Source organism: Protomyctophum bolini (assembly GCF_963924005.1).
Source record: "Protomyctophum bolini genome assembly, chromosome: 13".
Taxonomy (NCBI): domain Eukaryota; kingdom Metazoa; phylum Chordata; class Actinopteri; order Myctophiformes; family Myctophidae; genus Protomyctophum; species Protomyctophum bolini.
In genome coordinates this window covers 19,633,543-19,685,148 of record NC_137874.1, presented here as the reverse complement: position 1 = coordinate 19,685,148, position 51,606 = coordinate 19,633,543, and the positions used below count along the sequence as shown (strand labels likewise).

General features: G+C 40.7%; 5 protein-coding genes across 7 annotated transcripts; all 5 read left to right on the top strand.

Annotated features, from left to right (window-relative positions):
* The first annotated feature begins 933 nt into the window (after positions 1-933).
* Positions 934-10,591, top strand: LOC308327259 (UDP-glucuronosyltransferase 2C1-like). Of its 2 annotated transcripts, none has more exons than XM_080780537.1 (2): positions 934-1,003; positions 7,374-10,591. In XM_080780537.1, exon 2 carries the CDS (start codon positions 7,385-7,387, stop codon positions 8,975-8,977), a length of 1,593 nt encoding a protein of 530 aa, XP_080636663.1. In that variant the 5' UTR covers positions 934-1,003; positions 7,374-7,384; the 3' UTR covers positions 8,978-10,591. The 2 variants fall into 2 exon arrangements, with proteins under 2 accessions (XP_080636663.1, XP_080636662.1); XM_080780536.1 differs by lacking the exon at positions 934-1,003 and adding an exon at positions 3,001-3,084.
* Positions 946-7,366, top strand: LOC308327258 (UDP-glucuronosyltransferase 2C1-like). Of its 2 annotated transcripts, XM_080780535.1 has the most exons (3): positions 2,984-3,084; positions 3,711-3,855; positions 4,480-7,365. In XM_080780535.1, the coding sequence occupies exon 3, from the start codon at positions 4,493-4,495 to the stop codon at positions 6,062-6,064; it is 1,572 nt and encodes a 523-aa protein (XP_080636661.1). In that variant the 5' UTR covers positions 2,984-3,084; positions 3,711-3,855; positions 4,480-4,492; the 3' UTR covers positions 6,065-7,365. The 2 variants fall into 2 exon arrangements, with proteins under 2 accessions (XP_080636660.1, XP_080636661.1); XM_080780534.1 differs by lacking the exons at positions 2,984-3,084; positions 3,711-3,855 and adding an exon at positions 946-1,003 and having other exon boundaries at positions 4,480-7,366.
* A 909-nt stretch (positions 10,592-11,500) lies between the features above and the next one.
* LOC308327257 (centromere/kinetochore protein zw10 homolog) lies at positions 11,501-25,183 on the top strand. Its single transcript, XM_080780533.1, has 16 exons — positions 11,501-11,756; positions 12,662-12,796; positions 14,483-14,584; positions 15,332-15,409; positions 15,620-15,779; positions 16,888-17,043; positions 17,619-17,816; positions 18,215-18,351; positions 20,165-20,347; positions 20,855-21,087; positions 21,640-21,711; positions 21,807-21,973; positions 22,511-22,641; positions 22,910-23,041; positions 23,283-23,485; positions 24,601-25,183. Exons 1-16 carry the CDS (start codon positions 11,652-11,654, stop codon positions 24,719-24,721), a joined length of 2,313 nt encoding a protein of 770 aa, XP_080636659.1. The 5' UTR covers positions 11,501-11,651; the 3' UTR covers positions 24,722-25,183.
* A 1,239-nt stretch (positions 25,184-26,422) lies between these two features.
* LOC308326708 (G protein-activated inward rectifier potassium channel 3-like) lies at positions 26,423-31,534 on the top strand. The gene is made up of 4 exons (XM_080779704.1): positions 26,423-27,135; positions 28,553-28,805; positions 29,006-30,209; positions 31,129-31,534. Exons 2-4 carry the CDS (start codon positions 28,623-28,625, stop codon positions 31,329-31,331), a joined length of 1,590 nt encoding a protein of 529 aa, XP_080635830.1. The 5' UTR covers positions 26,423-27,135; positions 28,553-28,622; the 3' UTR covers positions 31,332-31,534.
* Positions 31,535-38,871: 7,337 nt separating this feature from the next.
* On the top strand, positions 38,872-41,021 carry LOC308326812 (uncharacterized protein). The gene is made up of 4 exons (XM_080779845.1): positions 38,872-39,000; positions 39,129-39,261; positions 40,252-40,494; positions 40,811-41,021. The coding sequence occupies exons 1-4, from the start codon at positions 38,888-38,890 to the stop codon at positions 40,913-40,915; spliced, it is 594 nt and encodes a 197-aa protein (XP_080635971.1). The 5' UTR covers positions 38,872-38,887; the 3' UTR covers positions 40,916-41,021.
* Positions 41,022-51,606: the final 10,585 nt, after the last annotated feature.

Here is a 51,606-nt window from a genome sequence, read left to right as displayed (position 1 = left end):
TTTAATGGACCTTAAAGGATACTAAGCCTAGTAGTGAGTGCTCAGTGCGAGTCGAGAGGTGAACATCCCTGTTTCAGTGATGTACAGTACAGTAGGATATTTTCAGGCCATGTCGTAGACACTTTAAACAGGAGGCAGAAATGGCTTTCATAAGGAACCATGTCTAAGATGTTTCAAAATGTTATATACTGACATAGACACCAGTCAGTTACAATCGATTGGATAAGTAAATGTCTAAATGATAACATTTGTGACTTTACAACACACACTTTTGGGAAATCAGAGTCATTATCTGTACAGGCTACATAATGTGGCAAGCATCAAATAAATGGACATTTATTACACAATCTCAGACTCATTTTGTAATCTATACCTCAGACATTGTGAAATATAAAGCTTTGCATTGCACTAATGCTCAAGCTGCTATCAGTCTCCAGATCTGTTCTCAGCATTCACTATTAGTTTGGGAAGTACTAGAGGTCACTACGCGGCCCTCACACCTACGTTGCACCGCCTATCCGACTGCATATAATGATATATGTACTATGGAGATCTCTGTCTCCGTCAATCCCTGTCCCTTTTATGACATCTGTCAGCCCATGTCCCTTTCATGTTTGTGGAGATCTGTGATGTCATCAGTATATGTCCATATATGGGCAGGCCCCTTTTTGTGCTATTAGTTTTTGTGAATTAGTTGTACTTTACACTACCAGGGTTTAACTGCACGTATAGGCCAGGGGGCCATGCAGGGGTTGAACCGTGACATTCTGAATACCGGATGACCCCTCTTTCCACGAGAGCTACGCCCCTGGAAGGACCAATGGAGGGAGCGTGTTGTGTATTGTGCACAGTAAGTGCAGTACGTCAGTACGTAGGATGCTAGATATTCTGTAACTGGAGAGGGTTGTTGTTGTCATGTCTGCAGCTGTGTCCCAGAACTGCAGCAGCAAGTATAGCTGCTGCTGCTGCTGATGAACGTGTCGAACATCTGGAGGGAAATCAGGTGAGACAGACGCACGCACGCACGCACGCACGCACGCACGCACGCACGCACGCACACACACACACACACACACACACACACACACACACACACACACACACACACACACACACACACACACACACACACGTTTTGTTTATTCTAACTAATCCTTTCCAAAGGACAGCTCTTTTAAGCATTTGCCAACATGTCATACCAAAGACTCTAAATAATGGGACTCTAAATGATGTTTCCATGACTGTGTGTGTAAATGGATGATCCATTGTTCTTTGGTTGAGGCTCCTGGCCATTTTATTTTGTTGCTGTCAGGAAGAAACTTAACTTCATACAGTATGTCCATATTTCACGTTATGCGTTGTGAGCTTGTGTATCTGCAATTTCTTGCAATTATATTGCAAAGGATGGGTGTTTCTGTGGGAGCCTATTTGTAAGCACATTCCCAGTAAACTATGGTAATATAAGCTATGCCTACTCCCGCTCTGGTCTTTATCTTGGAGAGATATGGGTCAGTGACTTCCTGTAGACTTCCTGTAGCAGGCAGTGCTTCAAGATAGTCTTGTTTTACCAGAGCAGACGGTGTTGTTTTGACTGTAACTATACCGCTATTATAATAACAATGCATGAGAAATTTACAATTTACAATTTTAGTTTTAGAAATGGCTTCTAGTGCAGCCCTCCCCTCTCTAGAGTTTGTAGGTATACAGTGTCTACAGTCTACACAGTTTTTATTGTGATCCAGTGAAGTTTCTATAATCTGTGAGAAGAAATAGTTTTATGTGGGATGTTATATTTAATTACTCAAGATACTCAAATTGCAAATAATGTATCATCCTTTAAGTAGCCTACTGCACTGGTTCTCAAAATGGCCCGGGGGGTCCTTGAGAAGGTTATAGAAACTTCCAGGGGGTCCCCAGCAAAACGACTTAATCAAAAGCCGTTATCGGCTATTTGAAAATAAGTCTAGTAGTTCAACTATTTTAAAAAAATCACACCTGTGTGAAGTGAGGGGCGCTCTTATCAATAAGTCTAGTAGTTCAACTATTTAAAAAGAATAACACATGTGTGAAGTGAGGGGCGCTCTTCATCATACATCTTCTTTCATTGTCAATGGGAATTTGTGTTAGGACAAAATAGCCAATTTGCTTGTCTACATAATCGTAAATTCTCCATTCATTGTCAATGGCATTTAATGTTTGATCAAAAATCAACACTATAGCTTAATATAGGAGGGGTTAGCGCCCCTCATAAATCTCGAAAGGCAAAAGTGATGTCATGGGTGGTTTGCATTGCTTCAGTGGTTGTAGAGTTGAACAGAATGTTCCAGTTCAGATCTGGTAAACATTACAGCATGCAATCATCAATCAAAAGTCAATACAAGTAATGCAGTAATTGCCATAATTTCCACCTGATTTACAATTTGGGATTTAACTCTTATCTCTAGTGACTTACAGGTTGGAGTAAGGGCCATGGACACTGGTCAATAAACAACAGGGTAAGAGGTCAAGTGTATGACTTGAAAGAGAGATAGAGGTTTATTACATACTGTAAATAACCTCTCTAGTTGTCAGCAATGCATTGTTCTTATTCATTATCTCATTACATTCTTCATAGACGATTTGGTGGTGACTGAATACATACAGCCCAAGATGGGACATCCAATGTCAACTTTGCCCTGTATACTATAGCCTTTTTGTATAGGTAGACTATCTGTAGACTATCCGTCCTGAAATCTCGACACATTTTGTGGTACAGATCTAAATTATGTCATACAAAAAGGCTCTAATAATAATAATAATAATAATAATGTGTGTGTGTGTGTGTGTGTGTGTGTGTGTGTGCGTGCACGTGCATGCACATGCACATGCGGAGAGAGAGAGAGAGAGAGAGAGAAAGAGAGAGAGAGAGAGAGAGAGAGCCCTTACAATAGTGTTGTGTTTCATTGCCATCCCATTGAGCTTTGGACCCAGCACACAGATATTATGTTACATGAACTTGAAAGTGCTTGTTTTTCCGTCATTTAGGCTTAGCGCGAGGTGCTTGTTTAAACCTTTCTTTTGGCAACAGTCTTTCCATGGATTTCGGTGAGTGTTAACAGGAACATTTTCTTTATATTGAGGGTACTGTACAGATCTAGAAATGTCATACTTTATTATTACTAAATGTAAAGAGCATGTGGTACAGTACACTAAAGTCCAGGGGACTTTATTGTTCCATTGTGTCCAACAGTATGTGTCAGATGCCCTGCAGGTGAAAATGCTTCTTATGAGCTCCTGTAATGAATTGCATTTTTATAGCGCTTTTCCAAGTGCTCAAAGCGCTTTACAATGGTTCATTCATTCATACATTGGGAGGTGAAGCGGCGAACAGTCGACGCCAGCGTCCTCACTTCCCACCCCCAGTCCAACCCTTGATGCTGAGTGTCAAGCAGGGAGGCACTGGGTCCCATTATTTAGAGTCTTTGGTATGACCCGGCCGGGGATCGAACCCCGACCTCCCAGTCTCAGGGCGGACACTCTAACCACAAGGCCACTGAGCTGGTGAACATAGTTTGGATTATAAACCAGCACACCCAGCTATGCAGGGTTTAGACGACAATAGTTAGCAAAAGACCAGGCAAGGTTTCAATCCATAGTGGATCTTTGTCAGTTAAATTAAAACCACCTGTTCAGTTGTTCCATGAATATAGACTCTTCGCCTGGCCTGGCAGCCTGATATATGTCACTCCCTTAGTGCAGGGTACCACTGTGGACTGGTGCCGGTCAGCGGGACATGTACCACCGGCTTAGTGGATGCAGACACAGCAGATGCAACTCATCACTATTCCTATGGGCTGTTATTGACTAGGTGAAAAGGTAATACAAACAAAAAAGTATATGAGATTACTCTCATATACCAACTAATCTAACAATAATCTATCTATCTATATGGACTATTCTACATAGTTCAGTATTAGTTCAGTATAATCAACAGATCACATCGCAAAACAATATGCACAAACCAGGAATTTCTTAAGGAAAACAGATATACCGGTATTCTTAACTTTCTCAACAACTGTCTCATTTCAGTTTTACAAACCACGTGTTAACCTTAACCTGGTTAAATTAAAGCTAAATTACTAAATGTTTTTGGATTAGGTTTGTCTTTACTGTACATGGATTGCTAATGGGTGAAACTCATGACAACAAATGTATAGGCTAACAGGTTACCCTGTTGGAGACCTGCTGTGGTCAAAACATGCTGGTATTTGTCTTGTTTTAATGAAAACTGTTTTCCTCCTTTTACCACTGAGTGCCCGGGTTCTCAGTTTTTTCACGGTTTAACCCATTTTATCCAGGAGCACTTCTGACATTTAAACTATTTTGAACTATACCTGTATCTCCTTTGAGCACCCGGTTGTATTGTTTTGTCACATTTATAATGTTATTGTAATTAACTACATGTAAATCAATTGTTAATTATTGTTTGTATATTTTTAGGACTGTAGGAGGAATGAATTTGAAGATGCGTCATCCATCAAATGCCATCTTTGCACTGCTGTTGGTCCCACTGGCATGTGTATCTGGGGGCAAAATCCTGGTGGTCCCTTTGGATGGAAGTCATTGGGTGAACATGAAAGTACTCATTGAAGAGTTGCACTTAAAAGGCCATGATATCACTGTGGTTCGAGCATCCAATAGTTGGTACACCAAAGAAATGTCCCCTTTCTACACCTCTGTCACTGTTACTCACACTGGAGGATTTGATGAAGAGTTCTTTGGAAACCTAATTATGCGACAGCTGCACGCACAAAGGCAAGGCATGAGCTTTTGGTCTCAAATGCGTATGGAACGGGAGAGTCACACACAATTCTCACTCTTACACAAGAGCATGGCTGAAATGGCTGCTCAAATACTTGAAGATGAGAAATTAATGCAGTCTTTCCATGATGCCGACTATGACTTAGTTTTGACTGACCCTGGTGTTGGTGTGGGGACAATACTTGCTCGCCGACTCGAAGTTCCCCTTGTTTACAATGTCAGGTGGACAGTTCAAGGTGAAGCTCATTTTGTCATTGCCCCGTCACCTCTGTCATATATTCCATTCACTGCCACAGAGTTGACCGACAAGATGAGTTTTGGACAAAGGGTCAAGAATTTTGTTGCGTATGTTGTTGGAATGTACATAATGTCACAAATCACAGAAGTTCATTACAAACGAGTAATTGAACATCATTTTGGCCCTGATGTAAATTATGATGCATTTTTCCAGGATGCTGACATCTATCTCATGAGAAACGATTTTATCTTTGAATTTCCCCGTCCTACTATGCCAAATGTGGTCTACATGGGTGGATTTCAATGCAAGCCTGCCAACCCTCTCCCAAAGGACCTGGAGGAATTTGTGCAGAGCTCCGGCGAGCATGGAGTTATCATGATGTCCTTAGGCACCTTAGTGGGAGAACTACCGGTGGACATAACCGAAGAGATTGCTGCAGCTTTTGCCCAGCTGCCTCAGAAGGTTATCTGGAGGCACACTGGACAAAGACCAGCCACCTTAGGCAACAACACCCTATTGGTCAACTGGTTGCCACAGAAAGACCTGTTAGCACATCCCAAAACCAGAGTCTTTGTTGCACATGGAGGAACCAACGGGGTTCAAGAGGCAATTTACCATGGAGTTCCAATAGTTGGACTTCCCTTGGCTTTTGATCAACGTGATAACCTCTCTAGAATGAGAGCAAAGGGAGCAGCTACGATGGTGGACATTGGCACGCTGGACAGAGACGTTTTTGCGGATGCATTGAAACCAGTTCTGCATGACCCCACATACAGGGAAACCATGCAGAAGCTCTCAAGGCTGCACAGAGACCAGCCCATGAAAGCACTGGACCGGGCCGTATTCTGGATAGAGTATGTTATAAGACATAAAGGAGCCCCTCATCTGCAGACGCATTCCAACAAACTGTCCTGGTTTGCTTACCACTCTATTGATGTGTTCGCTACTTTGCTGACAGTTGTGTTGGTTGTGACATTTACTTGTATTTCAATTCTGAGATGCTTGTGGGGAAAATTGTTTGCGTAGAAACATGTTAAACATCAGTAGTATGAGTATGTATACAATATATCACATATGTGCATATGTGACCGAACAACTAGATTGCCATTGAAAATGTTTCCTTTTTTCCTTTTAATTTGAATTTGAAGTAGAAGTTTGGAGCTAACATTTGCTTAGATTGACCCATCGCTTTTGGAATTACTGTGTACAAATTAAACATCCTATATTTTAGAGCCTTTTGAATAAAGTTAAACATGATATAAAACAATGAAAATAACTCCATTTGTTTTTGGTTAGTTTTTCCTGGATGCCTCCTTCTGCTCTTCTATCTCACAGGCTGTTTTCAGTTGTGACTCATTCATTAGCTGACTACTGATTAGCATAATTGGCTGCTATCTGACCGATATGGGAATATGGGAATATGGGATCGACCGACTTCAATCTCGGCACGCACATCTGCAAGGATCTCCAAGGGGCTGTGGTGGCTGGGGTTGAGTTGTTCGGCTAGGCGGTTGTCTCCAACCAATATAGGCATATATGGACATCCAGTCGTCCAGAACCACCGATCCGATCGATTTCTCATGAGCATGTGGGAATATATTGATGATATCAGGGATCTCCATTATGTGCATAAAAGGGAGAGGCAAGCAGGCAGGCAGGCAGACAGACAGACATCTCCATATATGGTCATGGAAGGGTGTAATTAAGGGACACATGCAGACAGATGGGTACTCTGACAATGGGTATTGCATAACTGGGTGGGGCAACATGCAGTCCTACCGTGCATTGTTTTTGACTTGCATTGCTCCCAAATAGGTTGTTCTAGTTACAGCAGCTGTTAATATTCATTATCTGACTATACTGATTGGAATAATTTTGTTTGTTTTGAAACAAAACTGTATAGTGGACATGAAGCGCAAACCCCAATTAATACAATTCTAAGCCGGTTGGGCACCAGCCTACTCAGGAACTCTTCATTCAGTTATGGATTGATTGGCTTCCAAAGTTTGCAGGATTCGTACAATTTGAACAAAATGCCTCAAATCATGAACACATGCCCGAAATGCCCGCATGAATACAAATTAATCTTGATTTCATTCACCTGGTTGATTCACATAGCTGTGTGTTCCTCCAACACAGCTGGAGGAGCACTTTTTCCTAGTTTATATACTGTACATGGGTAATGGGTTAAACTTTCTGTTTCACTATATGACGACCAATGTATAGGCTTTGTAAATAAATAAATAAAACTTTTAATATTATTGTAATGAACTATACATAAATCAATAATGGTAACAATTTGTTAACTATTGTTTGTATATTTTAAGGGCTCTAGGAGGACCGAATATGAAGATGTGTCATCCATCGAACATCATCTTTGCACTGCTGTTGTTCCTGCTGGCATGTGTATCTGGGGGCAAAATCCTGGTGTTCCCTTTGCATGGGAGTCATTGGTTGAACATGAAAGTACTGATTGAAGAATTGCACTTAAAAGGCCATGATATCACTGTGATTCGGGAATCCAATAGTTGGCACATCAAAGAAATGTCCCCTTTCTACACCTCTGTCACTGTTACTCACACTGGAGGATATGAGGATATTGAGGAGTTCTTTGGAGGCCTAATTATCCGACAGCTGCACGCACAAAGGCAAGAAATGTCTTTTTGGTCTCATATTCAGAATCACCGGTATCTTCACAAACAGTTCTCACTCTTACACAAGAGCATGGCTGAAGTGATTGTTCAAATATTTGAAGACGATGAATTAATGCAGTCTTTCAATGATGCCAACTATGACTTAGTGCTGACTGATCCTGGTGTTGGTGTGGGGACAATGCTTGCTCGCCGACTCCAACTTCCCCTTGTTCACAATGTCAGGTGGACAGTTCAAGGTGAAGCTCATTTTACCATTGCCCCGTCACCTCTGTCATATATTCCATTCTCTAGCACAGAGTTGACCGATAAGATGAGTTTTCCACAGAGGGTCATGAATGTTATCGCTTATGTTTTTGGAACGTACATAATGACACAAATCTCAGAAGTTCATTACAAACCACTAGTCAAACATTATTTTGGCCCTGATGTAAATTATGATGCATTTTTCCAGGATGCTGACATCTATCTCATGAGAAACGATTTTATCTTTGAATTTCCCCGTCCTACTATGCCAAATGTGGTCTACATTGGTGGATTTCAATGTAAGCCTGCCAACCCTCTCCCAAAGGACCTGGAGGAATTTGTGCAGAGCTCCGGCGAGCATGGAGTTATCATGATGTCCTTAGGCACCTTAGTGGGAGAACTACCGGTGGACCTAACCGAAGAGATTGCTGCAGCTTTTGCCCAGCTGCCTCAGAAGGTTATCTGGAGGCACACTGGACAAAGACCAGCCACCTTAGGCAACAACACCCTATTGGTCAACTGGTTGCCACAGAACGACCTGTTAGCACATCCCAAAACCAGAGTCTTTGTTGCACATGGAGGAACCAACGGGGTTCAAGAGGCAATTTACCATGGAGTTCCAATAGTTGGTGTTCCCTTGGCTTTTGATCAACGTGATAACCTCTCTAGAATGAGAGCAAAGGGAGCAGCTACGATGGTGGACATTGGCACGCTGGACAGAAACGTTTTGGGGGATTCATTGAAAGCAGTTCTGCATGACCCCACATACAGGGAAACCATGCAGAAGCTCTCAAGGCTGCACAGAGACCAGCCCATGAAAGCACTGGACCGGGCAGTATTCTGGATAGAGTATGTTATAAGACATAAAGGAGCCCCTCATCTGCAGACGCATTCCAACAAACTGTCCTGGTTTGCTTACCACTCTATTGATGTGTTCGCTACTTTACTGACAGTTGTGTTGGTTGTGACATTTACTTGTATTTCAATTCTGAGATGCTTGTGGGGGAAATTGTTTATGAAGAAACGTGTTAAAAATGAGTAGTATAAACCACATGCAAGTAGAGCTATCACTTGCTTGATTGACCCACATTGTTTGAAACAATGTGACGTGAGTGATGTGATGTGCACGTCACATCACTCACGAGCCTTGCGAGCCTCGCAGGCCTTGTGCGACAGCATTTTTTTAATTCTTTGAATTGGGAACAGCTTTACGTGATCCTCTCTCTCCTTTTAATTGAGATATTTACTATTTAATCACACATTTCCATTTTGTAGCCATATTTTACTGCCATGTCTTAATACAGTGTTGATTTCTACAAAAATAAGCTAATTAAGAAATGCCACGGTTGATTTTGAGGTAATTAGTGGATAGCAGGTAATTAGCGTGGTAATTAGCGTGCCTCGCAGGCCGCACAGATAGAAACTAGGGGTGCTAGAGCACACAAATATGTGCCCTTTTGAAATCTTATTTATTTTTGTACACTGTACAGTATGTGGACCATGGTGACATTGATTGACCGCCTCACGCCTTGCAAGCCTCGCAGGCCTCACACTTTGCGAGGCTCGCACCTTGCGAGCCTCTCACGTTGCACCTTGTGAGCCTCACACCTTGCACCTTGCGAGGCCTCATTGGCCTCGCGCCTTTTGAGGGCTCGCACCTTGCGAGCCCTCGCAGGCCTCGCTCGACAGCAATGTCCGTCCGTCCCTTAGACTAGAGTATGTCCTCACCTATGTTACTATGAGTAGCAGTAGGGGCAAAAGTGGCGCTGTTGTGCCAGAAACAGAGAGAGCGACATAGTGTTGCACTGTTGCCTGCAACTCATTATATTCCGGACTCAATAAAAAAAATCTCCCGTCTTCAAATGGTCCAGAACTCAGCAGCCAGATTACTGACCAACTCCAGAAGGCGTGACCACATTACCCCTGTCCTCGCCTCCCTCCACTGGCTGCCTGTTCATTTTAGGATTGATTTTAAAATTTTAATTACCACTTTTAAGGCACTACATAGCTTGGCCCCCATCTATATAAAAGACATGCTGGAGCCCCATAGGCCAACACGTAGCCTTAGATCGGCAAGCAAGGCTCTCCTGGAGGTTTCCGGCTACCCAGCTTGTCACCATGGGTGACCGGGCTTTCTCGGCCCGTGCACCTACGCTGTGGAATGCCCTACTAGAGGCCCTAATACACATCACTCTACTGAGTTATTTTAAATCACAGCTAAAAACCCACTTGCTCGATGGCTTTTACTTGAATTATTGATCATTTTGTTTACTTGTGTTAAAATGTGTTTATTATTGTTGTTTTATTCTACTGCACTGCATTTTATCCTGTATTGGAAAGCACTTGTTTTGTTTTTTTGCACATTGTTTAAAATTTAAAAAGTGCTTTATAAATAAAGTTTATTATTATTAATTACACACAGAGAGAGAGAGAGAGAGAGAGAGAGAGAGAGAGAGGCAGGGGGAGAGGGGAGTTGCACCACTCAGTTCACACAGGTGTGATTTTTATTCTTTGAAACAGGAACAGCTACGTGCTCCTCTCTCTCCTTTTAATTGAGATATTAACTATTTAATTACACATTTCCATTTTGCACCCATATTTTACTGCCATGTCTTAATACAGTGTTGCTTTTTACAAATAAAATAAGCAAATGCCACGGTTGATTTTGATTTTAATACAAAGTTAGTGTGAGGCTACTTAATTGATGGGAAAGCGACGCGATGAAGAAATCACACATCCACTAAAACACCCGCTGCCTGGGTGTGAACTGTGAAGAACTCTATTAGGCCTACTTACGTCGTGCTGGTCGTTTGAATAATTAATCCAAGGTTTGTTTGTCTGGACTCTGGAGATCCAAATATTGTGCTGCATGCAGAGTGAGAAGCTGCTCAGCTCTGCTAATTGATATGACCTAGATATTTGCCTGGCATAAGGTAATTAGTAATTTCGCAGCACGTGCTGCGAGTGCGAAATAATTATATGAAAGCCTTTTCAAATGTTTAGGTTACTATTGGAATTTCCAATAGTAACCTATAAACATTTAAAAAGGCTTTCATATACTATTAATATTTTTATAATAAGGTAATTGGCCTTAAAGATAGAAATGTGGTCATTTTTGTATCGTTTTGGATATTAATTAATTGATTAATTAAAGTTATTTTGAGTGATCACCGGCTTTATCCTGTCATGAAAGACTTCCATCTTCCAAACAACAATACCCCCATTCACAGGTCACTGAATGATTTGAATATTTTGAAAATTATGTGAATCACAACAATCATAATATAATGCTACTGTGGGGCCTTCAGTCATCTCATCTCAACCCAATTGAAGGTATGTGGTCCCTGACCATGCATTTAAGAAAGGGAAGATTTGTTTTTTGTGATTTTTAGATTGTCTTTCCGTGGTGGCAAAAGTAAACATTTTACTTAAGTATTTTAATGAAGTACTCAATTAATTACCAAACTCGAGGTCTTTGTGTCCCTGTTCAAACCATAAACCACACCTACAGCTCCAACATCAACCAATCACTGCTCCTCGCGGCTCCTGTCCTGAAAACGAGTTGGAAGCGCAACTTCTGATCATGTCAGTGATGTGGCACCAGGCACTGCCAGCTACTCACTGAACGCACGCATCACACAGCACAGAAAACAACACTACAAGGCTGCCCATTGACTTGAACAAAGTGACATTTGAATGAACTGTTTGGACAGAACATGGCGTCCTTCGTTACAGAAGTCCTGGCCAGCTCCGGGAAGCTAGAGAAAGAAGACCTGTCCACCAAAATAAGCAAGTTGTCACGTAAAGTGGAGGATACCAAGGTAAGTTAGCATTAGCTATCTACAGTCTACTATAGCTAGCTAGTAGAATAAGTGTGATGATGGTCTTAAAATTAGAATACAAAGTAAATTTGTGTGGAACATGGACCCATCATAAATACCATGTTTACGCACGAGAAGAAGAACAACAACAACGGCTTTCTGGTTTGTCCTCACTAACATAAAAGTGTTGTTGCGTTAGCTTATTAGCGTCAGCTATGCTAGCATCCAACAGGCTTGGCAGCTGCTCAACAACATTAATACATTATCACTTTAAGGAAGATAATACTTATGGCGAACGTTTTGTTTTTGTTTTAAAATGGCAATTTTACAGGCTGTCGCGAACTTAATTATAGCAGGTCCATAGCTCTAATGCCTTCATTAGAAGGCAGGCAAAGATCAGCTATATTTTTGAAGAGGCGAAACATAAAATAGGGCTAAGTATAAGTTGTTAAAGCTTAAAAGCTCCATCGCATGAGAGTCACGGGTGTCGCTTTGCCAGCCCAGAAATAACTGTGTTAGCTTGTTAATGTGTTTTTGGAAAGCTGTGTTGTTTTTGTACTGTAGCCTGTCTGTCAGTTACTGTCAGACAACAACAGCATTATTGTTTGTTTTGGTGCCTGTCAAAGATGCCACGTTTGTGTACAGTGTACACTTATGGTGAGGGGGGTTCCAAAAGGACCCTTATAGGTCTTTAACTCTGAGATATATACTGTAACTCTCTGAGTATATACACATGGAACCACATTTTCATGATTTTTCAAAAATAGCAGATCTAGCTGCGTAGATCTGCTATTTTTCATGCTATAAGGTAACACAGATGTGTCCTCAGGTCTAAATGGGTTATGGTCTGAAAACACAAAAACAAAACCACCTGTTTGATTTGCTTTCCCCCGGCATTCCAATAGGAAGAAGTATGCGACATGATCAACAAGAGATATAACGAGTTCCTGCCGAGTCTACAAGGGTCTGAGGATCTCATGGGGCAGGTCGATGATGCTTCCAAAGAAATTGACGTTCTTAAAACTTGCATCGACACTGAGGTAAGCCTATAGTAGTGTTGTATTGGTACATCTGGTAGAAATTTGGTTTGCTAGATATACTTATGAAGAAAAACAAGACATTGTGTTGCTCATCTAGTCACACATCTTAAGTACAACACCATAAAATGTACTTTGTAATGTTGTGGCCAGTTCATATAGGTTATTATGTAAGGGATAATAACGGATCAGCGCCTGGCGGTCATTATTGAGAAATAAAATCCCGACAGGATAATTAAACACAGAGACGAAGTTGAGGTGTTTAATCATCCTGAAGGGATTTTTTTTCTCGATAATGACCACATCCTGAAGGGATGCGATAATGACCACAGAGTCCGACCCGTTTATTACACGGCTACTTAATAATTAAATGAATAAAACAAAATTAGGTATTTCCTTGCTTATGGTATGAAAGTATTCCGTCAGTCTTGCACTGCCTATCTGCTCAAGTTCCCAGTGCAACACGGGTCGCCTAAAAAAAGTGTTGATAAAATAGAATCCATTTTCGATTGACGATTACCACATCGTCTATTTCTCGCTTCAAATGTTTTCAAAAACATTCTTGATGGCAACGTTTATTTATAAATTACATTGATGGTTTGACATGGCTGTTGGACATGGCTGTTGGACATACAGCATAAAAATCAAGTAGCTCAGCCAGGTGCTTTGATTAGGCAGCGGTCTGTTACAGAGCGAAGCGGTCATTATCAATAAATAACACACCGCTGAATTCAGGGATTGACCAATCAGAATCATGCATTCAACCAAGCCGTGTAATAAAGTATAACAAGCTTTGACTAGAATACTGTGGTACCTGTTTTCCCTCACTTCAGCTTAACTTTGTAAATTGTGGTATCCTCCTGACTAACTAAAAAGGGGGCCTTATTCATGGTGCAAGTTCATGGATGGTATTATTATAAAATTAAAAAGAGTAAAAAACAGTATTTCTCCTAGACGAAACCTCTCATATTTTCACACTCACTCACGTGTCCAATTGCCAATTCTACTCTATGCACAGTTTGCACACTACTAGTTTGATTATATAATAGGGCTCAAACAAATCAATTTGACAGGGGAGCGGTGCACTCGATGGTAAACATGCATATTCGATTAGTGGGCATGGCTACAGCATAATGTTTTATGATGTCAATTCAACCAAAGCAGTGCACGCTGACGGCCAGCCATATCATTCGTATATTAACTATATTGAGCCAGCCAGAGTATCCATGCTCAAGCACACAGTGCTGTTGCATACCGTTCAGTAGTAGGCTACATGTGTCATTATTCAAATGGAATATTATTCAGGTGTCATCATTTAATTAGGATTATCTGTAAAAGTATTTAACTGAGCAATCATTTATAGCTTACAACCAGTCCCGACTCCCAACCAACTAAGTCCATTACACTCGGAAACGAGCGACATACAAATAAATATCAGTTAATGATGCCTAAACTTGTTTTTGACAATTGAGGTCGAGTCAATTCGATTGCCACATTGTGGATATAACGGTACTGACATTGAGTGTTCTAACATTACATGCATTACGTGCACAATTTTCTAAGCAAAATGTAACGATAATGAAATATAATAAAAAATAAATAATTGGTCATAATATCTGTGCTCATTTGACAGCCCTCTTGCTGTGTACTGATAATGTGTTTTTGTGTGTGTGACCTTGGGACACACAGGTGCTGAAGAACATCCATGTGAATGTGGCTGAGTATGAGAAGCTCAAGCAGCAGCTGCAGAGAAACACAGTCATTATCACAATGCTGGGACATCTAAAAGAGGTACAATCTGTGACTTTCCATTAGCCACTTTACACCTCCTGACATCCATATGTTGGGCCTGTCAAGGCTGTCATTATAGGCGAACATTTTCTAAAACTGTCTAACATTGAAAGCTTTTGCGCGACCCTGGCATATGATGAAGTGTGTTAATCAGAGAAGAGGTTCCCAGCCACCAGGCCGCAGACCATCATGCTAACCATCAGTAAACTAGATTAGCTTCAGCTTAACTGAGTAGAACCTTCTGCTAAACAAAATCACACATGCTTAAAATCATTGACTTTTCTTTGTGAAAAGGTGATGGTTTGATGATGTTAATGATATTTAAAGAGGGATTCTTGAAAACACAAGAAAGTGGCCGCACACGCCAATAGCCAGAGTGCCAATACTTTATTAGGACGCAGCAGGTTAAGACGTATGAATCCAACATTCATGGTAAATGGTGCATTTATATAGCGCCTTTATCCAAGGCACTTTACAGAGATTGTGCATTACATTCACCCATTCACACACACATTCATACACCGATAGCAGCGGAAACCATGCAAGGCACCAACTAGCACATCGGTAGCAATTAGGGGTTCAGTGTCTTGCTCAAGGACACTTTGACAGTAACTCTGGGGGCAACCTTACAGTTACCATCCAGGCACTCTACCCCTGAGCCACCGCCGCCGTTCATCAGGGAAGGATAATTACACATGTACATGCATACAATCTCACAACTGTTGTTTAACATTAATTTTGTCTCAGTTTCACAGTGCAATGGACGATTTTAGCAAATCCCTACAGGAGAAGAACTACGTGAAAGCAGCCAAACACTTAGAAAGGGTAAGAGTTATACTTAAACCTTGGAGTTGGAGCCAAACTTAATTTGGTTCTATCTGTTCTAACCCCTAAGTTTGTCAATACAAATCAATGTTTGAAACCAAAGATTGCTTTGGTTGGCAAAATGAATAGACATGAGACATGACATGAATAGATAACTTGAGCTTCTTCTCTCTTTTTCCCTCATTCATCCATATGTTGCACTGTTCCCAGGCAAGAGGCAGTGTGGATGCTCTGAAGACATGGAAGAGTACAGACCTGCCCCTGCTGTGTGCGCTCAGCTCTGAGCTCATTGTTCAGAGAGAGAACTTCATCTACCAGCTGGGGGAGGAGTGGAAAAAATTAGCCAAGTGGAAACTGCCTTCCTCTAAAGGTGAGACTGATAACTAAATGTATGATAAATATGTATATTCATAAGGACTATAACTCCGATAGCTCAATAAAAGGAAGGACCACTGGACAACGCCAGAATGTGAAATACCCCTAGGAAGTAATCTGATTACAAAGCAGTACTCAGTCTCATAAACCCAGGCTTTATAGCCTTATACCAATGTAATTTACCCCAAATGGTTATAAAAACCTTTAGAAGTAGCCTTAGCAGGAATATGTTTTATAAAAATGTTTATAAACCTTAAGATGAAAATACTTTAGAAAAATACCTTTTTAGAACCCAAAAGGAATAATTTTGAAGAGTCCAAGCAAAGAAGGAATTTCCAGACAGAGAGTGGGTTTTAGAATATGCCATGTAAATGTAATCGGAGAGATATAGATGCTGTCACATACAGCCAGTGCAGGAAGGATCAAATTCGGACAAAATGGAGGCAGTATATATTACATTCTTATCAGGATTAACACCGTTGTCATGGTGACTAACTCTACCATGACAAAGGTTCACAATACTGACGTGTAAATTCTCCAGAGATTATGTAATTTCCTAAAAGTCCAGTAAACATGAATATTGGGCAATGTACTGTAGTTCTAAGTAACTTGTAGTTCTATCTTAGACCCAGGAAGTAGAGTGTTTAACATTATGGTCAGATGTCTTCGAAAACATGTTTTTGAGGAGATTAGAACATTCTGGGCCAAAAGTGAAAAACAATAGTTATCTAGGCTGGCTCCTATCTAAACAAGATACCCGGGTTGAGAGCCGTGTCAGAGTATGGTGATGAAGAAGAGACGCAGATGGAACATGATCATCATTCACAAACCAACAATGAACAAAATAAGCTCCCGAATAACAACAAATAAAGCATCCCTTGGGATTGCAATGGGTCATTTGAAAGCACATTGCATAAAATAATATGTACCATACAACGTTTCTATTACACAAAGACAAATATTGATTTGAAATGTAGTTATTGGACGGGAAACCATCAGATAAACAAAACTATAGAATATTATGTGCAAGAGATGTGTGGGAATCCTATCGAAAAGACTAATAATGGCGAGATTATTGATTAGTGTACTGTATCTCATAACAGAGTCTATGGAAATGAACTCCTTTGTGAAGACGGAGCTCCATCTGACTCTGGGATGCAGTAAGGATGAAGAGCAGCAGGGCCCTCCTGCTTTGCTCTGCCGTGTTCTTCAAGCTCTGGCCATCCAGGGAGACCTTCAGCACAAGATCAAACTGTTCAGTAAGGCCCTGTACAGTTATATTAAAGCCCTGATCTACGTTATTCAAATAGATTAGAACATGCTGGTATTTTTGTTGTTGCTTTTTACCCCTTTTCCCCAATTCAAATGCTAACGGGTTCCTCCCCACACACATTTGTGTGTTGTCACAGCTCTTGTATCCTACTGATCCGACTTACCTGCCTGTGAGGAGCCTCCACCTGGAGGACGCAGAGCTTTTGTCCTACTCCTCCTTATATACTTAACCCCTTTTGGTGTTAGCATTGTGTTATGCTTTAGCTATTGAAAAATAGCAGATCTACAAGCTCATAGCGCGCCACCGAGTGGAGCGCTACGAGCTTGTAGGTCTGCTATTTTAGAAAAATCAAAGAACCACTGTCATAGAAACATAGCTTTTTCAGAAAACTGAAAACATGTTTTTTTTTTTTAAATAGAAGAAATACCTGAAACAATTAAACATGTCAATGATGATGACTGATTTATCTCAAATAATTGGGATTAGACATATTATGTAATAATTGTGACAGGCCTGTACTCATCTGAAATACGTTTTGATGTTTTTTCACTTGTCTCTCAGGTCAGGTGCTGTTGAAGTACATGCTGAAGCCACTAGTGATGTACCCTTCCCTGTGTGTGACCGTAGTGGACCAACAGGGTGAAGGTACCGTCTTGGCCCTAGAAAATTCGGAAGAAAGCAACATGGAGCACTCGAGTCCCTCGCAAGTCTACACCAGGCTCTTGTTGGTGCTCAGAACACTGCATTCACACCTGTTAGGTATGGCTTGCTCATGCGTCTCTAATGTAGTCTATTGACCCATTAAGACCTGAGGCTGATTATACAAATGCCTTCTAAACCTGTAGTTTGCAAACGTTTTCGTGTCAAGGACCCCCGAATTGATATACAGTCTACCCCCCCCCCCCTTTTGAAAATGTTTTATGCCAGGGAATATCTCGATTACACAAAGCGTGAGCTTGTATCTACTATTTTTGAGAACCACTGTTCTAATGAATTGTTTTTGCTATATATTTCTAAAATTACACAGCTCAGCTGTTTTCCTGTTTTTAATGGGTTAAATTACTTGGTCAACTAATAATTTCATTAGTCTATGACGGTCCTAGAAATGTCTCAATAATGTCAACAAAAGTTGTGGAATGTCTTTCCTTTTCTCTCAGACGTGTCGGTCGGTGAGAAGAAGCTGTCTGTGATCCTGGGTGAGCTGATCTGGGAGGAAATGTCCCACTGTATCATCCACGAGTGTCTCCTCTACTCCATCCCCAACAACAGCAGCCAGCTGGACAATTACAGTACGGTATGGATTGAACTGCACCTTAAGGTGTGCCCGAACAGGCCCTACAGCAATAACTGGACTTTACGATTATTTTAAATATAATATTAATTTAATTTGTACAATATTGGACCGACAGTCCCTCTATATTACAGCTAGATTGTCCAAATAGGGGCCATGTATGAACTGAATACATAGGACCATGATGGATGTCCCCATGGGTTAGCCTTAATGTCTTACTGTACCATGTGCTGTTTACAATTCTGAGTAATAAAGAATCTAATCAATCAAAGCATTTTTTTAATTAGCTGCCAGTGCTTTTCTGCCAATGCAATTCTATGGCAAAGACATGCTGGAGCGCTTGTCTTCACAGCGCCTGAGCATCAAGCTTCAGTGCTCTCGAGTCTCGACGTCCTGCATTCTTCTGGTGGAGAGCTTAGAGCACTTCATGTTTTTGTATTGTCTTGGTGATATATATTTCTGTGCTATGTGTTTTTTGCTGTGAGGGTTTTGAACAGCCCTGTGAATACGAATATCCGAGACAATTATTATTAATATTATATTATATTATTATTATTATGTTCAAGCTGAAGATAGATAGTTTAACTTTTGGAGAGGCGTACCGGTCATTTGATCTTCCTGAGTGTTTGACAACAACCTGGTAATTTATGACCTGACGTTGAATCACTGCTACAACCACGGGAAGTGTTTGCCGTTATTTCAGCTAAGCTATTAGTTCTAATAATGTTTTTTAGTAATGACAGGATGTTTGAGCACAGCAACGTTTCCTAGGTTCAAATGTTGCAGGCCCCTTATTAGGCCCCTTATTAGTATTACGACTTGAAGAATGCTTAAGGCCTATTCATACTCCAGTTTTCGGTGATAAGGTGTCCACCGAACTACAACATGACGTCACGAGCCACGGTGAAGACCAAACCACCGCCACCGCCCCAGCCCTTCTCTCTGTTTTTACTCACCACCGCTCAACGTTATTTCAGCTCGGTGGTCACCTAATCACTGAAAATCCAGACTATGGATAGGCCTTTAGGTGGAAAGATCATTCTGAAGGTGCCATGCTTTGTCTTGTGGTGCCGCCCGCGCCTACATTATATTCCATGCGAGCAGATAAGACACAGTGGCTTTGCATTGTCAAAATTAAGTAGGATAAACACATTTGATGTGCCAGATAAATAAATATCTGCTACTGTATGTTATAATATGATGATGTACCGCGTGAGAGGAGTGAGTAATTGTAAGTTATAACCTGCCACTGCCGTAGAAAATAATTGTCCTGTGGCCAAACGTACTTATTGCCGACCGCGTAATAGTGTATATATATACAGTAGGGTCACAGCTAAAGAACACTGGAAAAATGTCATGTAAGATTACGGTGTATAGTTGATTTTCTTGCTGATTTAGATATCGTGTCCAGATCACTTGCATGATGCATTTATTGACACCTGCAACGTTTTTTAACCTATCGACTATTGCTGTGCTTGAACGACGTGTCATCTGCATTTATTAGCATAAACAGCCTAGCTGAAACAACTGTAAGGGCGCAAATGACCAGACACAACCTGGAGGATCAAACTGATGAGCTGCGCTTCTCTCCAAACGTTCCTATTTTCTGCTCGAAGCACACATGGCACTGCCTAATAATGTTGGTCGCACCAATAATGTTGGTCGCGTGTTGCATGGCCGCTGGAAAGAGAAGCATCTTTACCGTAGACGTGCCTGGCGGTCATAAAACGTTTTCGTTACGTGTGGGTATACAACAGATCGGTGTGTGCTGATTGATGATTGTGTGCTAGCTTTGTTTATTTTGTGTATGTTAAAGGTGATCAAAGAGACGGAGGAGTTTGAGAAGTCCCTTAAGGAGATGCAGTACCTGCAAGGTGATTCCACAGAGCTGCTCAAGTATGCGAGAGACGTCAACTGTCACTTTGCCAGCAAGAAGTGCAGGGACGTCATTGTTGCGGCGCGCAAACTCATGACCTCCAAGATGCACAACACTGTCAGAGTATGTTTAGTTTGTATACTTAGCAAGCTAATCTATCAAATGTTTGCTATAATTATCTTGGTTTTGCATGCAAACTGTAGCCATTTGACCATGCATTATAAGGTGCAAATAATATAACGATAAGCCTGCAACAACCGATAACTTCCTTAGCAATTATTCTATTGATTACGTCTATCGATATCCTTTTGGTTATTATTCGAATGATTGAATAATCAAATTGCATGTTGGTAAAATACATTATTGAGTTGATGCAAAACAATTAATTATATAATCTAAATTGATTTGTCTGATTAAGCCCCATTTTATATTTTAACAGTGATGCAAAAATCTACAAGCTCTCAACGTGTTGATTGTAGAATAGATTTGTTTTATATTATTGCTGTGTTAAAAAAAAGACAAAAGAATTTCATTCAAATCAACTGTTCTTTATATTCGATGAAATCAATACTTTGATTAACTATTGTATGCCTTTATTACATGTCATGTCACCGTCACAACCACCATCAGATCACACCCGATTCCAAGCTGGCCATTCCCAAGCTAACAAAGCCAGCTTCAGGCACCAAAATTAAGCAGGAGAAGAAGAGCCCTCCCAGGGATGAGCTGAGCCTGGAGAATGCCAAGCAGCTATCGGATAAAACCATGTGTATGCCAGCCTGTCGCATCAGCGAGTCTGTCCAGCAACTCATGGAACTGGCCCTGAACACTCTGCGTGAGGCTGTGGGAAGCTCTTCGTCTTGGTAAGCTATGCTTTTCAACAAGGCTGGTGAGATAAGATTATATAGGACCTGGTATACGTGTTGTCATGTCCTGGTTTTACACTACTAAAACATTGTCCCAAAATAGGAAATGGGTTATCTACATGTCACATGTGGGTTTTTTTAATTTTTTTAATTTTTCCTGAAAAAATAAAGACAATTGATCATTTTGATATCGTCACAATATGATATTATCATCGCAATATCAAGGTATTTTGTGATACTTTTGTCAATATCGCCCAGCCTTATTTTCAACGTCTATGTATGGCTGAAGTGTAAGAAAAAAATGGAGATGGGCATGGATAGAAGAAATGGATCCCTCATCAAAACAAAAAATAGAATACAATTTTTCTATGCTCAACATTTCCTTTTGCCAAGTGCTATGCCCTAGTTTGTGTTTTTAGATTTGAGCAGGGGTAATATTCACATTCACAATAGTCCACATGTGGTCACTCAAGTGTGTTTGCTCAATCTGAACAAATGATGGCTTCATTCACTAGAGCTAATCGTTCTTTTTCTCTTTTTTTCCCCCAGTGCCACACAACTATTTTTCACCGTGAGAAACATATTCCAGCTGTTCTACGATGTTGTTCCAACCTATCATAAGTGAGGATCAGTAAATTGAAGTATATTAATTTCATTACTAAGAAAGAGGCTTTCCTCCAGAGAGTATCACGTTCACTTTGTTTTCTCCACTGTAGAGAAAACCTGCTCAAGTTCCCCCACCTGGCAGCCATCCAGCACAACAACTGCATGTATATAGCCCACAACTTGCTGACACTGGGCCACCAGTTCAAGCCCCATCTGCAGCCTCTCAGCGAAGGGGTTGCCACCTTTGTTGACATGGTACCCAGTTTCAGGAGACTAGGTAAATAAATGACGAAAGTACGGTTGATACATCAGAATAGGTTATTTTCTAGCAAATAGCTTTGGAACAAGTGAGAGATTCCTTGGCCTGCTCAAATTGGCCGTGGAGGTTTTTCTTCCTTGCTAAAGTGTTTATTTTCAACGCAACATGGCAGGCCCACAATATGATCATACCTAAGGTATTGGGTGAGAATTACAGTAACACATTACAATGTATAGCTGCACAATAGCTGTACAAAAATGCACCAAAGAGCAGATGTGTCACGCAGGTATGACCTAAAGAACATTGAAGAACGATATAATTATTATTTAAACTTTTCTTTGATACTGTGCAGCTTCACTTTTGTATTTTATTTCCAGCACGTGTCAACAATTTACAACAATTTAAGAATATTTAGCTCTTACTCAGGGCAATTTGACATGATTGACTCGAATCAACATCTGACTGAAATGGTCCATGCATTCTTTAGCAAGTTATCATGCTAGCGATGTGAACCAGCCAACAAAACTAACTTTTTCTTTGCTGTTGATCTGCCAGGTGCCCAGTGCTTCCTAGCCCAGATGAATGTCCAAAAGGCTGAGATGATAGAGAGACTATCTACTGCTCGTAACTTCTCTAATCTGGATTATGAGGACAATTACACAGCAGCCAGCAAGGCAGTCAGACAGGTAAATGGATGCCATTAATTTTGATTATCCACCAATATAAACGTCAAGTTTTATTCGTAAACACATTAAAAAGTGTTTGTGATTATCAGACAAGATTGTTTAAAGCACTCTTACTCATGATAAGAATGTATAATTTATATCATCCAGATGATCAAGTTACGATCAAAATGTTGATCCTCACAATAAATAGCAATACATAGTGGTAGCAATTAACCGTGTGCAGACTTAGCTGCTTATTGGTGGTGCTGATGGTCATTTTTAATTGCAGGTTATTCACCAATTGAAACAACTGGGCACAGTGTGGCAAGATGTCCTACCGGTCAACATCTACTGTAAAGCTATGGGGAGTCTCCTCAACTCTGCCATCTCAGAAGTCATCGCTAAAATCATGATGCTAGAGGTTATTTATCATTCTGTTCTTGTCTCATTTGTTGCGGTGTCGTGCAAACGTGCACCAATAATAGCTAATTTACAAGCTCAACAAATTGGCACAGCGTGACGCATTGTGAGCTTGTAGATTTGTTATTTTCAGTGCATGACGGAGCACAAAAATGTAAAGGAAATGTGAGGAGCCTGTTCACTGTGGATTTCAAAAATGTCTGACCTCCGTGGTTGTGGTTTTATTCTTTTGTTGTGTGTAGGATATCTCCTCGGAGGACGGAGAGCACCTCCACACGCTGTGTCAGACCATCATCGAGGAAGGGCCGCTGGTCTTCATCCCGCTGGCTGAGGAGAGCCGCAACAAGAAGTACCAGGAGGAGGTTCCTGTCTACGTGAAGAAGTGGGTCACCTTCAAGGAGCTGGTCATCGTCCTCACCGCCAACCTCCAGGAGATTGTCAACAGGTAAGGTGGAAGCTGTTTTAACCCATTCTGACCTGATATCAGATTCAAAAAATGTCTTCTACATCCTGACAGTTGAAAAAGCTATGTTTCTATGTCAGTCGTTCTTCGATTTTTCAAAAATAGCAGCTTTTAGAGCTTTTAGATCTGCTATTTTTAAATAGCTAAAGCATAACATAATGCTAACACCAAAACGGGTTCCTGCCCAAAATGGGTTAAAACCCATTAGGACCTGAGTCCGTGGGAGTGGGGGGGCTATCATAGGGGGACAAAAACGTGGGTATAAAATGTATATATAAAAAAAAGAGCTGGGAACTTTTCCTTTGGTCCACCCATTCCTGGGACATGTGATAATGGTACAGTGAAAAAAACATTGGGTGTATCAATGGGTGAAATTCCTACACCTCCCTGTAGAAAAAAATCACACCCGTGTGAAGTGAGTGGTGCAACTCTGTGTGGGGTCCCCGGGGGGTCCGGAAGTTCCTGGCCCACAGGAACGCAGCCAGGGTGGTGTCCAAAACGGACGAGAAATGACAGTTACCATGTGGGTGTCCCTGTGGGGTCCCCGAAACATCCAGACCACCAGGAACATGCCCAGGGGGCTGGCCCAGTTCCGGCGAGCTGCCCCGCGTCCGAAATGACAGAGTTACTGCGTGGGGGTCCTTGGAACATCCAGACCCCCAGGAATGTGTCATAGTATGCAGAAAGTGAAAAAGGGGTGTTATGGCTCCACCTTGTGGTAAAGTCCTGTATGTCAGTTAGTGACCAGAAGAGTGACTTGGCTGCTGTGATTTTTCCCTCCCTGGATCAATGTGCTGAATGAATATACAGTTTTTGAGACTACTGACGCTCAAATTCATTCGTTATAGTGGATAGGTTCAGGCATATAGCCTGTTCTCCAGATGTGTTCTAATATAAGACCAGGGTCCATCGCACTCGCCACTGTCATATTTTCTGAGAGGGTCGATGCTGCCCGCTCCATGTTATTAATTTCATGGCGTTTCACAAATCACACATTAGGACTTGGCCTAACAAGGTTTTAGCGGCCGTGAGATTTTATTTTGCTTTGATATATGGAGGTAGATCTTCTGAATTGTCTTTTGTTGTACTGTCTCCAGGTGGGCAGAAGGCAAAGGGCCCTTGGCCTTGGAGTTCTCCAGTTCAGAGATGAAGAGCCTGGTCCGCGCCTTGTTTCAGAACACAGAGAGACGAGCTGTTGCTCTAACCAAAATCAAATAAGACACTTTCAACAAAACCAAATGGACACTTTCCTTCAACAAATGACACGACGCTGGCACTTCAATGTGAGAAAACCAATAATTGATACGTCTGCCCCACATCTGGGGTAACTTCTGTACATTTCCTTCTTGCTAGTCGGTCAGCAGATTCTCACTAATGTGCGATGCCCATGTTAGTGCTGTGAACTATAAGGAGGACTCACTTACACCAAGATTTGCCATAGAGCAAACGGCGGTCTGCTTTGCTGTGGCTCTGTGTTTTTTTTCTCTCTCTCTCTCTGTTCATGAGCAGTTGGTTTTTGATTGTAATAAAAAGGTTATTGGCTACCACAAATCCATTGCCTGATGATGTTACAATGCATTCTGGCAAAATCGGTGGAACAGTGTTGTTAACTTGTTTGCCCTGTGTTGCTATGCAACAAGCTCTCACTACTCTGGCAAAGGCTAATTAAAAAATACATTATATAGGAAAATGTCCATTATTTTCCACATAGCAAATCTCAGTGAACAGGCCCCAATAATGACTAGTAATTCCTTTCCAGGATACAAGCTGCAATTGCTCCTACAGCATATACTGGGAGGCTTGTTGAATATTGATTAGATGTAGACTAAAAATGGTGCTTGTGTGAAGTGAGGCGTGCAAACATCGTACTCTAATCAAACGTTAAAGGTTCATAGACACGGCTGCCACATGACGCCACGAATGGTGCTGATTTTTTAATCATTAAAAGTCCATAGACTTGGCTGCCATATGATATCATTTCTGAAAGCCAGATGTTGGAGGGGATAGCGCCCCTCAATCAATAATAATACACCATATCTTTGTCGTTATAGTGAATGGGAGTCTGGTACTCTGGTTGCCAGTCAGTTTGGAAAAATCACACAAGTGAGGGGCGCTCATCACACATCACATTCCGTGCTCCGCCAATCAAATCATCACATTCCGTGCTAGAAACACAAAGCTGTGCATAGGAGGGGTTAGTTCCCCTCAAAAAGTGTGTTTGATGGTAAACGGTAAACACCAACTGCTATATCTTGTGCTACCACTTACCCCCTATCCCTGTCTGTTTGTGTGGTAAATAGTGCATTTATTATATAGCGCCTTTATCCAAGGTGCTTTACATAGATTGTGCATTCACACACATTCATACACATGGCGCCAGAAACCATGCAAGGCACCAACCAGCACATCGGGAGCCATTAGGGGTTCAGTGTCTTGCTCAAGGACACTTCAACACCAACTCTGGGGGAGCCTTGGGTTTGAACTGGCAACCTTGTGGTTGCCATCCGGCCACTCTACCCCATATGGTGTGTACACAATGGCGATGATTTGATTGGCTGAGCACCCCATAGTGATGGGGTACGTATTAAGGATATAAAGTGGGGACAGAAAAGTGATTGGCTGGAATGTGATGATGTGATGATCATAAGCTGATCTACCATATTGGCCTGAATATAAGACTAGATAAGGATACTAGACTTTGACATTCAATGATCCTTTTCCACATATGAGTCTTGAAAAATGGGGGTCGTCTTATAATCAGAGTCATCTTATATTCGGGACATTACGGGTAATACAAGCTCAGAACATGTTGATGGCTACTAGTTGAACTATTTTAAAATGTTTTTAAAATAGTAAAAATGGCAAATGGGTTTAGGGGTAAGAGGTGGCGCAAGATATGGCCCCAGGTTCTCAGACTATCTGACTGGTGTCACTGTGGAGGATTGATTGAAGTATTAACAATTTGGAGAATGGGCACATTTTCATAGAAATTAAGAAATTAATTTAACCCCTTGTTTGAGTTGAATATCTGTTTTGAATGTGGTTTGTGGAACTTACAGTATAGTCAATGTGTGTGTGTGTGTGTGTGTGTTGGTGTCTCTCTCATAGGCTATATACTGTGTACTAACGGGGGACCATGTTTCTTAAATACCTTTTAAATTCAGAAAAGGTTCAGCAAATGTGTGCAGGACTCGTGCCGTTTTACAACCATCTACCATAGCCTGAGTTATACTTAGTTGTACATGCTGGGTGTCATGCACCGAGAATAGCCAATCTACAAGCCCACAACACATTGCAACGTGACGCATGCAGGCTCTTGTAAACCTGAGGATAGATTAAGAGCTGTGTGTGTGTGTACACAGTACACACTGCATGTATTAAGTATGTGTGTGCTCTGCAATCAGATGGATGACGTGGGCGAGAGAAGATGTTGGGGGTCAGAATATCGTAGCTACCACAGCTTGACTGCCTTATGCCCTGCCAATGTTTCATGGACCTGGAGCTGTGTGGAGTGTGGACGCCCACACAGCATCAGCTTTTCACATACACATCTATGTAAACACTGACACAGTTGATCATCAATGCACATATGGAGGTTGAGCCCTGACGACATCTGTTGTGTTTCTCCTGAGGTATGATAAGTAATTACTGTACAGTATATTATTTTGAGAAGCTCTTGCAATCCTCAAGTACATCAGCCTCTAATATTTAAATGTATAACATTTGGCTTTTCATATTTGAACAGGTATTTGCATTGATGTGCAAGGGTTACATCATTTCAATATATTCAAACTTGGAAACAGTAAATAATGCTATTTGTAAAAAAACAAGATAATCCATAGCCCATTGTTCAACCAAACCACTTTACGGCAGTCCTTATTTTGGTTTTAAGCAACATTTTCTTCTGCCTGCTTTCCTATTAAACTCTTTTAATTGGAACACTTTCCTTTCCTATGGAACCCTATATAGGTTTAATAGAAAAGGGGAGTTTAATCACTCAGCTCCCATTTGACATTATGGTCTCTCACAAAAAACACAGTTCACCAGAGCAAAAAATTGAATCCGATCAATTCTAAAAATAAATCTATTCATCCACAAGTAACTGAGGCATGGCTTTGAGAAGGCACCCAAAACTAGCTAACAACTTGTAAAAGTGCTTATATGGTGGTGTATAATGGGGGGGAACTTTTCACAAAATGATCTAGCCTCATCCAGTTTAATTGCTATCCTTGTTGCTGCCTTGTGCGTAGCAAATTAACAGCACCAACAAAAACATTAAGAACTGTTAATTTGAGCACATCTGGACAAAAGTAATTATGTAGCCTTCCGTCTGGCAAGTAAAGTCAATAATCTCCTGAAATCCATCAGCATGTTCCTGGGTTTTCCCCAGATTAATTTAGAGGATCAGTGATAATCCCTTCATGTGTATTAAATTTCAGCATGACTTGAGACAGTGAGATGGTGTTCCACCACATCAGATAGAGATCACATAGTTGGCTGAAGAGAAAGAGGCCGAGGGAAACATTTGTAGCATCCTTACCGCTATGTTTATTAACCACATGGAACCCTAGCGTCCCTATTCTGGGGAGAACATAGTGCAAATACCCGATCCACAAGCAATGGGACACATTGTGACCTTGCAGATAGACTATTTTTGGCCTAAGGATATTGTAAGGGAAAAAGGTGAATTAAGTATACACAGGGCTAATGTTTGACTTTTGAATGTTAAAGAATATCAAGGTGGCTTCTGAAAAATGTTAACAAGTTAACAACATAGGCAGAAATTGAGCTCTCAGCAATTATAAATGAAATATGGGGGACCAAATTTAGCATCACAACTGCTGTATAGTAACTAACTGTTTGAACTTGTATCACTGTGATCCCATGTGATTACGTACTAAATGTCATTTCTACAAAGCCTCAGTGTAAAAGCAGCTCTGATGGAGTGACGGATTTAAGTTTCTTATATCTCTTCTACAGCTGTTGTTGCAAACTGAATGACGTAAGGATCTTAATGATTCAATGACTTTTCTTTGTGGGACAAAAAAGACAGAAGCTTCTGGAGTCTGCAGCATTTGATTCTGTCATCTGAAGCATCTCAGAAGTACTCTCCACTACCATGTGCAGCAATATGATGCTCCAAGAGACGACGTGGAGCAAACACGATGGGCTTAACCCTCTAGCCGTCGACCCTCGGAGAAACTCTGTTCCGCCTACAAAGACTCTCATAGCAAAACATCTCCTGGCATATCTACCAAGACCACTGCCAGAGTCTGTGCGCTACACTCCATACTCTAAGAAGGTACTGTACAGGTATCTTTCGCACACACTGTTTACTTTTGAGTTAAGAGAGTTATTGTACTCTGTGCGTGCGTGCATGCGTGTGTGCGTGCGTGTGTGTGTGTGTGGTCTGTATGTAATATGAAAGGAAAACAAGTTATGTAAGGTCATGACTCATGATTTATGATAGTGATAGCTACTGTTTTGTGTTTTTAACTTCAGGTTGCTTCTAAGTCAGCCACGGTCACTATGATGAGCACAGAACATGGCTCTTTCATCATCAGCATCAACAACAGCAGCAGTGACACCTGCCCGCCTCTCCCATCCTCCTCCCTCCAGACCCAGAGTCCAGGCCATCTGTCCTCTCAGGGCCTGACTAATGAAGATGCTCCCTGCCTCTACAGTGTGCAAGCACCTCCAGCTGAACCCTGCACCGAGGAGACCCCACAGAAGCCTCCGCGATCGCACCGCGGCCGCCATCTCAAACGTTTCACCTCCAGATGGGGATCAATCCGTAGCAACAATGTCCCCGTCCGTGCCAATGGTTTTGCAGAGGGCGGTGAGAAAGCCTACGACAAGCGACGTAAATTACTAGGCGATGACCAGCGACCTTCACACTGCACCGCCAGCAACCAGCGACAACGTTACGTCTCCAAGGATGGCAAGTGCAGGGTCAACCTGGGCCCCATGGTGTACAAGAGTCGCTTCCTGTCGGACATCTTCACCACGCTGATTGACCTCCAGTACCGCTGGTTCCTCTTCATCTTCACCATGTGTTACATTGTCACCTGGGTGGCATTCGCCGCCGTCTACTTTCTGGACGCGTGGCTGCGAGACGACGTGGCTCACGTCCACGACCCACTGTGGTTGCGATGCTTTGAAAACGTGGACAGTTTCCTGTCGGCCCTGCTGCTGTCGGTGGAGAGCCAGAGGACCATCGGCTACGGCTCCAGGATGGTGACGGCCAACTGCCCGGAGGGCGTGGTGATCCTCATGGCTCAGTCCATCCTGGGCTCCATCATCGACGCCCTCATGGTGGGCTGCATGTTCGTCAAGATCTCCCGGCCGCAGCAGAGGGCACAGACGCTGATCTTCAGCAAGCACTGCGTCATATCGGAGCGAGACGGGCAGCTCTGCCTGCTCTTCCGCATCGGTGACCTGCGCGCGAGCCACATGGTGGACGCCAAGATCCGCGCCAAGCTGGTCAAGTCGCGGCAGACCAAGGAGGGCGAATTCATACCGCTGGAGCAGTCGGAGATCAACGTGGGCTACGAGACAGGCGGAGACAGGCTGCTGCTGGTGGAGCCGCAGACCATCACCCACTTCCTCAACGAGAGCAGCCCCTTCTGGGAGGTGGGGGCGGACCGCCTGACCAGGGAGACGTTCGAGATCATTGTCATCCTGGAGGGCATCGTGGAGGCATCAGGTGGGTCCGACGCTTTGTTCAGGATCCCCATACATACATACAGTACAGGCCACTTCCGACGTTGGAAAAACGTCCGGTTCGGACAGGCTTTCTGAACTTTTAGTTAGGAGACTCAGTGACATCTGAGGGTGCACGAGTTCTGAGAAAAAATCTGCATTCGAAATTACGTTAATTTGTAATTATATCACCTCCCTTTCTGAAGAAATGTTTGAGCTTGATAATATCACGATTTAAGAATTAAATGAAACAGTATGTTAAAGGACAACTTTAGTTTTTTTCAACCAAGGTTCATGTTTTAGGTTGTTATTAGAGAAAATAAAAGATGAGTGTTAATTTTTTTTAATTTGCTGCTTTCTTTCATTTTAGCGATTTTAGCTATTTTTGACAGGGGGGCGGGGGCATTCGAACATGGGGCTAAATACGTCTTTTTTTACAAAATATTATGGCGATTTATTTTTATTATTATTTACTAGACCCCAAGAAATTACATCTGGCCACAAAAGATCACAGGATCTACTGAATGTGAAGATAGTCTACTGGGGGGAAGCCACACTGTGTCAGTTTGACACATTCAGTAGATCCTGTGATCTTTTGTGACCAAATGTAATTTTTTGGGGTCTAGTAGGACTATAGTAAATAATAAAAAAAGAAATCGCTTTAAAATGTTCGAATGCCCCCCCCCCCCCTGTCAAAAACGAAAGAAAGCAGCAAATAAAAAATAAATGAACACTCATCTTTTACTTTCTCTAATATCAACCTAAAACATGAACCTTGGTTCATGTTTGTCCTTTAACCTCAGCATTCCTATTTTGGGCAAATAAAAATGTCAAACTTTGTAGATTTCTCTTTAAATTAAAAAACAGCAGACTTACAAAGCTCACATGTTATCACAAAATGGTCTCCTTCGTGTGTGTTGCAGGTATGACATGTCAAGCCAGGACGTCCTACAGGACGGATGAGATCCTGTGGGGCCACAGGTTCGAGTCTTGCATTTCTTTGGAGAAAGGGGCATTCCAGGTGGACTACACTTTATTTGACAAAACCTATGAAGTGCAAATGTCTCCGCTCAGTGCACAAGAAAGAGCAGCAAAAGATCAAGAGGAGAGCAAACATTTTCCTTGATATAACATTGTCTGTTGTGTTTTGTGGATAATGCAATCAAAGCTGGAAATAGCGTTTTCGTTGCATTAACAGTTGACAAGATTTTAATATAGCTGTTTCTTTTTTATATTATCCATATCATCTTATTTATTTTTATTTTATATCTAACATATGAAGTTCTAAGAAATCAAAAATATATAGAATTTCATCTTGAAAAATGCAAATAGCCTACCGATCTCAGATTTCTTCTTTTTAACAAAATGCAACATTGTTTTTAAAGAATGGAAACAAGTCATGTTGTTTCTTACAGGTTACCTCAACTATAGTTCTAGATAACAAGAGAGCGTATGCACAAAGTGTAAAGTTCAGAATATAGGGATGCTGGGGTCAAAGTGGTTCAAACTAAAAGCCCTACTGCCAAAGCCACAGTGTAAATAATTATTTATCCAGCAGAGGGTGCAGTTACTCTTTCATAGACATGGAATTACATCAGGTAAAATGGTCATGCTAACTGGCATGATAATGTACTGCCACTGGTTTCTTATTTTGTTGCCATAACAAAAGGAGCATCATTAAAATATGGCCAATTCATCACATTTATAATTCAACAAATCTACCATGGGAATACATACATGCATGAAGAAGACTGGATCATCACCTAGATCTGCATATAATAATAATAATAATAATAATAACTATTTATATAGCACCTTTCCAAAAACAAGTTTACAAAGTGCTTTACAGATAACAATAGCAGTAAAAAATACAATAAAAATCTAAAAACATGCAAACACAATTTATGGAGCCAGCCGCCCAGCAACTCTTGTTGATCTAACCTCATCAAAACCAACCAGACAGACCAGCATCAGTCTTTCCCTGTGTGAAGTGCGGAAGGGAGTGCGAATCCCGCATTGGTCTACTCGGACACATTGAAAGCTGCACCAAAAGCAGATCAAGAACCCCTATCCAGAGCGCGACTCCATAGTCTCTCGAGACTGACGGATGCCAATGAGAGTCTACGGTCATATACTGAAGACAGCCCAAGTGTACATACTTGTTGAACAATCGTGCTGATTCTGCAACTACAAGAAATCAATGTCACTGAACTGCACTGTGACTGTGTGCAGCTGGCTAAATCCAGGTCCCAGGAGGAATGAAACAAACCTGAACGTCAGGAAAAGCACTCATAAATTAGCAAGAGGCAAATTGCAATTTAAGCAGGTTGTCAGAGAAAAGTTGATCATAATTAATGTGTAATGAGTGATGAAAGCCCATTTCTGGGAGATTTTAATAAGTTACAGTGGACTACAGTAACAGTGCTACTCGTAAATGTCTCGGGTGAGAAGATTTGTGAACTATGCCAGAGCACAAATAAAACCAAATTCATCAAACACATTGATCAAAAGCAATGCAAAAAAGGGTAGGAATTCCACCATAAAGAGCTGAGGTTATGATGAAGGAAATTAAAGAAGAAATGCACTGTGAAGTTCTCAGTGTTCATTTGACAATTTGTAACTCAGAAAGTGTACAAATGTAACCAATTGGGCCATTTACATGTGTGCACTTTCTGAATTATATAAACTTATTCAAATTGTATGTATTTTTTTTACATGTAGATGCATGATACAGTAGGCTACACCAAAAATGCCTGGCAACATAAGAGATGCTAGATTCTAGAACATTAGGAGCACATTGTTCTGGCCAGTGAAGGAGTAATCTGGAACAGTGGTTCACAACCTTTTCTGGATCAGGGGCCCACTTGAATGTTGGACTACTTACAGTATCTGACATCTTAACAAGGAAGCCAAAGTGATCAGATGTGTGGGCCGTGAGCAAGATTTATTTTTGGGCTTTTATTCATAGAGGGGGAAAAATAGAAACTCAAAAACACATGCTCCCTTAAGTCAGATCTCCCGTTAGTCCGACCTGTGCTGCGGGTTACAAATCACCCGTGCTGCGGGTTACAAATCACGTGCTGCGAGTTACAAATCACCCGTGCTGCGGGTTACAAATCACCCGTGGATTCCTGTGAGGTTAGGGTTGGGATAGTGTTAGTAATGGTTGAACTAACGGGCGGTCGAACCAATGCCACTCTACCATAACGCCATGTGGCAGCCACAGTGGCCGCCCCCCCACTTCACTTTTTCTTTTTTAAAGAAGGCCAATGCACACCTCAAAGGTTAGTAGGACAACCAGGAAAAGGGATCTATCAAATCAAAGGAAAAGGTTCTGCACACTGTCTGGAACAAAACTATTTGTCCTGGTGAAGGTCTAATGACCGAAACGTCGATTTAATAAAAGAGCATCCTTTTTGTAAGTTCCAGACAGTGTCTGGGACCTTTTTCTTTGATTTGATATCATAGATCTCTTGCTGAATTATAAAACAGATTGGTGTGTCCTCCCGATGACATCTTGCGTTTTTTTTATGAATTTTGAACACTTCTGCAGCATGACTACTTTTTAATTTTGGTACTTTAAGAACATTTTCATGCCAATACTGTTTTTACTCTAGCAAATGTTAAATACCGGACTTTTGATTGTAACAGAGTATTTCTGCATTGCAGTATTGCTACTTTTACTTGTGCAAAGCATTTCAGTACTTTTTCCACCACTGAGAACCCCAGCTGATCTAGAATATCTCGAAGGGAGAACTTTGTGTAACAATCTGGTGGGTTGAGGACGGTCTCCTCCTCCCCCAGGTTGTATCTTTCATTTAGACTGCGTCCCATTGTGAGTCATGCAACATCCATGGCTGTATCTTTCATTTAGAGTACATCCCATTGTGAGTCATGCAACATCCATGAGTAAATCACAGAGAATAGAACAACTTGTGTACAAGCAATTTAAAAACTGTTCGTGGTGTTCAAAAGTCTGAGTAGACGATAAAATGACCAAACATTTTTTATAAAGTGAAATATCCCCAAGTACAAGTACTTTTACTTTTCTTGAGTATTTCCATAATTACTTGCTCAAGCAGAGCGTGCAAGTACTGTGATCGGCTCGATATGTATGTCGGATTTTCGGTGTTGTCCACCGGCCAATAAGTATGTGTGTGTGTGTGTGTGTGTGTGTCGGGGTAAGAATGGTGGTCCCATATACATCGACACCAAGCTAGACAGGAACACCCACAAATGTCACATCCGGTTTTAGCCCGGGGTAAGAATTTTCTATGGATGCCAATGCAACTTGGTCCAATCCTTAATCACATACGGACAAACATCTATGCCGATAATATGTAACTTGCGGAGGTAGCGTGCCTTGTCCACGGGCAACAGATCTTTCAACGTATGGCATTGCAAATACGTTTGATAATCGCTACTCTGCGCAATATTGTTTTGGAAATGCCACAAATTGCATTGCAGTGAACAAGAGCCAATCACAACTTCCCCGGGGGTGGGCGGAGTCACAGCTTGACGCTCTGAATACGTGCCGTGGTGTCAGTCTAAACTCGCTATGTGTTCATATAAGAAATGATCACATAGTGATATTTGTCAGGTGAAAGAAGCACTGGTTTCTTTATTTAGTAACGGATGCTCCTCTCAACCGGCCGGTCTCAATCATGACATTGCGTTGCATAACATTGGGTGTCTCACTGTCTCTAAAGATTTATGTTACCTGCTTCCCGTTACCGGTTTCCTGGTCATGTGACCTGAGTAACCAATACATGACAGCAGTGTGTGTAGCAGCCAATCAGGACTAGGTCCTGACAAAAAAAAGTTAATAAGAAACTATACTCAAGAGAGTGCTGATATTCCTTTTTTCATGGTTCTTCAAGAATCTGCACCCAAAGAGACTACTGTGAGTATAGTACTCCCCCTGAGTAGAATACGCTTACTACGTTTTTTGTTCCTAATCGATAAAAAGAAAAGTAATTTGGGGGTGAACTGTCCCTTTTAAGTAAATTATTAAAAAGGGGGAAAAACTAAATGGGAGTAGCCTACCGTAGGCTACTTCTTCCACCTGTGAGTATAAATCAGAGAGAACAGAACGTGTGGAGATCAGATAGCATATAATGGGCTCATTCGGGAAATACATCAAGACAGCCCTGACGTCCTTGAGCAGCTCCTGCCAAGATAAAGCCAAAGACAGAGCAGCCAGAAGCAATGGCTACAGAATGCCCAAGTAGCTGAAGCAGTGTTGCCATGTCTGCTTATTATAAGTGACTTTGTGCTTGTCGCCCTATGGACTATATGCACATGGCTGCCATCTTGCCAGCAAGGTGCTAACTAGGTGCAACTTCCCATAGACAGCCCATTCATCCAAACGGAAAAGTCCTATCTAATTGTAGCCAAGGAACAACGTCAAACTCACCACGAAAAACTTGGATTATCCTCTTTCAATCTGTGAAGTTTTTTGTTTCATAAAAATCCACCGTAGGCCTAGACATGTTATGAGCTACTTCCTATCAAGAAATTAATTGCAGGTGATTTTTCAAAGTGTTGGAGTTTGGAAGTGCTCGTTGTATATCACTCAATGGCCCATGCGTACCACTTGTCTTCAATTTGCACATACCGGTAATGCAGGAGGCAGCAGGAGGATGCTTTACTGATAACGAGTGCTTCCAAACTCTGACACTTTGAAAATAAATCACCTGCAGCAAGGTATTTCTTGACAGGAAGTAGCTCATAACATGTCTACGGTGGATTTTTATAAAACAAACACTTTGCAGATAGAGGATAATTCAAGCTTTTCGTACAGCTGCAATGTTGGTGAGTTTGATGTTGTATACAATTATAGACTTTTCTGTTTGGATGAATGGGCTGTCAATGGGAAGTTGCACCTAGTTAGCACCTTGCTGGCAAGATGGCAGCCGTGTGCATAAGGCCCATTGCTTGTAAATATTAATTGTGGTTTGTGTGGGCTGCCCCCATATACAAGATTTGTGTTTTTTAAATATTTCAAAAATAAATAATGAAAAAGCAGATCTGTACTGTAAAAGGACGACTTCACCCAACCTATCTTCATAATGCTCCTGATAAAATGGTACCAATTGTTCTACTCCGTCTGTATCTCAGAGGAGGGCTGTGGACAGTTCAGAAACCCGCCTACAGTACATCATCGTTTGGCCCATACATTTATTTTTCAAACGAGATTGAAAAAGAAAAAAAATTGACCCCTTGGAAGTTGGAACCCTTTATCAGGACTCCTTCCCAGCAACACAATTATTTTGGCAAATTATTTTGGCAAATTATTTTGGCCTTGTGTCATACAGACTGAGGGCATGCATGACTTGTGTCTCATTGTTCTTCTGTCTTTATGGGCACCATTATGCCATTATGATATACTGTACTGATATTATACAGACAAGGTCACATTGCGACCATGGTTGAGAGGACAAATGAGCATCTATTAATCAAGTACTTTCTCAGACCTTTTCATGATTCAAAATGATTTGCGATGCGATGCATTGTGAGCTTGTAGATCGTCTATTTTCAAATGACTGAAATGTGTATTGGTTTAATGTGTAAGTGGTTAATGTATTTTATTGTTTTGTAATGATCAAAATCTACAAAGTAACTATAGTAAGATGTTCAAATACATGTAGTGGAATAAAATTTGGATCTGAGATGTAGCGGATAGAAGTAAAAATATTGGAAACACTCAAGTACAAGTACAAATATGTACTTGCACTTAGTTACTTAACACCACTGGCACTTATGCATACACATGCAATGTGTGTTACTGTATCTCTTTGACCTTGGATGTCGTGTCTAATTCCCGTCCTTGTCACAAATAGTGGAGGAGCATAGGGATATTTCACGCTAATTCGTCTAAAAGCGCCAAAATTTGCACAGATGTAGCCCAGGGCATGCTCTAAGGATTTAGCTAGAGCACCCAAGCCGGTGATCTTCGATGTCGCCAGTGTCCAAATCCATATGGCCACCATTAACAATCTATATAAGATTATATACAGTATAATATATACAGTAACATTTCTAAATTTCATTATGCTTTAAGTAGCATGTGACGTGTGTCAAACTAGGGGGTTTTCATGTTCCTGAATCCATTCCAAACATTAGTTTTGCACAAAAAAGACGATAAAAACGGCCTTAGCTGTCATCACAAATGTTATGAGGTCAGCACATTTGGGCACATTTGGGCAAGTTGCTATGGACGAATTTAGCCCAAGGATTTTTTTTTGTGCAAAACTAATGCTTGGAATGGATTCATAATCATGCTACTTAAAGCATAATGAAATTTAGTAAATGTTGCCTTATATTGATCATCTATGGTTGCCATATGGATTTGGCCACTGTGGCGACCCCGAAGGTTGCCGGCTCGGGCGCCCTAGCTAAATCATTTGAGCAAGCCCTCTACATCTGTTAGACTAATTAGTGCGAAATCATCTTTATCTCTCCCTATGCTCCTCCACTAAAACAAAACAAAAGCCAGTTTGTAACGATGACATCGAGCCATGCTGCGAGTGTTATCCCTCCCATGGAGTATGATACAGATTACAGCCTGCTCTGTGTGCCCACAGCTCTCTCATTGATGTGTGTGTGTGTGTGTGTGTGTGTGTGCGCGAATAGTCGTCGGTAGGCCCCGATGCAAGGTGGTCAGCAAGTGCCACCCCTCGCAGCCGCCGGTGAAAACAGCCCAAACTGACTGTGTTTTGGCTTACAAATATCACAGCGGGGTACTGACTGTACAGCAGTTGTGAAGGTACCTGTCATGATTATGAACAGAGCAGCAGCTGCAGCCTGTGAAAACAAGGCTGGTTTATAAACAGCGGGGCACTGTGCAGTAGTAGTAGTAGAACTTATACCTGCAGCTGTCGCACTTCCTTCACGTTATTAGCCTACAGCCCTACACACTCGACCTATTCTCCTCTTGCACAAAGTCTAGTAAGGGGCGGAGTCTAGCCAAGTACACAGGCCGGGGCTTCCGCTTTACTTCCGCGTCTATGCAAAACAGATGGAGAATTGCTTCAGTAATATCATAGCTTTTTTTCCGATACTGTTAACTAAGCTAAATTGTTCGTTTTTGTTGTACTTTTTTTTGTCCAAGTCTGTGTTTATGTTGTTAATGTACGTACCGTTCGTTTTCATCGTTTGTTTTGTCAGTTAGTTAGTTACCGGTAGTTAAGTTTTAACATGAAGAAAACCACGGTGAAGTTGATGAGGAGGGCAGTGGGCTCTACCGAGCATTGCTCAGTGCCTCTTTGCACTGCATCAGCTCGGTTTACAACATTGAGTTTTCACCGTTTCCCAGAAGATGCTGAAGTAAGGGCTAAATGGATTGTTAACATTAGAAGAGACAATTTCACCGTCACTCCTCGGTGCTACGTGTGCAGTAGGCACTTCATGAAAGAAGACGTGATAGAGACTCCAGGTGGACTTCATCGCATTAGAAAGGGGGCCTTGCCTGTGTTGTTTGAGTGGATTAAATATGAAGTCCATCAACGCGTTAGTGTTTGGCAGAGGAGAGAAAGACCTACTAACTGCCCAGATCAGATGGCGATGGATGGTGCAGCAGCTGCTGGAACTGTCATGGAAGTGACCACGACTTGTGACCACGACTACTGCACACCCCCTGAACCTGCCGCTGTTGACCTCGCATTGAGTGAGAGGGATGACATGAAGGATGTAATCACTCAACTGAAGAAGCAAGTGGAGGACTTGTCACTGAAATGTAGGTTTGGACTACATCGATTTGAAGGCTCAGACTCACAGACTAGACACTTCACAAGGTGAGAATAACTTGCATAAAGCATACCAATTTCATTTATTTATTGTGTAAATTTATTTATGTAAATGTCATTACATGAAAGTAACCTTGCTCATGGTTATAAACAATGACAATCCTAATTTGTCCAAGATTTGCTACCTATGAGCACCTGGTGGTGTTTTGGGAACTGATTGAACCATCCACAGCCAACATGATCCGAGTCACCCGGGCACGGAGAGCCCAGCAGAGGAATGAAGAAATATTTATTCCATGTACTTACTCGGTAAGTTTACTCAGGCTGTTTTAATATTTTGTACTGTGCTAATCGTTACTGTATAATCGCTATACCAGAGGGGTAGCCAACCTAGCACTGGGGCCAACATTGGCACAGGGGAGGGTAACACTGGCATAAGTGTGTGAGAGGGAGAGAGGATCTTTTAAAAATAAAATAATTTGTAGTACTCTCACATATGTATGCAAATGACATTCTGCACATAATTCTACATTCATTCAAACTCAGAACTCTGAATGGGGAGGGAGTCTGAGAGATACAGTAGGTGGGTTATTGGTCTGAATCTAATGATCCTTGCATCCTGATGTGAAAGAAAATATATTGACAACCAAAATATGTTGGAAATATTAATTGATGTGATGTCATAATTAAAATGAAGATATGAATGCCACACTGACTATCAGGAAGCATTGACCCTGACATTGTCATCGAGGGTAGTAGTATTCAGGTTGTATCAGAATTTAAATATCTAGGAATTACACTAGACTCAAACTTTACATTTAAAAAACATGTTAAACATTTAGCCAATAAAATCAAATTCAATGTATCTAATTTCAGACACATAAGACCATATCTAACAACAGATGCAGATAAACTCTTCATGCATGCTATGATTGTCTCACACATAACCTACTGTTTCACAGCCTGGTCGCAGACAAATCAGACAACTTTAAAATCACTGTACAAACAGACTTCAAGAACACTTGACCAAAAGCCCAAACGTTACCACCATTGCTATAGTTCAAAAGTTACTTAATTTTGACAGATTTAAACATTTTGCAGATGCTTGTCTCATTTTTAAGATCATAAATGGACTTGCACCACTGAAACAGTTCATAGGTCGAAGGGACAGTGGTGACAGAGCAACAAGCGCAACTACCAGAGGGGACTGTGGAGTACCAACCAGACGTAGTGTGTTGTATGTGTAGTGTGTAAAACACACTAGACATAATTGTCTATGTTTTGTACATTCTCTTTCAGAGACATGCTCTGCTTCCGTGGGATGAATTCTTCCTTTTCCTCATGTACCTGGCGTTGGGGTCCACAGAAGTTGACCTGGCAGATCGTTTCGGGATCCACCCATCAACGGTCAGCCGGATCATAACAACGTGGACATATTACCTGTACTTTCTGCTGGGCTCACTGAAAATTTGGATGTCCCAAGAGGAAGTTCAGGCTGTGTTGCCGAGGGAGTTCAGGGAGAGCAAATACGCTGATACACAGGTAAACGCAATCACTTGCATTAGTCTAGACTAGATGGAAAGGGGGTCCACAGCGCACATAGGGTGGTCAGTAGCTGTCAGTAATAATAATAATAATGAATTGCATTTTTATAGCGCTTTTCTATGCACTACGTGCCTACTCAAAGCGCTTACAATGATTAATTCATTCATACATTGGGAAGGGCAGCGTAGTCTTAATGTTGTGTGAGCATGGGCAGATCAATGTATCTCTCCAGACATTGTTAAAACCTGAGAACTGTTTTCTCTGCATCACTTTGACCTAGAAAAATCATTTATGATGTTACTTCATTTTGTAGGTGATTATCGACTGCACAGAGCTGAGATGCCAACAGCCAGAAAGCTTGTCTCTTCAGAGTGAGATGTTCTCATCCTACAAGTCACATTCCACCCTGAAGTTCTGATTGGCATGGCACCTCATGGAGCAGTCACCTTCATCTCAGACTTGTATGCTGGCTCCATCAGTGACATAGAGCTGTTTAAGCAGTCAGGCCTCCAAGACCTGCTGACAAAGGATATGGCTGTGATGGCAGACAAGGGATTTTTGATTGTTGACTGTATCCCAGGTCAACTGTATCGCCCACCCTTCCTCTCAAAACAGAGCCAGATGCCAGCAGGAGATGTTAATAAAACCCAGGAGATTGCACACCTTCGAGTCCATGTTGAGAGAATAATCGGAAGAATTAAACTGTGCAAGCTCGTCCAGTCTGACATCCCTGTTTCCTTGATGGGAAGCATTAACTCTCTGTGGACTGTGGCCTGCTTACTCAGCAACTATCAATATGGACCTCTGGTGAAGGCCTGGGCTCAACAGTGATGAATTGAGACATGCTGATTGAGACAGAGGCTGATATGTAGATCATAAAATCACACCCATGTCAAGTGAGGGGCGCTCTAATCATCGTACATCATCAAGAATGGTGGTCCCTTATTGGCCAAGGGTGGCCACCGACATACATGCTCAGACACATGACGTAAATTCTCTATTCATTGTCAATGGCATTTAGTTTGTGTTGAGACAGAATGTACATTGTAGCTGTTGATAGGATTGGCTAAAAATGTTACATGTCAATAATTTCACTGTGTATTTAAGTTGTCATATCGGCTGGGATTTATTTTATTAGGAAGCCTAAAAGGCAAACATTCTTTTGATTCATATGTTCCAATGCTCAAAGCCAAACACACAATTCAATCATTAATCACTATTATTTGAGTGACATTTTAGTGTCCTCACTTTCATTTCTTTTCTTTTTTTGTCAATTACTTAAGTGTGCTTAACCCATTCTGGGCAGGAACCCCTTTTGGTGTTTTTAGCATTGTTATACTTTAGGTATTGAAAAATAGCTGAGCTTGAGCTTAAAACAGCATTTATGATATTTGTCATACACAAACAGGTATGAGACTTACCTCACCTGTACAAGTCATGGCTGTTCAGATGTTCTGGTACTTTACTGCCCTTCCCACAAATGAAACAATCTTGTTGTATGCTCTCACTTACTATCATCATTTTCTGGAGTAGTTTGGTCTATCACAGGAGTTTAACCCTTTTTGTATCGAGGCCATATTTGAGCCACAGAACTAAAACTAAATATTTTGTTTGTATTGCTGTATGCTGTATGCTGTATTGATGTTGGTACCATTAGGAGAGATATCAGGTAAAAATATCAATTCTTAGGGGCACGGTGGCACAGTCGGTAGTGCTGTCGCCTCACAGCTAGATTCCTGCTGGGGGCGTGTTCTCTCATCAGTGCCCATACCCGAGGTGGGGTTGGAGAAAGGGCCTTTCTGTGTGGAGTTTGCATGTTAGGTTATGTTTGCACGCTCAAATGGACCTGTACAGGTTCATTTGATTAGAAACTCTCCATTTAGCTGGGGACCACCTGGAACCCTCTCAAGGACCACTGGTGGAAAACCACTGGTCTATCATAATACGTACATTTATTTTGAAGGAAAGTACAGGTACAGTATAATAGGGATACTCAAATAGATTTACCTGTGGGCCACATTACAAAAATGGCAAGGGGCCAGGGGCCAGTAGATAAAATTACGACATTAATGATACTTGATAACTTCTCTCTTTCAATTGCTTTATTTTCGCAAAATGTATCAAAGTACAATGTGCACGCACACAATATGTAAATAAATAAATGTGTTACATTTTCTTGCATAAACACAAAGAGCTGTTTCCATAACTGCACAAATTATTGCACATAACATGAGTAGCTGTTATAATAACATAACATGAGTAGCTCTTTGCCTGCCTGCCTGCCTCAAAATTTCAAAAAACATGGGCTATAACCCATCGTTTTTGTCATTTCGTCATTTTTTTCAAATCCTCAAAAATGATGAAAAACGGCGCGCTATAGTATGCCGTACGATATGGGCTATAGCCCACGGTCCAAAATGATGAGAAACGAGGCTAACTTTTTTTTTCAAAATTTCAAAAAACATGGGCTATAACCCATCGTTTTTGTCATTTCGTCATTTTTTTCAAATCCTCAAAAATGATGAAAAACGGCGCGCTATAGTATGCCGTACGATATGGGCTATAGCCCACGGTCCAAAATGATGAGAAACGAGGCTAACTTTTTTTTTCAAAATTTCAAAAAACATGGGCTATAACCCATCGTTTTTGTCATTTCGTCATTTTTTTCAAATCCTCAAAAATGATGAAAAACGGCGCGCTATAGTATGCCGTACGATATGGGCTATAGCCCACGGTCCAAAATGATGAGAAACGAGGCTAACTTTTTTTTTCAAAATTTCAAAAAACATGGGCTATAACCCATCGTTTTTGTCATTTCGTCATTTTTTTCAAATCCTCAAAAATGATGAAAAACGGCGCGCTATAGTATGCCGTACGATATGGGCTATAGCCCACGGTCCAAAATGATGAGAAACGAGGCTAACTTTTTTTTCAAAATTTCAAAAAACATGGGCTATAACCCATCGTTTTTGTCATTTCGTCATTTTTTTCAAATCCTCAAAAATGATGAAAAACGGCGCGCTATAGTATGCCGTACGATATGGGCTATAGCCCACGGTCCAAAATGATGAGAAACGAGGCTAACTTTTTTTTTCAAAATTTCAAAAAACATGGGCTATAACCCATCGTTTTTGTCATTTCGTCATTTTTTTCAAATCCTCAAAAATGATGAAAAACGGCGCGCTATAGTATGCCGTACGATATGGGCTATAGCCCACGGTCCAAAATGATGAGAAACGAGGCTAACTTTTTTTTTCAAAATTTCAAAAAACATGGGCTATAACCCATCGTTTTTGTCATTTCGTCATTTTTTTCAAATCCTCAAAAATGATGAAAAACGGCGCGCTATAGTATGCCGTACGATATGGGCTATAGCCCACGGTCCAAAATGATGAGAAACGAGGCTAACTTTTTTTTTCAAAATTTCAAAAAACATGGGCTATAACCCATCGTTTTTGTCATTTCGTCATTTTTTTCAAATCCTCAAAAATGATGAAAAACGGCGCGCTATAGTATGCCGTACGATATGGGCTATAGCCCACGGTCCAAAATGATGAGAAACGAGGCTAACTTTTTTTTTCAAAATTTCAAAAAACATGGGCTATAACCCATCGTTTTTGTCATTTCGTCATTTTTTTCAAATCCTCAAAAATGATGAAAAACGGCGCGCTATAGTATGCCGTACGATATGGGCTATAGCCCACGGTCCAAAATGATGAGAAACGAGGCTAACTTTTTTTTTCAAAATTTCAAAAAACATGGGCTATAACCCATCGTTTTTGTCATTTCGTCATTTTTTTCAAATCCTCAAAAATGATGAAAAACGGCGCGCTATAGTATGCCGTACGATATGGGCTATAGCCCACGGTCCAAAATGATGAGAAACGAGGCTAACTTTTTTTTTCAAAATTTCAAAAAACATGGGCTATAACCCATCGTTTTTGTCATTTCGTCATTTTTTTCAAATCCTCAAAAATGATGAAAACGGCGCGCTATAGTATGCCGTACGATATGGGCTATAGCCCACGGTCCAAAATGATGAGAAACGAGGCTAACTTTTTTTTTCAAAATTTCAAAAAACATGGGCTATAACCCATCGTTTTTGTCATTTCGTCATTTTTTTCAAATCCTCAAAAATGATGAAAAACGGCGCGCTATAGTATGCCGTACGATATGGGCTATAGCCCACGGTCCAAAATGATGAGAAACGAGGCTAACTTTTTTTTTCAAAATTTCAAAAAACATGGGCTATAACCCATCGTTTTTGTCATTTCGTCATTTTTTTCAAATCCTCAAAAATGATGAAAAACGGCGCGCTATAGTATGCCGTACGATATGGGCTATAGCCCACGGTCCAAAATGATGAGAAACGAGGCTAACTTTTTTTTCAAAATTTCAAAAAACATGGGCTATAACCCATCGTTTTTGTCATTTCGTCATTTTTTTCAAATCCTCAAAAATGATGAAAAACGGCGCGCTATAGTATGCCGTACGATATGGGCTATAGCCCACGGTCCAAAATGATGAGAAACGAGGCTAACTTTTTTTTTCAAAATTTCAAAAAACATGGGCTATAACCCATCGTTTTTGTCATTTCGTCATTTTTTTCAAATCCTCAAAAATGATGAAAAACGGCGCGCTATAGTATGCCGTACGATATGGGCTATAGCCCACGGTCCAAAATGATGAGAAACGAGGCTAACTTTTTTTTTCAAAATTTCAAAAAACATGGGCTATAACCCATCGTTTTTGTCATTTCGTCATTTTTTTCAAATCCTCAAAAATGATGAAAAACGGCGCGCTATAGTATGCCGTACGATATGGGCTATAGCCCACGGTCCAAAATGATGAGAAACGAGGCTAACTTTTTTTTTCAAAATTTCAAAAAACATGGGCTATAACCCATCGTTTTTGTCATTTCGTCATTTTTTTCAAATCCTCAAAAATGATGAAAAACGGCGCGCTATAGTATGCCGTACGATATGGGCTATAGCCCACGGTCCAAAATGATGAGAAACGAGGCTAACTTTTTTTTTCAAAATTTCAAAAAACATGGGCTATAACCCATCGTTTTTGTCATTTCGTCATTTTTTTCAAATCCTCAAAAATGATGAAAACGGCGCGCTATAGTATGCCGTACGATATGGGCTATAGCCCACGGTCCAAAATGATGAGAAACGAGGCTAACTTTTTTTTTCAAAATTTCAAAAAACATGGGCTATAACCCATCGTTTTTGTCATTTCGTCATTTTTTTCAAATCCTCAAAAATGATGAAAAACGGCGCGCTATAGTATGCCGTACGATATGGGCTATAGCCCACGGTCCAAAATGATGAGAAACGAGGCTAACTTTTTTTTTCAAAATTTCAAAAAACATGGGCTATAACCCATCGTTTTTGTCATTTCGTCATTTTTTTCAAATCCTCAAAAATGATGAAAAACGGCGCGCTATAGTATGCCGTACGATATGGGCTATAGCCCACGGTCCAAAATGATGAGAAACGAGGCTAACTTTTTTTTTCAAAATTTCAAAAAACATGGGCTATAACCCATCGTTTTTGTCATTTCGTCATTTTTTTCAAATCCTCAAAAATGATGAAAAACGGCGCGCTATAGTATGCCGTACGATATGGGCTATAGCCCACGGTCCAAAATGATGAGAAACGAGGCTAACTTTTTTTTTCAAAATTTCAAAAAACATGGGCTATAACCCATCGTTTTTGTCATTTCGTCATTTTTTTCAAATCCTCAAAAATGATGAAAAACGGCGCGCTATAGTATGCCGTACGATATGGGCTATAGCCCACGGTCCAAAATGATGAGAAACGAGGCTAACTTTTTTTTTCAAAATTTCAAAAAACATGGGCTATAACCCATCGTTTTTGTCATTTCGTCATTTTTTTCAAATCCTCAAAAATGATGAAAAACGGCGCGCTATAGTATGCCGTACGATATGGGCTATAGCCCACGGTCCAAAATGATGAGAAACGAGGCTAACTTTTTTTTTCAAAATTTCAAAAAACATGGGCTATAACCCATCGTTTTTGTCATTTCGTCATTTTTTTCAAATCCTCAAAAATGATGAAAAACGGCGCGCTATAGTATGCCGTACGATATGGGCTATAGCCCACGGTCCAAAATGATGAGAAACGAGGCTAACTTTTTTCTTCAAAATTTCAAAAAACATGGGCTATAACCCATCGTTTTTGTCATTTCGTCATTTTTTTCAAATCCTCAAAAATGATGAAAAACGGCGCGCTATAGTATGCCGTACGATATGGGCTATAGCCCACGGTCCAAAATGATGAGAAACGAGGCTAACTTTTTTTTTCAAAATTTCAAAAAACATGGGCTATAACCCATCGTTTTTGTCATTTCGTCATTTTTTTCAAATCCTCAAAAATGATGAAAAACGGCGCGCTATAGTATGCCGTACGATATGGGCTATAGCCCACGGTCCAAAATGATGAGAAACGAGGCTAACTTTTTTTTTCAAAATTTCAAAAAACATGGGCTATAACCCATCGTTTTTGTCATTTCGTCATTTTTTTCAAATCCTCAAAAATGATGAAAAACGGCGCGCTATAGTATGCCGTACGATATGGGCTATAGCCCACGGTCCAAAATGATGAGAAACGAGGCTAACTTTTTTTTTCAAAATTTCAAAAAACATGGGCTATAACCCATCGTTTTTGTCATTTCGTCATTTTTTTCAAATCCTCAAAAATGATGAAAAACGGCGCGCTATAGTATGCCGTACGATATGGGCTATAGCCCACGGTCCAAAATGATGAGAAACGAGGCTAACTTTTTTTTTCAAAATTTCAAAAAACATGGGCTATAACCCATCGTTTTTGTCATTTCGTCATTTTTTTCAAATCCTCAAAAATGATGAAAAACGGCGCGCTATAGTATGCCGTACGATATGGGCTATAGCCCACGGTCCAAAATGATGAGAAACGAGGCTAACTTTTTTTTTCAAAATTTCAAAAAACATGGGCTATAACCCATCGTTTTTGTCATTTCGTCATTTTTTTCAAATCCTCAAAAATGATGAAAAACGGCGCGCTATAGTATGCCGTACGATATGGGCTATAGCCCACGGTCCAAAATGATGAGAAACGAGGCTAACTTTTTTTTTCAAAATTTCAAAAAACATGGGCTATAACCCATCGTTTTTGTCATTTCGTCATTTTTTTCAAATCCTCAAAAATGATGAAAAACGGCGCGCTATAGTATGCCGTACGATATGGGCTATAGCCCACGGTCCAAAATGATGAGAAACGAGGCTAACTTTTTTTTTCAAAATTTCAAAAAACATGGGCTATAACCCATCGTTTTTGTCATTTCGTCATTTTTTTCAAATCCTCAAAAATGATGAAAAACGGCGCGCTATAGTATGCCGTACGATATGGGCTATAGCCCACGGTCCAAAATGATGAGAAACGAGGCTAACTTTTTTTTTCAAAATTTCAAAAAACATGGGCTATAACCCATCGTTTTTGTCATTTCGTCATTTTTTTCAAATCCTCAAAAATGATGAAAAACGGCGCGCTATAGTATGCCGTACGATATGGGCTATAGCCCACGGTCCAAAATGATGAGAAACGAGGCTAACTTTTTTTTTCAAAATTTCAAAAAACATGGGCTATAACCCATCGTTTTTGTCATTTCGTCATTTTTTTCAAATCCTCAAAAATGATGAAAAACGGCGCGCTATAGTATGCCGTACGATATGGGCTATAGCCCACGGTCCAAAATGATGAGAAACGAGGCTAACTTTTTTTTTCAAAATTTCAAAAAACATGGGCTATAACCCATCGTTTTTGTCATTTCGTCATTTTTTTCAAATCCTCAAAAATGATGAAAAACGGCGCGCTATAGTATGCCGTACGATATGGGCTATAGCCCACGGTCCAAAATGATGAGAAACGAGGCTAACTTTTTTTTTCAAAATTTCAAAAAACATGGGCTATAACCCATCGTTTTTGTCATTTCGTCATTTTTTTCAAATCCTCAAAAATGATGAAAAACGGCGCGCTATAGTATGCCGTACGATATGGGCTATAGCCCACGGTCCAAAATGATGAGAAACGAGGCTAACTTTTTTTTTCAAAATTTCAAAAAACATGGGCTATAACCCATCGTTTTTGTCATTTCGTCATTTTTTTCAAATCCTCAAAAATGATGAAAAACGGCGCGCTATAGTATGCCGTACGATATGGGCTATAGCCCACGGTCCAAAATGATGAGAAACGAGGCTAACTTTTTTTTTCAAAATTTCAAAAAACATGGGCTATAACCCATCGTTTTTGTCATTTCGTCATTTTTTTCAAATCCTCAAAAATGATGAAAAACGGCGCGCTATAGTATGCCGTACGATATGGGCTATAGCCCACGGTCCAAAATGATGAGAAACGAGGCTAACTTTTTTTTTCAAAATTTCAAAAAACATGGGCTATAACCCATCGTTTTTGTCATTTCGTCATTTTTTTCAAATCCTCAAAAATGATGAAAAACGGCGCGCTATAGTATGCCGTACGATATGGGCTATAGCCCACGGTCCAAAATGATGAGAAACGAGGCTAACTTTTTTTTCAAAATTTCAAAAAACATGGGCTATAACCCATCGTTTTTGTCATTTCGTCATTTTTTTCAAATCCTCAAAAATGATGAAAAACGGCGCGCTATAGTATGCCGTACGATATGGGCTATAGCCCACGGTCCAAAATGATGAGAAACGAGGCTAACTTTTTTTTTCAAAATTTCAAAAAACATGGGCTATAACCCATCGTTTTTGTCATTTCGTCATTTTTTTCAAATCCTCAAAAATGATGAAAAACGGCGCGCTATAGTATGCCGTACGATATGGGCTATAGCCCACGGTCCAAAATGATGAGAAACGAGGCTAACTTTTTTTTTCAAAATTTCAAAAAACATGGGCTATAACCCATCGTTTTTGTCATTTCGTCATTTTTTTCAAATCCTCAAAAATGATGAAAAACGGCGCGCTATAGTATGCCGTACGATATGGGCTATAGCCCACGGTCCAAAATGATGAGAAACGAGGCTAACTTTTTTTTCAAAATTTCAAAAAACATGGGCTATAACCCATCGTTTTTGTCATTTCGTCATTTTTTCAAATCCTCAAAAATGATGAAAAACGGCGCGCTATAGTATGCCGTACGATATGGGCTATAGCCCACGGTCCAAAATGATGAGAAACGAGGCTAACTTTTTTTTCAAAATTTCAAAAAACATGGGCTATAACCCATCGTTTTTGTCATTTCGTCATTTTTTTCAAATCCTCAAAAATGATGAAAAAACGGCGCGCTATAGTATGCCGTACGATATGGGCTATAGCCCACGGTCCAAAATGATGAGAAACGAGGCTAACTTTTTTTTTCAAAATTTCAAAAAACATGGGCTATAACCCATCGTTTTTGTCATTTCGTCATTTTTTTCAAATCCTCAAAAATGATGAAAAACGGCGCGCTATAGTATGCCGTACGATATGGGCTATAGCCCACGGTCCAAAATGATGAGAAACGAGGCTAACTTTTTTTTTCAAAATTTCAAAAAACATGGGCTATAACCCATCGTTTTTGTCATTTCGTCATTTTTTTCAAATCCTCAAAAATGATGAAAAACGGCGCGCTATAGTATGCCGTACGATATGGGCTATAGCCCACGGTCCAAAATGATGAGAAACGAGGCTAACTTTTTTTTTCAAAATTTCAAAAAACATGGGCTATAACCCATCGTTTTTGTCATTTCGTCATTTTTTTCAAATCCTCAAAAATGATGAAAAACGGCGCGCTATAGTATGCCGTACGATATGGGCTATAGCCCACGGTCCAAAATGATGAGAAACGAGGCTAACTTTTTTTTTCAAAATTTCAAAAAACATGGGCTATAACCCATCGTTTTTGTCATTTCGTCATTTTTTTCAAATCCTCAAAAATGATGAAAAACGGCGCGCTATAGTATGCCGTACGATATGGGCTATAGCCCACGGTCCAAAATGATGAGAAACGAGGCTAACTTTTTTTTTCAAAATTTCAAAAAACATGGGCTATAACCCATCGTTTTTGTCATTTCGTCATTTTTTTCAAATCCTCAAAAATGATGAAAAACGGCGCGCTATAGTATGCCGTACGATATGGGCTATAGCCCACGGTCCAAAATGATGAGAAACGAGGCTAACTTTTTTTTTCAAAATTTCAAAAAACATGGGCTATAACCCATCGTTTTTGTCATTTCGTCATTTTTTTCAAATCCTCAAAAATGATGAAAAACGGCGCGCTATAGTATGCCGTACGATATGGGCTATAGCCCACGGTCCAAAATGATGAGAAACGAGGCTAACTTTTTTTTTCAAAATTTCAAAAAACTTTGGCTATAACCCATCGTTTTTGTCATTTCGTCATTTTTTTCAAATCCTCAAAAATGATGAAAAACGGCGCGCTATAGTATGCCGTACGATATGGGCTATAGCCCACGGTCCAAAATGATGAGAAACGAGGCTAACTTTTTTTTCCAAAATTTCAAAAAACATGGGCTATAACCCATCGTTTTTGTCATTTCGTCATTTTTTTCAAATCCTCAAAAATGATGAAAAACGGCGCGCTATAGTATGCCGTACGATATGGGCTATAGCCCACGGTCCAAAATGATGAGAAACGAGGCTAACTTTTTTTTTCAAAATTTCAAAAAACATGGGCTATAACCCATCGTTTTTGTCATTTCGTCATTTTTTTCAAATCCTCAAAAATGATGAAAAACGGCGCGCTATAGTAAGCCGTACGATATGGGCTATAGCCCACGGTCCAAAATGATGAGAAACGAGGCTAACTTTTTTTCCCAAAATTTCAAAAAACATGGGCTATAACCCATCGTTTTTGTCATTTCGTCATTTTTTTCAAATCCTCAAAAATGATGAAAAACGGCGCGCTATAGTATGCCGTACGATATGGGCTATAGCCCACGGTCCAAAATGATGAGAAACGAGGCTAACTTTTTTTTTCAAAATTTCAAAAAACATGGGCTATAACCCATCGTTTTTGTCATTTCGTCATTTTTTTCAAATCCTCAAAAATGATGAAAAAC

Excerpts from the sequence above, each read along its gene's own strand:
- LOC308327258 (XM_080780534.1), top strand. The coding sequence starts at position 972 with ATGAACGTGTCGAACATCTGGAGGGAAATCAG. Across the intron at positions 1,004-4,479 it reads AACATCTGGAGGGAAATCAG|GACTGTAGGAGGAATGAATT; the intron begins GTGAGACAGACG and ends GTATATTTTTAG.
- LOC308327257 (XM_080780533.1), top strand. The coding sequence starts at position 11,652 with ATGGCGTCCTTCGTTACAGAAGTCCTGGCCAGCTCCGGGAAGCTAGAG. Across the intron at positions 15,410-15,619 it reads CAGCCAAACACTTAGAAAGG|GCAAGAGGCAGTGTGGATGC; the intron begins GTAAGAGTTATA and ends CACTGTTCCCAG. Across the intron at positions 17,817-18,214 it reads ACTGCATTCACACCTGTTAG|ACGTGTCGGTCGGTGAGAAG; the intron begins GTATGGCTTGCT and ends CTTTTCTCTCAG.
- LOC308326708 (XM_080779704.1), top strand. The coding sequence starts at position 28,623 with ATGTGCAGCAATATGATGCTCCAAGAGACGACGTGGAGCAAACACGAT. Across the intron at positions 28,806-29,005 it reads ACACTCCATACTCTAAGAAG|GTTGCTTCTAAGTCAGCCAC; the intron begins GTACTGTACAGG and ends TTTTAACTTCAG. Across the intron at positions 30,210-31,128 it reads GGGCATCGTGGAGGCATCAG|GTATGACATGTCAAGCCAGG; the intron begins GTGGGTCCGACG and ends TGTGTGTTGCAG.
- LOC308326812 (XM_080779845.1), top strand. The coding sequence starts at position 38,888 with ATGAAGGATGTAATCACTCAACTGAAGAAGCAAGTGGAGGACTTGTCA. Across the intron at positions 39,001-39,128 it reads CAGACTAGACACTTCACAAG|ATTTGCTACCTATGAGCACC; the intron begins GTGAGAATAACT and ends AATTTGTCCAAG. Across the intron at positions 39,262-40,251 it reads TTATTCCATGTACTTACTCG|AGACATGCTCTGCTTCCGTG; the intron begins GTAAGTTTACTC and ends ATTCTCTTTCAG.